Source organism: Sorghum bicolor, chromosome 8 (genome assembly GCF_000003195.3).
Source record: "Sorghum bicolor cultivar BTx623 chromosome 8, Sorghum_bicolor_NCBIv3, whole genome shotgun sequence".
Classification (NCBI taxonomy): domain Eukaryota; kingdom Viridiplantae; phylum Streptophyta; class Magnoliopsida; order Poales; family Poaceae; genus Sorghum; species Sorghum bicolor.
In genome coordinates, this window is record NC_012877.2 from 12097196 (window position 1) to 12164945 (window position 67750).

The window sequence follows — 67750 nt, forward strand, 5'->3', positions numbered from 1 at the left end:
ATAACCTTGGCAGGAATTTTCTTCCTATGACGTTCTTCACCCTCAACATCGCCAGGATCATCTCGTCTAATCTTATACCGTGATGCCTTACATACTGGACATGCATCCAAATTCTCCTATTCCTCCCCACGGTAGAGGATGCAGTCATTAGGACATGCGTGTATCTTCTGAATTTCTAATCCCAAAGGGCAGACAACCTGTTTTGCTTCATACGTAGTGGTGGGCAATTCGTTGCCTTTCAGAAGCATATTTTTTATGATCTTCAATAACTGCCCAAATGTCTTGTCAGATGTACCATTCTTTGCCTTCCAATGCAGCAATTCTAGTGTGGTACCTAGCTTTTTTTTGCTCCTTTTCAGCGGTGGGATACAGCGATTTCCTGTGGTCCTCTAGCATGCGCTCGAACTTGGCTTTCTCTTTATCACTTTCACATTCTCTTTGTGCATCACGGTTGGCATCACCAAAAGCATCATCGCCCCGATCATCTTCTGCCGCTACCTCTTCTTCATTATCTCCCCCCATTGCAACATCATTGAAGCCACCGTACTGAGCAATAATATTTGCATGGTCCAATTCTTCTTCTTCTTCTTCACCTTCATCCATTATAATCCCGCTTTCTCCATGTTTGGTCCAACAAATATAGTTTGGTACGAAACCAGACTTTAATAAGTGTGAATGAAGAGTTCTTGAGTTAGAATATTCCGTCAAATTCTTGCACACGGCACATGGACAGCACATGAAACCGTCCCTCTTATTTGTCTCGGCTACACTTAAGAAATAGTGCACGCCATTAATGAACTCTTCGGAGCGCCGATCGACATTATACATCCAATTACGTGTTACCATCTGCATTAAATATAACATATATATTATGAAAACCATGCACACATATAGTTTCTCATCTTATTGCACAACATGTCTAAGATACATAGTTGATTAATTTAGGAAAGCTTGGCTACAACAAATACAATCGCAATTAGAACTAAAAAAACCAAAACTAAAATGCACTTAAGCAACATAATTAGTTCGCGTCCGATCCTAACTATAATAGATAGATCATTCGCTTGATCAACATCATTGAACTCCTTTCGTCGGCTCACTGCCTCAACACCTTCAGCCTCAACCATCTGTGCAAAAGATTTCTTAATGTGTTCAATGTATTCTTCCTCCTAGTACCAACCTGTACATCCGCCGGTACCGTCCCACTAAAATTAAAAGAGAGAATCAAAAATTTAATTAATATCATTTAAAAAAATATGCACATATATAAGCAAATGTCTGGAAATAACTCACATTACGATCCGGACACTTGTAGAATATACGACCCTTGTTTACTTCCTCTTTCGACACTTTGTACTCCATCAAAATCTTCTGCCCACACTTGCCACAAGTAATGAGAGGGAGTTCCGGACGGTATCGCTTTTGAACCCGTTGAGACACCGAAGACCCGGTCACGGTTGCCATCTACTATCCATACTCAATTTTTAAACAATTATAAATTCCACATTAGTAAACACGTATGATTAAAGAAGAACCTAATAATATCCTTTATTTATCTAGTTACTTCAACAAATCTTCTAAATTATACAATGGACATTATGTAGTAATAAAAATAAATCAAGTGATATTAACAAACCAATTAATTTGAACTATCCTACTTTCTAAGATCATAAAAAGATACTATAATTCATTCTTGCAAACTACATTAATACTAGGTCAACCATGAAATATGATATATATATATATATGGATACTAATTCATGTGAATGATTCAAAATAACAACGTGGATTTGAGCTAAAAATAATGGGAACATCACAAGCCAAAAACAACATGAAAAAGACAAGAAAGACAAAAGTTAATCACCTCCAAACACGAAGAAACGATGACGGAGTCGAAGAAGATCAACAATGGGCGTCGGAGATGAAGAACAAATGAGGAAGAAGAAGCTCCAAGAACAACAATGGTGAATGGTGCTCTCGGTTTCAAATGGGCAGAGAGGAGGAGTGATCCGGCCTATAAGCCTATAAATCGGACCTTTAGAACCGGTTCAGGGACGTGCTAAAGGGTCACCCTTTAGCACCGGTTTGTGTTACAAACCGGTGCTAAAGGCTTTGCCTCGGCCCGTGGCGCTGGCCGGTGCTAAAGAGGACCCTTTAGCACCTGTTGGTAACACGAACCGGTGCTAAAGGGTCTCTGCCCCGACAGCACCTGTCACTAGCCGTTGGGCAGGACCCTTTAGCACCGGTTCGTGTTACGAACCGGTGTTAAAGGGGTCTTTAACCCCGGGCCGCAAAAAGGCCGAGGTTTTTGACCATTTTGGACATCGACCAATGCCTCATTCTGTAGCAGTGACATTCACAAGAGAAGAGACATGTGCAACACAAACGACATAACTCGACAAAGACACCTCCCATTTTTCGGCCCTTAGCATAATCAAACACATATCAATGTGTACTCAAATGAAAAAACCTCAAGCCTGTAAACTCTTGTGTCAATCATTCATCTGTCATCACACATAGATGAGATGAATGCACTTTCCAACTCATCTTTTAACTTCAAAATACATATATAGAAGGTAGAATAACTCTATTCCATTGTGTCCACACTCTACACTACGCGCACGTTGTCATCTTATTAATTGGCACGTACTCCCAACTGCCATGCTCAGTACGAAATGTCCTGTGGAGAGAAAGATGCGTCTAGCTACCTGCCACGCACCGGATGGAACGCAGTAATTACGTTCCAATCAGTCGCGTACGCATATGTGAAGCATGCAGCGTGTATCACGTTGGATCTAAACACTATAAATACCACCCCAGGCTGCAAGCATCCCTCCTCACTCCAAAGCCATCAAACCGAGCTCGAGCTCTTAAACAATCGTCTAAGATATATAGCATCATTTTCGTTTGATTATTAACCAGCTCTCGAAGCCATGGGTACAAATGATAGAGCGGCCATTTCTCTAGTATTCTTATTCCTTGTGTGCATGGCTAGCCGCTCATCCTGCAGCTTGGGTAGCTCTGAAGTGCAGAGGCGCTCAGTAGTCCCATCGATCTACGTGTTTGGTGATTCGTTAGTCGATGTCGGAAATAACAATTTCCTGCCGCCGCCTGCGCCCCGTGCGCTATCTCCGTACGGCATCGACAGCAGCTTGACAGGGCGGTTCACGAACGGCTACAACCTTGCCGATTTAGTCGGTACATATTTATTTATTATATATGTATATATATATGCATGCTTATGTTTTTGTTATATATATATATATATATATATATATATGGATATGGTTTACAGATGCTAATGAAACTCCGCTCTTATGGCTTTTCAAATCGTGACTTCAAGTCCTCAACCATATGTTGTTTTTATGCATTTCGTGTGTAACTATATATAAAATTATATGTAGCAACATCACTTTTCAGCACATCAAACATGCAATATATATATAGCCTTATACAGGTATCTTGATTGCAATTTTCATATGTAGGGATGTTTAGGTAATACTCCCTCAATATTTGAAAAAGAAGTCGTTTTGGACAAGGTTTGGGTCAAACATTAACAATATAAATCATAAATAACTTTTAAGTTGTTGAGTTTAAAAATATGAAAATTATATAAATAGTTTTGTCTTGAAAATACTTTCATATATATATATATATACATATATATATATATATATATCACTTTTTGATAAATATTTTTATAAGATTATGGAGTCAAAATTATGCTTTGGAGACCGTGTTACTATCCAAAATGACTTTTTTTAGCATGGAGGGAGTATACTTCAGTACATTTGACTTCAGAGATCTAAGACACGACAAAGAAAAGAATTACATTTATATTCTCTAATTAATAGAGACAGATACATCTAAGGATCGTATTCAAATGGTCGACAGCCTTCAAACAAACTTTTGCCTGACTTAATCATTTTTCAGATGCAAGTATTTTAACTACTAATAGAGATGGATAATCTAAGGATCTGCCTCTAGAATTTTGATTAAGTATTAATAGAGCTGGGCATCTTTAAGAGCCATGCCTCTAGAAGTAGTTGTATAAAAAAATTCATAACATTTCCATATATATTAATTTCAATGAAAACAAAGTTCTCGATGAGACCTATAACTTTGTAGTTAGTCTTATCAAAGCTCTACTTCTGAATATAGTCTAGAAAATTGTAGTTGATATTTTTTTTTATTTGTAGTTGTTTAGAGTCTCAAATGTGTTTTGCGTTCATATATTTTGAAAATTTTAGATTTCCAAACAACTTTAAATGTTCACATGATTAATACCAAAGTTGTGGTGGCCGACTTGATCTATAAGTTTGTTGTTGATAAGGTTTTTATTTGAAGTTGTTTAGAGTCTTCAATATTTATTTTAAACTAATATATTTTGATATTACTGATATTATTTGGAAATTTAAAATTGTAGTATCAAAATTGTAGTATTTATTTTAGCTACCAATGTTTTATGACAAGATTTAAAACTTTGTAGTTGAAACTTTTTTATTTAACTTTTTTTAGTAGCTAAAATAACTATACAAGATTATGAAACGTTAATACAAAGTATAGCATCCTTTATATACTTACAAAAGATGCAGTGGTAGGGAGGTGTTATGTGAGTTGAAGGTTGCAAGTTTGAGTGTTTAGAAGTACATATTTTTTTGTGCGATTTACAAAGTCGGTCGGGCTGTCTGCCTTGCTCATCGCTCAAAATACTTTCTACAGTAGTGAAAGATATATAAATTATTACAATATTGATGGTTATTGCAACAACAATTTGGATATTTGTGGGTATATATAGTTAGCTCCTATACTATACTGCTAGACAGTTACCATGCATGCATGAGCCCTATGTGAGCCATAAACAGGTATAGCAATTCATCAATGTTTTTTATATGCACAGCGCGACGTCTGGGGTTCACGAAGAGTCCACCTGCTTACCTCTCGTTGACACCATCATCAAAACTTGACCTACTAACGTGCCGAGTTGGTGCCAGTTACGCATCTGGCGGATCCGGCATTCTCAACACCACGGTACGCTCATAATAAGCTGTTTTTTTAGATTGAGATGCTGCTCAATCATAAGCTGTGTATATACATTATTACACATATTGCTTCTCATGTTGAGTACACAAGTATCCCCATCAGTTGAATATTACCACACTAGCTAATAATTACTGGTAATTAAATTCAATCATATATTGTTGTGTCAGACAATTCAAGAGGTTCAGTTACATTATTATTGTTAGACAGCTGATATATATATATATATATATATATATATATATATATATATATAATACATGTGGATACAGTAACAAAAAGATTAATTATTGACCTGATGCTCTGTAAATATTTGCCTCCTGTTGGCGAATATGTATATATATGCAGGGAAATGGGACCCTCACAATGCAAAAACAGATCATGTTGTTCTCCAAAACTAAAGCAAGGATGTGGTGTGGCCGGAAGCTCAACTATATGATATCAAAGTCGTTCTTTCTTATTAGCGCTGGAGGCAATGACTTTTCTGCCTTCAGTGAAATGGGCATGAGTCCACAAGATGCCCCAGCCTACATCAGTAGCATGGTCTCAACCTATGTCGAGCATATCAACGTACGTACACGAAGGACCATATATATGATATGATACAGTTCATTGCACACACATAAAAAGAATGCAACAAAAAATAAAATTATAATATTGTCTGTTGTATTGCATCAAAAAAATATTGTCTGTTGTACAAAACCAATTATGCAGATATAGATTATTAAGTATCACAAACTTCATAGTTTGGAATTTGTATGTTGTATCAAGTACCATATAACTACCTATCTCAAAGTATCACAAAATTACATATCCAAAATCTTGTATAACAAAACCAATATGTTTTGCCTAGCTAGCTAAAGTTTATAGTTTTTTTAAAAAAATTTATTACTATACATATATATTGGTGCTATAAAAAAAAAGTTTATAGTTTTTCTGGTGCTGATGCACATATCAGTTTTCTACTAATAAACAATTTTTTGGTGATATATAAGAGCAACACATATCAGTTTATTAGTAAATAAGAGCAATATATGGTTAAGTTAACAAATTATTGAGTAGTAAACTGATATGTGCACATATCAGTTTTCTGGTGATATATATATATCAGTGTTTAAAATAGCGTGCTAAGTCTCTTAGCGGCAGCCTCTCTAAAAGGCTAAGAAAAGCTATATCGCGCTAATAGCGGGCTAAGCCATTTAGCGGTTGAGCAAAAAATATGTCAAATATCATGTAATTTTACACATAATAAAGATGAAAACATTATGAATACCAATAGTGATAGATATTTCAAAGGGTTACTAACATATTACATCAAAGTTCGTAGTTCATACATGATACATCAATAATAACATACATCACATAGGGGCATATCCCTGCTATTTGGGCCTCCAAGTTATTTGGGCCGATGAAAATGAATCCCAAGGTCAAATAGCGGCGCTAAACTAACCCAATTTAGCGAAATTAGCGCGCTATTAGCTGCTAATAGCGGGAACAATCATTTAGCGTTAAAATCTCCATAGCTTAGCAGTCCTCTTCCAGAAACGCTAAATAGCGCTATAGCGTCCGCTATAGCGCGCTATTTAGAACAGGGATATATATGAGGTTTTTTATATATATTGCACACTTTTAATGTAGCTTATGACTCTATTTCTTATATAGATATTTTTACAAAATTTCTTTCTGGAGAACTCCAACTATAACTCAATTTTATTGAACAATAAATATGTGTGTAGGAAAAACATAACAGAAGTAACATGCATGAAAATAGTTTTCATAAAAAGAATGTAGGCGTCACACACGCATACTTCGTGAATGCAGGCTTTGTACACGTTGGGGGCGCGGAGATTGGGGATCCTAGACGTGCCAGCAATCGGTTGTACTCCAGGTTCGAGAGTCCCCATGGCCAACGGCGGATGCAACGACGCCGCCAATTCCATGGCACAGAACTTCAACAAACTCCTAAGGGTTGAGGTGGCAAAAGCCGTTGAAACCTCCATGCCCGACATGAAATACTCCATAGCAAGCACCTACAATTTTCTCACTGACTTGATGGACAATCATCTCGTGGCTGGTATGTTCAAGGCCATCATCGTTTGTGCAAATTAAAAATAAAAAATCTTATCTTTAGGCCATCAAGATCTTGCAGTAACATATAATTAAACAGCTCTTAACATTAACACAATTAGTTTTGCATCATTCAGGCATCCGGGTGATCGAGAGGGCATGCTGCGGATCAGGAAAATTGAACGCGGCAGTAATGTGCAGCAGGCCAAACACGACTTATTGTTTGGATCGCAATGACTACATGTTCTGGGACATGTTGCATCCTACACAGGCTACATATGAACGAGGGGTGGTCGCAATCTTCTACGGCCCGCAGGAGTATGCGGATCCCATCAACTTTGCAGGATTGGTCGGCATCGCCACAGAGATAAATACTACTATGGCCCCCGGCGTCTATGCCGCCATATGATAAACTACTATCTCGGCCTTGCAACTGCAACATATCACTACCAGAATACTATCGGCTTTTGGCAGGCCTTATTATTTGAGAAGAAAGTAATCCAGTCGAAATAATGTGTAGTGTATGTTGTGTGTATCTATCATCAGTATTTGACAAGTAATTCAGTCGAAATAATGTAATGTACGTTGTGTGTATCATCAGTATGATGGCAGTCTCTCTATGTATATGTGGGAAAATAAGGACAACGCCAACAAGTGTCAGTTAGCTGCATGCATGAGAAGGAGTTGGTGTTAGAGGCTTGCCGCAAGCTGCAGAATGCGGGAATGTGCTTCTTCGTGTCTTATGGACAGTCTTGTACTTCCAGAATTGAGTTTTCAGTCAGTTTTGTAGTCATCGCGTGGAGTTATTATAATAAAGTGGTCTGATTAACGGGATGTTCTAGTTCTTATAAGTGTAGACTCCCAAACACTTGCAGCTTGAACTAGTTTTAGTTTTGTATTCCTACTCCTCTGATTTTTTACATGCCGTATAAGCTTTATCCTAGGGCCCTGAAGACAGGAACAGACCACTATGGGCAGGCAAATGGAGAAGTAGAAGTGCTCAATTACCCAATTAGAAACAATCATCATCGGGAATGGTGAAGCTCTCAATTACCAAATTAGAAACAATCATCATCGGCAAAAGGCAAAGGTAGAAACAGCAGAAATAAACACAAGGTAAAATATCATTCCGCACATCTACCTTTGTCCCAATTAAGCATCAGAGAAAGAAACATAGGGTAAATCACCATTGCACATAGCAATGCCTCAATTAATTAAGGATCAGAAATAAACATAGGGTAAATCATCATTGCACATATCCATTTTTGCCTTAGATAAACATAGGGAATCCATGAAACCTCCATATTCTGCTAATCCCCTGCATCTAGTTTTAAGTTTTTATAGGCTATTCACCCCCTCTAGGCCTTGCCTGATCCTTTGAAGAAGCCAAAAAAACATTTCTATTGTTTTGACAAGATGATCTCCGTAAACATTGGAAAGCATGATGAACATGGCAATGAGTATGGAAGAAAATTTTGAGGTTCCCTAGATGCATGTAAACCCAACCATAATGATCTTGATGTAGCTACAAACCTTGGATGATGTTGATGAGCTCCTGGAACTGAGCATAACCATCAGTCGAAAGGGGCAGGTAGAACAAGGATTGTACAAGAGGAATGAAGGCAGCCGTGTGAAAAAATGCAATGATTCTGCACAAATGAAAACAATTCTGGAAAAGCTTGGCTCGGTACTCTTCCCTCCCAAAGGTCATGCCAAAGAAAACATGTGATGCCATCCTTCAAAGACACTGAGTCCATACCTTTAAAAGAATCTAGCAGCTTAAGAATATCACGCCACCAAAAAGAGACTTCAAGATTTGGGTTAGGAAGATGCCCCTGTATAATAGCAATTCCAAACTAGTTGCACCCAAGGGACATTGACACTATATAGAATTTATGAAGATGCTTGAGCAGCATACATTCATTTTGAGTACAAAAATTCAAAACTCCCAAACCACCTTCCCGGTTAGGGATACATACCATTATCCAAGATGTTTTTGGTTTCTTCTCACTCCTACAGGAATCTTAACCGAGACAGGCAAAACAGATTAACCGAGGCAGGCATCACAACCGCCTTGGTCAAAAGGTCATGGTAAATTGTTTTTTTGAGGCAGTTGAAATGCCTGCCTCGGTTAATCAAAGAAAAACACAAAAAGGAAAATCCATGGATCGCTGAGTCCATCCATGGGCCGCCGACGCCGTAGCTGCACCATCGGGATTCGACCACACTCTGCCAGATCCGGCCGCCCGCCGCTAGATTTGGAGTGGAGGTAGTTGGATTCGGAGCTGGAGGTGGTGGAGCTCGCCGGATCTAGAGTTGGAGGCTAGTGTGGGCGCCGCTGCCATTGGTGAAGGGGAGATGTGAGGCCGGTGTCGTTGGTGAAGGGAAGAGGTCGCGCCGTTGGTGAAGGTTGGTGAAAGGGAGAGGTGAGGCCGCTACCGTTGGTGGAGGGGAGAGGCCACCACCATTGGTGAAGGCCGGTGCACCACCTTCGTGGCCACCCCGTGTGCCTCGCCGTGCCCTGCTGCCACCTCAAGGGCCCCCCACATGCGCGGCTGCCGCCAAGAAAGCCCCCAGGCACACAACATGTCTGCTCGCCTGCCTGAGGAGGAGGGGAAGGGTGGGGGTCGCTGCCTACTATGTGACAGGTGAGGAGAGCGATGTCGTCACCGAGTGAGGGAAGGAGATGGAGAGAGTGGGAGGGAAGGGGCCTGCGCTGCTGCACGGGAGAGAGAGAGGAGAGCAGCGCAAGGGAGATGGAGAGAGTGGGAGGGAAGGGACGGGTGAAGAGTGGTGCCTAGGAGGGGCTATGGTTAGGTTATTAGGGTTTTTATCCCATTATATATACTTGGCGCTGGATATTGGGCCTGAAAATAGTTGTGGGCTGGGCTTGAATTTTGGAGGCAGGCTTTATAGACGACCGTCTCGGTTAACCGTCTTAGTTAATAGACATTAACTGATGTGGTTTTGTTACATTACCTGCTATAGTTAATGATTAACCGAGACGGTTGCTAGGTCGGTTGCCCTACCATGAATAACCAAGACGGGCAAACGGCCTAACCGCCTTGGAGGACTTTTTCCAAATGCATCAGTTAAATTTTTGTGTAGTAGTGTCTTATCGTTAATATCTGACACTCCATATATAATATTTTTTGGAAATTATTAATTGCTCGATGATACTCTTAGGGAGAAGAAACATACTCATAGCAAAAGTTGGAAAAGCAGTGAAAACCATGTTAGTAACTTCTAGTCAGCCATCCTGACCGAGGAAAGTAGAAAATGCTAATTAATCTTCTTTCACACCTCAAGACCAGTGGCCAAAAATCTACAACTATTGGGTTGGTCAAGCTTAAAGGTAAACCTAGATAAGTAAACGACAAAGATCCCTTTGAAAATCCAAAAGTGATTGTCAAATGATTGAACTTATTTTATAGGACATTAATAGGATCCTTCATTGACTTATCAAAATGTGAACGACGTATAGGAGTATGAAGTAAACAAAATCAATCACAGAGAAGGCACATGATTTACGTGGAAAACCCCTTCAATGCGAAGGAGAAAAACCACCGGCACCACCAGACAACAATCTCACTATCTCAAGAGTTTTGGGTTACACGCCTATAGCGGCTTACAAGAGAATCAAGTCTCTATGAAACCCTAGCAAGGGCATATATACTGTACCGTGGGGGGGGGGGCGACTCCGCTATGCTCCGGCCCAAGCCTCCGGCGATGGGCCTCCTCTTCGCTTCATCAGAAGCCCGACCAATATCCTGAAAGTGAATTTGTAACAACTCCAACAAACTCCACCTTGAGACAAATTCATCTTGTACAATGTTTTAAATAGCGGGCTATAGAAAATAGCGTTTTCCTGTCCCAGATGCTATTTATGCTAAAAATGAGGTATAGCTTCGCGTCGACTTATTATGGCCGCTATAGCGGCGCTATAGCGTGAAAATAGCGCGCTATTTAAAACATTGATCTTGTATCATAAATCAACCCTTTATCCTGAACACAACAAAGATAGAAAACCACTGGTGCCAACAATAGTCTCTTGGACTATTTAATTAAACCAACTAAGCTTGAGGATAGCTCAAACTTAGCAACATAAACTGACTTTGTCACCATATCAGCAGGATTATCATGAGTACTAATCTTGCATACCTTTAGCTTACCATCTACAATCACATCACGCACAAAATGATACTTGATATCTATGTACTTAGTTCTCTCATAGAACATATGATCTTTAGTGAGGTAAATTGCACTTTGTTTGTCACAGTGCAAACTTATGCAAGATTCATCTCCACAAATTTCAGCGTACAAACCTTTTAGCCATATTAATTCTTTGCACGCTTCACAAATAGCCATATATTCTGCTTCAGTAGTAGACAAAGCAACAACAGAATGTAAAGTAGCCCTCCAACTCACAGCACAACTGCCAACAATAAACACATAACCAGTAAGTGATCTTCGCCTGTCCAGATCAGCAGCATAATCAGAATCCACATAACCAATAAGGCCCTTATCAGTTCTTCCAAACTTTAAACAGAAATTTGCTGTGCTTCTGAGGTACGTGAAAATCCACTGAACTGCCCTCTAATGTTCTTTGCCAGGATTAGACATATATCTACTAACAAGACTCATAGCATATGACAAATCTGGACGAGAGCAAACCATGACATACATCAAAGACCCAACAACACTAGAATGAGGAACCCTTGACATGTACTCAATCTCTGCATCTGTACTAGGACACTAAGCAGCTAACAACTTAAAGTGACGTGCAATAGGGGTACTAACAGCCTTAGCATTTTTCATGTTGAAACGTTGAAGAACTTTCTTGATATAATTTTGTTGACTAAGAAATAGCAAACCAGATTTTCTGTCTCTACTAATTTCCATACCAAGAATATCTTTCATTTCCACCTGCATGCGCATACGCTACAACTCTTTTTCTGGAACATGATCTGAGGTTAAACTATTAGTAAACATCACAGATTCATTGAATACAATATTTTTGCTCATAAAAGTCTTTCCTGTTTAGCCTTTGACTCCCGAACTATAACCAAGGAAAAGACACTTGACAGCTCTAGGCTCTAATTTTTCATTATCAATATGAGCATAAGCAGTGCATCCAAAGACTTTCAACTGTGAGTAACCAGCAGGCGTACCAAATCATACCTCAATGAGAGTTTTCTTATTTAGTGGAATGGAAGGTGACCTATTTATCAAGTAGCAGGCAGTATTAGCAGCTTCAGCCTAAAAACGCTTGCTCATCCTTGCATTAGACTGCATGCAACGGGCCTTGGATATGATGGTCCAATTCGTACGTTCGGCCACACCATTCTGTTGTGGAGTATGGGGTATGGTGTGATGCCTAACAATGCCTTCCTGTCTGCAATTATCATTAAAGGCATGCGAACAAAATTCTGCACCATTATTAGTACGAAGCAATTTTACCTTTCTTTCAGTTTGCCTTTCTATCATTACTTTCCAGTTCTTAAAAGCAGCAAAAGTATCATCTTTATGTTTTAGAAAATAAGGTCAAACCCTTCTAGAGTAATCATCAATAATTGTAAGCATATAACAAGCACCACCAAGTGAGGGCTTCTTAGAAAGACCCCATAGATCAGCATGAACATAATCAAGAGTACCTTTAGTGGTGTGAACAGAAGTGTTGAAATGTACTTTTTTATGCTTCCCAAAAATGCAATGCTCACAAAACTTAATTTTACTCGAAGTGCAGCCATCGAGCAGGTTTCTCTTCATCAATTCTGCCATACCATGGTGATTTATATGTCCCAAACACATATGCCAAAGGTCAGTTTTACTAGGTTCATCATTTGTAACAACAGCAACAGCAGAATCAGAACCAGGTAAAGTACACCCTCTAAAGACATATAATTTTGCAGAATTAACATCACCTTTCAAGCAGACAAGAGAACCTTTTGATACCTTTAGGACGCCATCTGAACCGGAATATTTGTAACCTTCTGCATCAAGTGTGCTCAATGAGATAAGATTTTTAGACATCCCTGATATATACCTGACGTTTTTCAGCGTGCGTGTCATGTCATCATCAGTCTTGATCTAAACTGATCCAATCCCCACGATGTCACATGGGTTATCATCTCCCATCCGCACAACATCCCCTTTCTGCACATGCTTATATGAACTAAACCAATTTATGTTAGTGCAAATATGAAACGAACATGCAGAATCAAGAATCCATTCATCATGACCAGCAACACAAGCAGCAAATACTACCAAACAATCTCCAGAATCATCATCAGCAGCAGCAGCAACAGAGACCTTACAGCCAATTTGTTTTTCTTTTCCTTATTATGTACTTTTCTGCAATCCTCAACATTATGATTTTTCAGCTTGCAATAAACACAGAACTTTTTATTACCATGCGGCTTGGACTTTGAACGGCCTCTCCTTTCGTAGCTCTTTTCATTTCAGGATCTATTTTCAGTTTTGCCTCTCACATGCAAAGCTTCGCCCTTTGAGGACGACGTCACGTCATTCTGCACCATGACTTTCATCTTCTCCCTAGACTGGAGAGCCTCATAAACTTCCTTTAGGGTTAGTTCATCACGGCTCAAAAGTATGGTGTCATAAAAATTTGCATACGAATTTGGCAAAGAACATAACAGTAGAAGACCTAAGTCCTCATCATCATACTTCACCTCCATCGACACTAGGTCGGCCACGATCTTCTTGAATTCAGCAATGTGGGTCATCATCGAATCCTCCTCCTTCATCTTTAGAGTGAACAACCTCATCTTCATTTGCATCTTACTGGTTAGATCCTTGGACATACAGATCGATTCCAGTTTCTTCCATAGTTCTGCAACACTCCTGCAAAATATCATTATGAAGTATAACTGAATTAGGGCGAGCGCCTTCTGATCCTTGCAAGTCTCCTTAGGAGTCCACTCGGCCTTCCTCTTGCCGAAACCGTCTAGCGCCTGATCATAGTCATGGGTCTGCGCTAGAATCCCCCGCATCTTGACTTGCCATAGTGAGAACTGCGTGTTGTAGTTCAGCAGCGGAAGATCGAACTTCATCGACGTCGTCATGAACCCTAACAACAACCAAAGCTCTGGTACCACTTGTTATGAACGACTTATAGGAGTATGAAGTAAACGAAATCAATCACAGCGAAGACACATGATTTACGTGGAAAACCCCTTCAATGCGAAGGGGAAAAACCACGGGCATCAGCCGGCAACAATCTCACTATCTCAAGAGTTTTAGGTTACACGCCTATGGCGGCTTACAAGAGAATCAAGTCTCCATGAAACCCTAGCAAGGGCATATATACCGTACCACAGGGGCGGGGGGCGACTCCGCTACGCTCCGGCCCAAGCCTCCGGTGACGGGCCTCCGCTCCGCTTCGTCAGAAGCCTGGCCAATATGCTGAAGTGAATTTGGAACAACTCCAACACAAAATTCACTTTAAGACATTTGGATTCAGCAAAGGAGATGAGCATGTCTTTTAGGCATCTCAACTGATCAACATCCCCTTGCATAAAAATTATGAGGGTGTCATCCGTGTATTGCATGATGAGGAAGTCCTACTCACTCTACAGAGGAATTGGAAGATGCAGATGGCCATGGTTGTTGGCCGAGAGTTGAGTAAAATTTGAAGGAAGTCAGCAACAACCAATGCAACACAAAAAACAGAGGTGAGAGTGGTGCTGAACTCCTCTATGACAACAAAAAACTTTATGAGGCACCTCATTGAGTATGGTAGCTGATGTCCCTGAATGAATAATAAGTTTCATCCAAGTTAGTCATTTAGGTGTGAATCCCCTTACTTTCCATAATTTGTGTTATTACTTCATGCTCAACTTTAATCAAGGTTAAGGATGATCGATTCTTTCATCTTGGATGGTTCTATGTTTTATAAAACCATATTGGCTCTAATCTTGTTTGTTCATTCCTGTTGATTAACACGTACTTGAATTCATTTTGAACTTCTCCTAATTTTGTTATCTCATTACATTGCAACTGTACGCTCTGATTATTTGACTACCAACACATAATAACAACAACAAAAAAAAGAACAATAAAACTACTTAGAGTCTAGTACACCGTCACATGAACACAAAAGAGAGAAGTTTCAGCAAATGTCACGAATCGAAATCCTCATCCCTGTCGTCGCCCTTCCATATCAAATTCTCTCCATTCTTGATCCTCCTCATCCTTGCTATCATCTCGTCAATGGTGATGTCGAACGCATCCCTCATCTCCCCCTCGAACCTCACCCTGGGGTCCTTGTACAGGAACCTCGGCATCATCTTGATCACCTCCTCCCTCATGGCGGCGACCTCCTCATCTGTGTACCTACTCAGCTCCTCCTCGATGTCCACTCTCCCTTCCAGCACGTCTTTGGAGTTGATGAGCACGTAGTACCGGCGGCCGTCGCCGTCGCTCCTGCCCGGCTCTGGCTCGTGCCAGCGGTACTGCGCCTTGAGCGTGGACGGGCGGTGGAAGAAGACGGGGATGCAGCCGGCCATGACGCTGTCGATGGACGAGCGGCGCGCGAAGGAGTCCCCGCGCGGCTGCAGGCAGAAGCGCGCGGAGGTGAAGAGGGAGACGAGCTTCCGCGGCGACCGGCAGGTGATGCTGCCCTCGAGGCCGTGGCTGCAGTCCAGCATCCCGCACCGGCCGCGCCGCGCCGCGGCGTCGCACACGTCGAAGACGCGGTCGCGGATGGCCAGCTGCCCCTTCATACGCCGCGCGCCGGCGAACGCGAACAGGAACGGCCGCGGCGCGCCCCGCGCGCGCGCCTGCCACGCGGCCACCTCGCCGGCCGATGACGGGTGGAAGTAGCTTGGGTACGGCACGGCGATGTCACGCGGCGCCCAGATGTTGGACTCGTAGGTGAGCACCGTCATGTTGCGGGACTCCGGCTGGCCGAGGAAGTTGTTGCCGCACCCTTCGTCGCCGCCGCCGGCGCCGGGCTCCCGCCGGAACATCCACGTTGTCTTGGCGGCCACCATGAAGTGGTCGCGCCCGCCGAGCGCCGCCCACGTGGGCTGCGACGACAGCCACCGCAGGAACGCCTCCGACGGGCCGTCGCGTACCGTGGTGTTGAACCCGCACAGGTGCTGGTGCAGCTCCAGCGCCGGGTAGTACGGCACGTACACCGCCGTCGCCGCTGCCGGGTCGTCGGTGAGGCACTCGTACCGCCGCATCCAGTTGTGGAAGATCACCTCCAGCGAGTACTGGTCCGTGCTGTACCTGCGGTAACACATATACATCCGTGACTGAGTACAACCACTCTGTCCGGTCTCACTCTCAAGAACTGAAAACCATCACTGATGTGTGTCAAAGCTTACCATCCGGTGCTGGGGATGATATCTGTGTCGCCGTCGCTGCTGCCATTGCCGGCGACGGGGCCAATCTCGGGGCCAAGCCCGGCATTGACCGTGATTGCACACCAGCTCCACATGTCGTCAAACAACGGCGAGCCGGGGACACAGTCCCTGAGAATATCGAACCGCGACGGCACGTCCAGCATGTAGACATACCGTCCCTCGCATGATGGTGATGACGATGGTGAAGGTGAAGGTGATGCCACCACCGATGACGCCGCCGACCGCCGCCTGTTGTCAGCCTCGACGGTCGGGGAGGCAAGGAAGCTTGCATCCAGCGCGATGGGGAGGACGACGAGTGCGGCGGGGCGGGGTGCTGCAAAGGAGGAGAGCGAGAGGTGGAAGTACTGGAAGTGGAGAAGACATGAGAGGAGCCATGAGCCGAGTATGAGGAGGTAGTAGACGAGGTACTTGGCTTCCATGTGCAAGGCTGGAAGATGGATGCCTCCCCCAGCTAGCTCCTCGGGGTTTAGTAGGGAGCCTAATGGAGGCTTAAGGTTTTTGAGCTAATAAATGCTCCATTTAGTGCACTAGGGTTTTGTGTTGATCCATATTCTTTGTGATCTTTGAGGCTTTGACCTTGAACATAGGCAAAACCAACAGCGGTTCATCTGTATTATCTTTGATCAATGTACTTAATTAGATGTCCTTTTTTTTGGTAATGTGCTGAGTGCAGATTATAGTAGTCTGACTCTACACCTTTTGCAATGTGATTGTTTAGACGATATACTTTCTGAATTCAGTATAAGTAATTTTAGTTTTTTTTCTTAGTACAGTTGTCTAATTTGAATCTAAAATGAGTAAAATAATATTAATATATACAGTATTAAGTAGATGCACTACTAAAATATATTTTGTAGTGTATCTAATTAACCTAGTTTAATGAGATTGATTATAAGTTTGAGACAAAAATAAAAACGACTTAAAATATTGGATCAAATTAAAGGGAGTATTGAACTAATGATCGCGTGTGTGATCTAAGACCACTCGTGTGCAGTATGTTGACAATTTGACATTGGTGCTTGTATATTAGATTACTACTACTAGACTTGTGTGATCTAGGAAAATTCATACAATTCATGCATGATATCGGCGGCATATATCAACCATCGATGCTTGAGATATGTACCTGATATATGTGATTTGTTACATATGTATTTGTCCATTATTATCACTACAAAGCTGAGGTGTTCCAACGTGACCTAGAATATTGGAATTTGGAACTACTTGCACTTCGTTTTCACTGTATTTCCCTTATTATCCTCTATCTTTGGCTGATTTTGCTTGAAAGTTCCTCACTAGGATTTGTAATTTCCTTGGTAGTTTTAGACACTAAAGCTAATTCGGATTTCTTGTAGTGACATACCTTCATTGTTCAGCATTCTAAACAACATAAGCTACATATCTATGTTCTCGATACTCAATCACCGAACATACTCCAATGGTGATGTCGAGCAAGGAGGGGGAAAAACTTTGATTTCTCAATGTCGAGCCATTAAGAACTTCTGGGAACTGTGAAGTGAATATATAAGATAGCGAGACGAACAGCTAATCCAATGTGAACTGTTTCCTTCAGATGCACTTCTTTACTTAGAACAGTGTGCTTATTGTCTCCTTAAGCTGCACTCGGTTTGGCGCAAAAGAAAAAAAAAAGTTCACTGATGACTTTGTTAGATCCAAAAGAAAAGCCGGGTCCCCTCGAAGACACTACAATTAAGAGTTCTAGGCTTCTAGCTTGTGCTGCAACTCTTGGAGTTATATATAATCGATTATATATATGTGGCATCCCTATATTCAATATTCAAATCCCTACACCATGCAATTGACTTGATCTGTCGATCAGATTTAGTCATTGAGATTCCCAGTGAGCCTCCCGAGGATCAATGTCAAGATTCCAGTGGCTCTTAAGACGAAGATTTAAAAAACTGCTTAAAAGTTCTTGTTTCCATACCGATGAGCCCTGGGACGTGATTGAATACTGGGGAGGATTCGATAGGCTCAGGATTGGACCATGCTCGAGAGAGTCCAACACACACTGTCTTGGATTTTCCCGATCCTCTCGCTCAAGCTGGTTGACCTGCATGCATCAAAGTGTGTATAAGCACCATGGACCTTTTATAAGTTATCACCGTTTCCTTGCTCCTTGTTTGATGAAATAATTGCATCGACATAAACAAGTAATTTGTTCTCCACTTGCGAATTCACATTCGTTGTGGATTATTTAATTATTTTGGGCCCAGAGAGCTAGTGACTGGCGAATAGACATGGCAGTAGAGGGACTGGTGAGGTAGTAATAGGGTTTAGGGAAATCAGAGTCGAGAAGACAAATAATAAAGTAGTGGTTCACAATGTCAAGAAGCAAGATAAAAGGAAGTAAACAAAGCTAATTTGGGTGCCCAAAGATTTTATATCAACCATGAAAAGCACTAAAAAGGTTTAGATTCCAAAGGAGAAGTAGATTCTATAGAACTTCCAAAGGAGAAGTAGATTCTATAGAACTCGAAGAATTTGAGACTTAGCATGCTTAGAATGTATATCAAGAGGATACATCAGATTGGATCATGTCAAACACAATTGGGCTAGTGAAGATTATGGACCTACATTTTGACCCCATGTTACGCAACAGATCTAAATTCATATGGTGTTCTAGGCGCTTGCGGAATATTTAATATTATATTTACGCTCATAACTGTTAATAAATATTTCTGACACCGTTGCCGAGAATACAATTGACATAAAAGATTTAAATTATTAATAGACCACTAGCTTTAGTAGGATTACCATTGCTACATATTGGGTCATCACTGCTGGCAGCTTTACTGCCGGAATTAGAACAACTGACAGTAATGACCCTTTACTACCGGTTCTAGTATCTGACAACTATCAAATGGCTGTTTTTGTGATAGAACCGGTAGTGATAACAACAATCACTGCTGGTTTGTGTCTCTAACCGGCAGAGGCTGGTCGTGCGACTATCACTGCTAGCTCAAGCCAAGAACCGACAGTGATTTGGTGCAATCATTGTCCGTTGGAGGCCAAACCTGATGGTGGTTGAGGCACACTGGTTTTACTTGTTTTTGCTTGTGGGAGCAACCAAGCAAGTCAACACTAAATATTCAACACTAAATAAGCAAGTCTTATAACCATCATTGCTAAAAAATATAGTATGTTTCATGCTTTAGTAATATATAAACACAAAATATTCAATTATGTGATTTTTTAGATTAGGAATACTATGGTAGATTTTATTTTTAGTTATACATCAGTTCTACATAGCCCTTTGTTATTAGTAACAAAAATTATGTTTTCTACATCTTTGTTAGCAACATTATATCTTGATCTTAGTTAGCAACATTATTTTTATTTATAAATTATTGTTAAGCATTTATTGTGTCCTAGAACTTTGTTAACAATATTATTTCTTGATGATTTATTATTTATATGTTTCTCTAATATATATTTAAATTATTTCTACATGTTAACCTTTTTTAAACATTTGTTGTGTTCTAGAACTTTGTTAGCAACATTATTTCTTGATAATTTATTATTTATATATTTCTCTAATATATATTATTGAGTGTAATATTTATATGGGGGTTCAATATTTAGTGGATATTTTTTATTATTTTTAGTTACGATGAATGGCGGTGGACTTCCCTAGCCACAGGAACCATGTTTTCACCCTGGCGACCTTCCATTCGTGCTATCGCCGGTGTGGGCCGTCCCATGTTCCCCGGACCCATTATTAGAATGTAATATTTTAAGTTTTGCGTGCTAATATAATTTTTAAATATATACGTTCATTCATATATGATTGTTACATATATCACAGACTATGAAACTGGTTAGGTGGCTAGAGTCAGCATTATGGGAGCTCAGGGTGTGGACATCTTCGAGAACCCTAAACCCTAAACCCATGTGCATGATTGGTCATGGATGAAGATACGAGCTTTAATGCAGCATAGTCTGAATGTGCCGCTAGTAAGCGAGAGGCAAGCGACATTCAACAATAGGGATGTTGTAACATCCTAAAAATTAATTTCTAAATTAGTATTTAATTTGGTATAATTATAGGAATTATTTGAGAATTGTTTAGTCAAAATAACAATTTTTGGAATTATTTAAAATAAACTATAAGGTCTAGAAACATGAACTCCTGCATTCATGCTGGTGCATAATATTTTGATTGATTGTAAGACTAGGTTGTTTGGTTTAAAAATCAATTTGATAGCAATTTATACAAATTTACAGCTCTGAAAAATATAAAAGAGTTTTTCTTTTATTTATATCCCCTTCACCGAATCTGGCCCAACCCCAAAAACCCTGGCCCAGCTCCACCCCGCGCTCACCCCTGGCCTTGGGCCGTGGCGGCCCAACTCTCCGCCCCTCGCCCACGACGCGCACGCGGCCCAGTGGCGCGGCCCGCTCCGCCGCGGACAGCCCACGCGCCCTCCCCCTTCCCCCTCTCACTGCGCGGTAGGGCCCACTTGTCGGCGCTCTCCCTTCCCCTTTCTCTCTCGCTGCACCGTGGGGCCCGCTTGTCAGCGCCTCCCCTTTCTTCCTCGCTGAGCCGGGAGCGCGCGGCGGCATTCAACGGCATCACTCCCCCCGCCTTCAAGCTCCGATTGATGGAGGCCATCAATCGTCCATCAAGCCGCCTTGATGCCAGGCTTAATCGCCCGAGCGTTCGCCCCCTCAGTGCCCCTACTCGCCCTATAAAGCTCGCGGCCGAGCTCCCCTTTCCCCCTTCCGTTCGTTAACCAAGCTCAACCCGCCCCCCCAAATTTTCCGTCCCGAGGGCGCGGCGGACACTGCGAGCTTGCGCAACGCATTCGCCTGATAATACCGCGGTCGTAGGTACACTCCCCCTCTACCTTTCTTCACATTTTGGTCGAAACCGAGCTCACCGTCGCCGTTTCTCTCTCCCAGTCCGCCTCGCTCGTGGCCACGCTGCTCGGAGCTTTCCCGGACACTGCGAACGCCTTCAACGGAACCGCGGTACCCCCTCGATGCTCCCCGTACCTTTAATCGCAAGTTTAGAGCGCTCTAACGCCGAACCCGAGCCTCCCGAGGGCGAGGAAATGGTGCCGCCGCAGGGCCGTCGTCCCGACGTGCTCTTCGCCCTTTATTTGTGCCCTATCGTGTTCGCCTCGTCGCGCTGGTCATCGTGGTAGTTTTATTTTTGTTTGGCGTGGCCAGGAACGTGTTTCCGGCGAGCTCCGAGGAGCTCACCTCGTCGGCGGCAATGGCGCCGCCGTGGTCGGCCTCGGCTCAGGCGAGCACCCCCGCCTCCTTCCATCCAGAGCCGTCCGATCGGTTTCCAACGACCCAGATTGCATACCCCTTCGGGGTTATGTAACCGGTCCACCGTGGACCATGGACGCGGTCCACGGGCGCTCGATCTGCCGGTCTACGCGCACCGTGGTGGACCGAGCCAATCCCAGCGCGCCACGTGCCCCCCTGTCGGCCAGCGACGCGGTCAGCCGCGGACCGCTGGAGATTTTGCACTTTAACCCCCCTGTTTCAAGCAAATCAACCACGGTCCAACTTAGTTCAAAAGTATTTCTTTTTTATCCTGTTTTCTTCCGTTTTAAACCCTGTACTTTTATATAATAGTGTGTGCAGTCCAGAACCGTTAGAAATTTAGTTTTAATTCTTTTAAATTCATTTTTTATTCAGTTTATTCACAGAAATGCCATTCATTTTGTTTTATGCATAACTTTCACGTTTTAAGTCCGATTAGAGTGATTCTTTCGCTCATGTGTTCGTAGAAATGCGTAGAGTAGATTTATATACTTTTCAGTCACTGTTTTTACTGTTTGGTGTACTGTTCTAACAGAACTCTATTTGTATGCATGTGATGATTGGATTAGATGCTTGATTGGTGTTTGGATCACGAATAGAAGGTGATCAGGTTGGGGTGGTTGAGGAGCAGTTTGTGGAGCTCTACCAGGAGGAAACTTTTGAGGAAGGCAAGTGTAATATAGGCTTCCTTGTCTATTTAATTTTCATAGAGATGCGAGAGTGTGTTGTTATTTTCTACTGATTGAACAATTGTTATTACGTGAATGCATGTTTGTAATAATGCTTAATGGGTGAGTTGGATTTTTGTCATGATTTCAATGATTGTGGGCATATCCGCAGTCATTTAGATTAGGGCTAAGGTCTAAGGACAATATGAATAAATAGTTGGGTTCACTTATATCTTGCTGTCCACCCATGTTTTTCTCTCGGAGCAGTCTGCCTTCAGATTTGTATATCCCGAGTACTGAATGGTCTAAAAATACAAGAAATTTATGGAATAAAATAGACTTCTATATCTTTCATTTGGCTCTGGAACCACCTCAATATCTGTTACCGTTTGAGAGATAAAATTGTTACAAGGTGACCTCTCTGCGCAGTCAGAAATTTCAGAACAGTAAAAGTTGTCACTTGTTTTTACCTATGTAAACGCCAGAATTTGAGAAAACGATCTGAATGAAATTTCCAAGCTTTCCAGAAAGTTAAATTCCGCAGCCAGACGTTGAACAGAGAAAAAGATATGTTTGTTTTACCTCACTGTAGTTTTAGTGAGGACAGCAGAAAAATACACAGAATGCATACTACCTTGTACTCACAACATATGTAATCCCGTACTTGATCAGATGGTATAAATTCCAGCATGTTATATCTCTTGAAAATTAAGTATCTTGGACATATGAGACTCATATTATGTATCTGGTACAGATGGCCAACACTAGGAGGAACAGGAGGGGTGAGGACTTGCCACCACCACCACCACCCCCTACTATGGAGCAGCTGATGATGATGCAAGCACAACTACTGCAGCAGCTGGCTCAGAATATGCAGAACAATGGAAATGGAAATGGAAACGCACCTCCTCATGTTAGGGACAAGAGAGGAGAATTCCTGAAGGGACATCCACCTGTTTTCAAACACTCCACCGACCCTCTCGAAGCTGATGACTGGCTTCGTGCTATTGAAAGACAACTGGAGATTGCACAGTGTGATGACAGAGAGAAAATGTTGTATGCAGCAGGGCAATTGCAAGGGGCTGCACTTGATTGGTGGGATTCTTTCCGTTTTGTCCGTACAGATGCTGACCCCATAACCTGGATGGAATTCCGTAATGCTTTCCGCTCTCACCATGTTCCTGCTGGGCTAATGAAACTGAAAAAAGAAGGAATTTCTCTCCCTCAAGCAAGGAGGTATGTCCGTTGCAGAATATCGTGACAAGTTCATACAATTGTCACGATATGCTCCCACAGAAGTGGAGAACGATGAAAAGAGGCAGGAACTATTCATGGAAGGTCTGAATGATGGGCTCCAGTAGCAACTGCTATCCCACACTTTTGCAAGCTTTCAGTATCTGGTGGACAAGGCCTTGGTGATTGAAAACAAACGCCGTCAGATGGAAGATAAGAAAAGGAAGTTCCAAGGACAACAGTCAGGAAACAACACGCGTACTCGTACCAATCCCCAGCAAGCTTATCCACAACAACGCTATTAGGGTCAGTCAAGCCTGGTCAATCGTAACCAGCAGCCACAATGTGCACAGCAGCAGCAGCAGCAGTACAGAGCTCCTAACCAACGTCAGCAGCCAGTCAATAGTGCTCCCGTAAAAACAAATGTTCCCAATGCTCCACCAAAGAATGGTGCACCAAAAGCACCAAATGCCAACAATGATAACAAATGTTACAGCTGTGGTGAGCCGGGACATTACTCCAATAGGTGCCCCAAGAAGATGGCTCAGAACAATATCAGAGAAAGGGTAAATCATGTGACAGTCGAGGCGGCACAGGTGGGACCAGACGTGATGCTCGGTATGTTTCCAGTTAACTCAAGCCCCGCTACAGTTTTATTCGATTCCGGTGCATCACATTCCTTTATTGCTCAGTCATTTGTCAAGAAATATGATATACCCGTGATTGCTATGAAAAATTCCATGATAGTTAGCTCACCTAGGGCAGAAATGCAAGCTACTCTTAGATGCCCTCTAGTGAACATCACCTTAAGGGGGGTAGAGTTTACAGTTAGCCTAGTGGTTTTGAAAACTTCTGTTATTGATGTTATCTTGGGTATGGAATGGTTGAAATAGAGAAAGGCAGTTATACAATGTGATAGTAAAACAGTTCAGTTAATGACACCTTCAGGCCAGGAAATTGAGGTAGAGGTTAGTATGTCAGCTAAACCGTATACACAATTAATCAACTGAAGGGGACATCAATAGAGGACATACGAATAGTGAATGACTATCCGGACGTATTCCCTAAGGAACTGCCAGGTATGCCACCTGACCGTGACATTGAGTTTATAATTGAACTTTTACCTGGAACTGCACCCATAGCTAAAAGACCATATAGAATGGGAGTGAATGAATTAGCAGAACTTAAGAAGCAATTAAGAGAATTGCTAGATAAGGGGTATGTTCAACCAAGTTCCTCACCTTGGGGAGCACCAGTGTTATTCGTAGAAAAGAAAGATGGGACACAAAGAATGTGTATAGATTACAGATCGCTTAATGAGGTTACAATTAAGAACAAGTATCAACTCCCTAGAATCGATGACCTGTTCGACCAGTTGAAAGGAGCTTATGTGTTTTCTAAGATAGACCTTCGGTCTGGTTATCATCAGTTAAGGATAAGATGATCTGATATCCCTAAAACTGCTTTTGTGACTCGATACGGACTATATGAGTTTACAGTCATGTCCTTTGGCTTGACAAATGCACCTGCCTACTTTATGTATTTGATGAACAAAGTATTTATGGAATACCTTGACAAGTTTGTGGTTGTGTTCATTGATGACATACTTGTTTTCTCTAAGAATGAGATAGAACATGAGAAACACTTGAGATTGGTGCTGCAGAAGCTTAGGGAACATCAACTCTATGCTAAGCTTAGTAAGTGTGAATTTTGGTTAAAAGAGGTATCTTTTCTTGGGCACATCATCTCTAACGGAGGGGTAGCAGTGGACCCGAAAAAGGTTTAGGATGTGCTAAGCTGGAAACCACCTAAAGATGTGAGTGAAATTAGGAGTTTCCTTGGAATGGCCGGGTACTATAGAAGATTCATTGAGGGTTTCTCTAAGTTAGCCAAACCAATGACTGCTTTGTTAGAAAAGAATGCTAACTTTATATGGTCTAAAGAGTGCCAGGCTAGTTTCGAAGAGTTGAAAAAGAGACTGACTTCTGCCCCCGTACTCATCTTACCTGATATCACTAAGAGTTTCTCTATCTACTGTGATGCCTCTTGGCAAGGTCTTGGTTGTGTGCTGATGCAAGAGGGCAGAGTTGTGGCCTATGCCTCTAGACATTTGAGGAAACACGAATTGAACTACCCGACCCATGATTTGGAGTTAGCGGCTGTGGTGCACGCTCTGAAAATATGGAGACACTATCTAATCGGTCATAAATGTGAGATCTATACAGATCATAAGAGTTTGAAATATATCTTCACCTAGTCTGATTTGAACTGAAGGCAACGAAGGTGGTTGGAACTGATTAAGGACTATGACCTGGAAGTACACTATCACCCGGGTAAGCTAATGTAGTGGTAGATGCCCTAAGTAGAAAGAGCTATGTTAATATGGCTTATGTGACTCAGTTACCTAGGGAGTTGTGCGCAGAGTTTGAACATCTAAACTTGAGTATAGTGGCTAACACTATGGAATTGGAGGTGGAACCCACACTAGAACAAGATATCCGTAAAGGACAGCTCGACGATGAGAAAATTAAAGATATCGCTTAACGGATAGTGATCGGTAAGGCTCCAGGTTTTCACATGGATGACCAAGGGACAGTCTGGTTCGGTAAGAGGATTTGTGTACCTGAGATAAAGTCTATTAGAGAGGCTATTCTGAGAGAAGCTCATGACTCCGCCAATTCTATACACCCGGGTAGCACTAAAATGTACCTCGACCTTAAAGAAAGATATTGGTGGTATGGCTTGAAAAGAGATGTAGCGGAATATGTGGCTATATGTGATACGTGCGAAAGAGTAAAAGCAGAACATCAGAGACCAGCAAGATTACTTCAACCCATGAGAATACCTGAGTGGAAGTGGGAAGACGTTGGGATGGATTTCATAGTGGGACTACCTCGAACACAGAAAGGATACGACTCTATCTGGGTTATTGTGGATCGATTAACCAAGGTAGCTCACTTCATCCCTGTCAAGACTACCTATTCCGGGGCAAAGTTGGCAGAATTGTACATGGAAAGGATTGTGTGTTTACATGGGGTGCCGAAGAAAATTGTTTCTGATAGAGGGACACAGTTTACATCACACTTTTGGCAGAAACTGCAAGAGTCCATGGATACAAAATTGAATTTTAGTTCGGCCTACCATCCTCAAACGGATGGGCAGGCAGAAAGAACAAATCAAATACTAGAAGATATGTTGAGAGCTTGTGCCCCGCAGTACGGGACAAGTTGGGACAAAAGTTTGCCTTATGTAGAATTCTCCTATAATAATAGCTATCAGAAGAGTCTCAAAATGGCACCTTTTGAGGTGTTATATGGCAGGAAATGCAGGACACCACTGTTTTGGAGTCAAACTAGGGAAAGTCAAGTTTTTGGGCCAGAAATCTTGCAAGAGGGAGAAAAACAGGTACACACAGTAAGACAGAACTTGAAAATAGCACAATCTCGACAAAAAAGTTATGCAGACACAAGGAGAAGGGATTTGGAATTTCAGATAGGAGATTATGTGTATCTCAAGGTCTCACCTATGAGAGGAGTCAAGAGATTCCATACTAAGGGGAAGTTGTCTCCTAGGTATGTGAGTCCCTTCAAGATCATTGCTAGGAGAGGAGAAGTAGCCTATCAACTGGAGTTACCTAAGCAACTTTCTAGTGTTCACAATGTCTTCCATGTGTCACAGCTTAAGAAATGTCTGAGAATACCCGAGGAACAGTTACCTCTGGAAGAGCTTGATGTTCAAAAAAGATCTTTCCTATAAAGAATATCCTGTAAGAATACTGGAGACAGCAGAAAGAATCACCAGGAGCAAGGTCATAAGAATGTGCAAAGTACAGTGGAACAGATATTCTAAAGACGAAGCAACCTGGGAAAGAGAGGATGATTTAAAATCTGAGTACCCTCATCTTTTTGAGCCATCCGAATCTCGAGGACGAGATTCATCCTAAGGGGGTAGGTTTGTAACACCCTAAAAATTAATTTCTAAATTATTATTTAATTTGGTATAATTATAGGAATTATTTGAGACTTGTTTAGTCAAATTAACAATTTTTGGAATTATTTAAAATAAACTATAAGGTCTAGAAACATGAAATGCTGCATTCATGCTGGTGCATAATATTTTGATTGATTGTAAGACTAGGTTGTTTGGTTTAAAAATCAATTTGATAGCAATTTATACAAATTTACAGCTCTGAAAAATATAAAAGAGTTTTTCTTTTATTTATATCCCCTTCACCGAATCTGGCCCAACCCCAAAAACCCTGGCCTAGCTCCACCCCGCGCTCACCCCTAGCCTTGGGCCGTGGCGGCCCAGCTCTCCGCCCCTCGCCCGCGATGTGCACTCGGCCCAGTGGCGCGGCCCGCTCCGCCGCGGACAGCCCGCGCGCCCTCCCCCTTCCCCATCTCACTGCACGGTAGGGCCCGCCTATCAGCGCTCTCCCTTCCCCTTTCTCTCTCGCTGCACAGTGGGGCCCGCTTGTTAGCGCCTCCCTCTTTCTTCCTCGCTGAGCCGGGAGCGCGCGACGGCATTCAACGCCATCACTCCACCCCCGCCTTCAGGCTCCGATTGATGGAGGCCATCAATCAGCCATCAAGCCGCCTTGATTCCAGGCTTAATCGCCCGAGCGTTCGCCCCCTCAGTGCCCCTACTCGCCCTATAAAGCTCGCGGCCGAGCTCCCCTTTCCCCCTTCGTTCGTGAACCAAGCTCAACCCCCCCACCCAAATTCTCCGTCCCGAGGGCGCGGTGGACACTGCGAGCTTGCGCAGCGCGTTCGCCTGACGATACCGCGGCCGTAGGTACACTCCCCCTCTACCTTTCTTCACGTTTTGGTCGAAACCGAGCTCATCGTTGCCGTTTCTCTCTCCTAGTCCGCCTCGCTCGTGGCCACGCTGCTCGGAGCTTTCCCGGACGCTACGAACGCCCTCAACGGAACCGCGGTACCCCCTCGATGCTCCCCGTACCTTTAATCTCAAGTTTAGAGCGCTCTAACGCCGAACCCCAGCCTCCCGAGGGCGCGGAAATGGCGCCGCCGCGGGGCCGTCGTCCCGACGTGCTCCCCGCCCTTTATTTGTGCCCTATCGTGTTCGCCTCGTCGCGCTGGTCATCGTGGTAGTTTTATTTTTGTTTGGCGTGGCCGGGAACGTGTTTCCGGCGAGCTCCGAGGAGCTCACCTCGTCGGCGGCAATGGCGCCGCCGTGGTCGGCCTCGGCTCAGGCGAGCACCCCCGCCTCCTTCCATCCAGAGCCGTCCGATCGGTTTCCAACGACCCAGATTGCATACCCCTTCGGGGTTATGTAACCGGTCCACCGTGGACCATGGACGCGGTCCACGGGCGCTCGATCTGCCGGTCTACGCGCACCGTGGTGGACCGAGCCAATCCCAGCGCGCCACGTGCCCCCCCTGTCGGCCAGCGACGCGGTCAGCCGCGGACCGCTGGGGATTTTGCACTTTAACCCCCTGTTTCAAGCAAATCAACCCGCGGTCCAACTTAGTTCAAAAGTATTTCTTTTTTATCCTGTTTTCTTCCGTTTTAAACCCTGTACTTTTATATAATAGTGCGCGCAGTCCAGAACCGTTAGAAAATTAGTTTTAATTCTTTTAAATTCATTTTTGATTTAGTTTATTCACAGAAATGCCATTCATTTTGTTTTATGCATAATTTTCACGTTTTAAGTCCGATTAGAGTGATTCTTTCGCTCATGTGTTCATAGAAATGCGTAGAGTAGATTTATATACTTTTCAGTCACTGTTTTTACTATTTGGTGTACTGTTCTAATAGAACTCTATTTGTATGCATGTGATGATTGGATTGGATGCTTGATTGGTGTTTGGATCACGAATATAAAGTGATCAGGTTGGGTTGGTTGAGGAGCAGTTTGTGGAGCTCTACCAGGAGGAAACTTTTGAGGAAGGCAAGTGTAATATAGGCTTCCTTGTACCTATGAACATTATTTAATTCATACATATGCATGTGTCTAAATTGAAATACCTATAAGGACTTCACCTAGATAATTTTGTACCACAAATCCTTGATACCCATAGGAAGGTGTGCATTTATTTAGGTAGTTGCTGCTATGCTTAAAACCCAAATTAATAAGTTAACCTGATTAATTGGTATATGCAATGTGATAAAATATGTTCTAGTAACTTGGTTCAGGGGGCTAGAGCTTGGGTTTTGAAAGCTCTAGATTCCTCTCCATAAGGACTTAATCCTGAAGCGGCCACCTAGGAGGTTACGTACAATCCCGAGAGTCAAATGGCTCTGACCTTAATCATATAACTAGTATGTCTCTAGCAAATTAGTAGTTACCGAAAGGCGCTAGAGGGGGGTGCCTCGTGGTGTATAGATGTCACTCCTACCTTGGTGTGTACAGTGCCGCGACCACATGTGCCTCTTGAAGGAGGTCGTCTATGCACACTTGCCACTGAAACCTTGCGGCTACTATTTTGTTAGGGTGACTAGTGAAAGGTTAAGTAGTGGAACCCAGTCACACTTCCTCGGTAGAAGTGGTGTGGGCCTTGCAAACCCCGACACTAGGGAACCACGGCTTGGGGGTAAAGTTGTACAATTTCTGCAGAAATCTAAAACCTGTTATAACAGCCGAGCTCTCGGTCATGAGCGGCTTGGATCCTTCTTGGTTAGCGGTTACTTGGCTTTAATTGGGAAAGGTATTAATTTTGATTAATCACTTATGTAACCAGGGTTGGTTTATCATTAAATGTAGTAAGTCTTGGTTAATAAAATATGACCAACTAAAATGCTAACTGTTGTTAAACCGAGTCAAGCCTTTAAGCCTTCATATACCCCTATGTTATACTTGTTAAGCATGGTGCGCTTACACTTGTTTATATTTCAATGAAAATCCTGGATGGGTAACAGATGTGTGTGCTGAGGAATTTCCCGAAGATGTCCAGGACTTCTAGAGTGCTGGTGTTCACCAGTTGGTGTCCCTGTGGCAGCAAGGGCTTAGCTTTCCGCTTTATGTAATAATGTTGCCAATGAGCAAGACTATGTGAGATGTTTATGATGAATATGCGATGTAATAAAGTACTTTACTTTGATATAATTACAATTTGTGATAATATGTGTGTTTGGACATCTTGGGCGCACATATTTGAGTACTTGGTTTTGTTATGAAAATCGGGTGCGACAGATGTGGTACATCATGTATGATATGAGAGTAATGCTTATTTATTCATATTATTATATGCGAGCTTTCTGATATTTTCTGTTTGACTACTATCTGATACATTGTTGGACTTTACAATATACACATTGTAAGTATGCTTAGATTTTTTCCATACCTATAAACTCCACAAAGGCTTTAGGAAGGAAACAAAACAACAAGATACACCTTGGAGAGGATCCACAAGTACCACATACAAAGAGAGACTAGAGAGTAAGGATCCAAAAATACCACATATATATGAGGGATCTAAGAGTAAAGAATCTCTGAGTTTTATCTAAAACTTATAAAACCTCCAAAATAAGGTTGAACAAAAGAACAAGAGATATAGTGCCTGACTTGATCATTCTGTCTTTCAACTGCTCAAGACCCAAGTAAAGTTAACAAGCCCCATGGTTGAAGGTAAAATGGGTAAGTTTGAAAGTTAAATTAGTTTATTTTAATTCATAGGAGAATTTTTGATTGAATGCACGTGTACTTTTGAGGAGTGAAAACATTGATGCAACTACTGATCTATTGTTGAGTTTAGTCTTGCTCAGGGACGAACAAAGGTTAAACTTGGGAGGTTTGTTGATGGTAGTTAACACTCATCATAAACCATCAATATAACTTGTATACATGAATAAATAAATGAATAAAATTTGATGACCAACATAGGTATAGGGGTTTAAACTAATGAATTCTATAAGTTTTGGTGAATATGTGAATGCAGGAGGATTTATCTAGAAAACTGGTTTTTGGATCACTATCATACACTCCAAACAAGCAAACCAACATCAACAAGTGATTCAACCCACGAAACCTACAAAACCCTTAGCTCTTAAATGACAAAATTAGGAGTCATCACAGATGAATTATGTAGGTGTGAAAGGTCCTAGTGGCTAGAGAGGGGTGAATAGCCTATAAAAATTCTATAACAACACTTAAACAAACTTGTTAAACAAATGGTGAAGCAAGTGTTGCGCTAGCCTACTACCAACAATTCTAGTCAATTAAGATCACTAAGCACTCAAGAGCTAAGTCTCTACTCTCCACACTAGTTTAGCTATCCTAGATCAAAGAGCAACTAGAAAGCTAAACTACACAACTAGTTATAACTACCACAAGCTAGGTACACAAAGTAAGACAAGAGAGTGGTAGAGTGATATATTGCAGCGTAGAGGAAACATCCAGTCCATCACAATAAGAGTGAATACCAAAGAATACCAATCATCTCAAAAACAATAATGACACAATGATTTTTACCAAGGTTCACTTGCTTGCTGGCAAGCTAGTCCTCACTGTGGCAATACACTCACTTGGAGGTTCATGAGTTAATTCACATCACACGCCAAACCCTCACTAGGATGTTGCATAACCAACACAAGATGGGGATCACACAAGTCACGAGCAATGCACTAGAGTACCTTTTGGCTCTCCGCTGGGAAAATGTCAAGAACCCCTCACAATCACCACGATCTGAGACTGAGACAATCACCAACCTCCACTCGATGATCCTCGCTACACCAAGCCATCTAGGAGTCAGCAAACTCCGAGTAACAAGTGAATCCCACAACAAAACACAATGACCAGGTGCCTCTAGATGTAATCACTCAAGCAAAGCAATTGGATTCTCTCCCAATCTCACAAAGATGATGAATCAAAGATGGAGATGAGTGGGACGTTATTAGCTAGGCTTACAAGGCTGCTATGTCAATGCAAAGGGCCCAGCTCTGAGCCTAAGCCGGCTAACCACCTTTTTGATGAGAACATCCCAGCTACGCATGCTCGTTCAAGTTTGAATGCTACACATCAAGGTCCACTTACAAGAAGCCGTGCCAAGAAGCTACAAGAGCAGGTGAATTCTTTCCTTAGTGATTGTAATTTTCACACTTCTAAGAATGTTATACTACCTAAGTGCTCTACTTTGGTTGTACTTAGGAATATATTTGAAGAGGAGGAAGAGACACTGCTACAGAATGGTGATATCAGAAAAGTAACACGCATAAAGGTTTGGATGTTCGAAAGTGATCCCATGAATGTTCGGACAAATGTTTAGACATCAGAAACAAGCAGTCATAACTCTCAACTCTACAAAGCTTTGGAGTCCCATGAGGACATTTTGGAAAGCTCATCAAGTCCACTTGCCAATTCCTCAATCCCCACCTCATTTGGACATTGCAATCAAGAGTTATGTTTGGATTCGTCAAGACTACTTAGAAGGTCAAAAGTCTGTCGTGATAGAATGTTGGTTCAACTTGCCGTGCAAAACTATACCAATTTATAATGTTTCGTGGTGCATGGCATACATTGCTAGAAAGCTCTTGGAGTCTAGTTTAACACCCAAGATACAATTCATTATTTGGACTTTCCAATAAAGAGTTATGGTCCGTTTATTGGAAACTGCTCTAGAGGTCAACAGTCACGCAAAACCACTTCGGGAATCTATTTTGAGGGGGCCTTTCACATTGCTGTTGATATTTGGTAACGCAATAAGGAAATGATCCGCAAGCGCACGGATATCGGTGAGCATTTCACCCGGGAGGTTATCCAGAGTTATCGTATTTATATTTTTACCACTGGGAGAAAGGGTGCATCTGACTAACCAAATCTATTGCTACTACCCCTTTAGGCTACAAAGAATGTCTCTCGATGTGAGTGATGTATAGAGAAGACTGCAACCGTAGTCTCGTTCTAACCTTGGTAAGGATGATCTACTGTTCTATTGGGGAGGCTCACAGAATCTAGACAACACAAAGGATGTTCGACCTGCACCTATAACCCTACCCGTCCTGCTAACGAGATGTGATCTGCAAAGGTAACTCGGAATTGTCACGTTCCTCGCTACTACCACGGTCCAGCTAGTCAGGGGATATCTATGAGTACCCTAGCCTAAACACCACGTTTACGCTAACAAGTGATTACTCTAATACTCAACCGGAAGAGGATTAAAGTAAACTCATAAACCAAAGAACAATAAAACAAGAACTTACTAGTATTAGAAGTCGAATTACTGAAGAATCTTAGAAGCAAGCCTCGGGTTAGGAGACTTGATCCCGTAGGCACAACTCGGAGTAGACACCGACAGGCCGGCCTTCCTCCGATCCACACCTCCACTCTATCTCTCTCAATCTAGTAGAAACTAGAAGATCTATTTCTACTTTACATTGGTTGCTAAGCCTAAAAGGAAATATTATTTAGAGAAGAGGTTTTCCTTCGAGGGCACCCCTCAATCTCTATCATAATTTCTTGTCTCCTCCAGGGGCCAAAGGGGGTCTCCTTATATAGTCCTCCCCTTCTATGCATTTTTGGGTCGATAGGCGAGGTGGTACTATGTTATTCTGGATCCAATAGGTCGGTGGAACGTCGTGTGCGAAGAGAGTCCGGAACGGGGTCCAGAGGTGGGCGGGCGCCCAGGTCCTCAGGGCGGGCGCCCTGGGCCTGGCCCCTTTCGGGCTCCGCTTCCTTCCCGTGGCTTCTGGAGTCTTCTACATGGTAGAAAATTGCGCGGTGGGTTGATATCTCTATGTAATCCCGACATGTGGGCCTTTCTTCCTTATTTCCTGATAACCCCCTGCAGAAATAGACAAACACCAAAACTCGTGGAATTCTGTCAGATAAAACCCTAAGTCTAGATGTTGATTTCATTTGGATCCTTTTCTTTGTTTATTTGATAATTAAATTTGATACTTAAGGACCGTCAACAAACTCCCCCAAGCTTACCTCTTGCTCGTCCCTGAGCAAGGATGAACTCGAGAGTTTCTGCAGTGGTTTCATTTCTTAAAAGTACACACGCATTCAAGCAAGATCTCATCTCTGAGTTAGAATAACTGTTAAGACTTAAAACTTACTCATTTTACCTTTCACCATGGGGCTTGTAACCGTCACTTGTGTCTTGAGCAGTTAAAAGATAGAACGGTCAAGTCAAGCGCCATGTCTCTTATTCTTGATCAGCTATAGCTCTGGAGTTTTTGCAGATTTTCAAATAAAACTCAGAGATTCCTTGTATGATTCTCTCAAATCTCTCTTTTGTGGTATTTTTGGATCCTTACCAAGGCAGTGATGGTATATGCCTTCTCTCAAGATATGTAGTATTTGTGGTATGAAGCATAGTGACATTGTCTTCTCTCTCACCCTACTCTAATAGGACTTTAATATCTGGAGCTCATAGGTGGGAGATAAAGTATACATACTTACAAGACATTTATTGCATAGTCAAACCATGGATCCAAAGAAACAAATCAATAAGCCAAATCAAGATGTGCATGTGTGGCGAATGAATGGTGTATGGTGATGATGGTGATAACAATGGTGGTGGAAGTCTATTTCTACTTTGCTCTTTGAGAGGATACATACCTTCCTTGCTTTTGAAACTTTATGAGGAGAATGAGATGCTCTTCTTTTTCTTTTCTTTCGAGGTTCCGAGCACTTGCTCCTTTTTATTTCCTCGTATCTTTTATTTTCTTTTTCTCTCTTTTTTTTCAGAGCATTCATCTCTTGAGATAATATAGCAAGTGGTAGTAACAAGATAACTTGAGCATTTATTTCACAAGGGGAAACAAAAATATTTTTGGTTATTCTCTTCCGGATTAGGAGTAGAATATTTTTAGGTGATTCTGGAGATGGAAATGAGTGGATATATGTGGATGGTACTTCCGGAGTAGAAGTAGCATATATGAGTGGACGTGCAAGTGAAATCTTGATTTAACCACATGACAAGCTCCTAAGGGTCTACACAGCTTGACCACACTCAATGCTCATAAGCAGTAAATAATAAATGTGTGGCTCAAGGTCTAGCAAGCATGTATATATGGCTGTGGTAGGAATTTAAACTCTCATCATACAGGAACTCATCATGCAACATTTTAAAGATTTTCAAAGATAAAATTCTCCAGAATTCTAGCATCTCTAGGAACAGATAAACAGCAGCTCAACCTTCCCATATCGTATCCGTTAACAACTTAGACTTCAGATCAAGTTTTCATCCCACAAGTTTAGGTCTAGAGCAAGCCTTAAATTATAACAGTCATATCTAAACTTGAGAGAGAACTTCAAATTTGCAAATTAGGCAGAGCAACTATTCATCATATCCATGCTTAAGTTTTATTAGATACAGATTAGCATGGCCACTTTATTTATTTATTAAACACACTAAGCAAAATATATATAAGCATAAAATCTTTATTTGGTTTTTCATAGTTATGTGTATTTATATTCTAATATAGTATAAGTATAAAGATAGATAGAAATACTTATCGACATAAATGGGGGTGCTCTCCCCCAAGCTGAATTTTGACGTAATTTCTCTTGATGTAGCTAGCAGGTGGCAGAGGTGTGTTTGAAAGTCAGCAGTATTTTGACAGCGATTAGAATGTCCTCCGTCTGCTAGTCTTCTTGATTCTTAAATTCTGTGGAGCTCAAATAGACAACAAAGCTTGTGGAACTGATTAAGTGTTAGCATAAATATCTAGCCTTTATCATGTTGAGACTCCTTAATAAATATTACTCCCTGTTTTTATATTTTTGTTTTTATAAAGCAGAAAAATATTTATTTTATTTTTATGCCACCACAATTAATGTACTTATGGGTTTTATGCCACTCGTCTACTCACATGGGGCTTACAGTTTTTTTTTCTTCACATTTTTATTTTCTTTCTAGGATAATACGAACATGATTAACTAAGTAAACTATTTGAAATAATTAAAAGGGAAAGGATAACTACCAAGTTTACCTCCTGGCAAGGCGTTCGGTGTTTATAAGTCCTCCGAACAGGACTCTCCATTTTCTTAATCGTCCTGAGGTTCGTTGGGTGGCGTAGTCGGTACTTCTGGCAGCGCCTCCTCTTCATTTATAGTTATCTTCATTTTCCATACCTGACTCGGTGTTACGGTCTCCTCAGGACAGTTCTGTTCAAGTTGTATCACTTCTCCTTCGTAGTCTACCCATCCGTCCTTGATGATTTGCCTCCTCTGGTTGCGGTTGCGTTGTCTTCTTCTTGTCCTGACCTGCTTAGAATCTTCAACTATATAGTTAGAATCATTAAAGTAGTGGCGTACCTTCTCAGAGGGGAAGTGCATGTGGACTTCTCCGGTTCCAATATAGATAATGGCTTTGATAGTGCTGAGGAACGGTTTTTCAAGGATGGTGGATGGATCATACTCGTCTTCTCCCATGTCAATGACCTGAAATTGTCTGAAGCTGAATGTGTCTTGGTTGTAGGAGCATGGTTCCATGCAGGAGCTGATAAGTGACTGCGGCCATTATGTTGTCGTTAGATCCGATGTCGTAGAGTGTCTTCTGAAAAGAGTATCCGTTGATTGTGCACTCGATGCTTGGAACACCAGGGTTGTCCTTCTTGATCAGGAATGGCGACTTGAGTCGACGATCTTGACCTCTTTGAACTGCAGTGACCATCTTAGCTGACTCAGTCCACATTTGCTTGTTCCTGTTCCTCCTGTTGGTCCTCTTCCTTGGTTCATGTCGGATTTGCTCTGAAGCTTGTGTAGTCTTGTTCTTGAAGGAAACTCTCCTTCTTCCCCTTGATGTAGAGACTGATCTTGGCAGCATTAGCGTAGATGACTGCTCTGGTGTTTAGGAATGGCCTCCCTAAGATGATGGGTGCTCTCTCCTCACTACCAGTCTCTATCACCACGAAGTTTGCTGGAGTGTACAAGGTACCAACTCGGACACAGAGGTTCTTCAATATTCCTTTGGGAAACTAAGTGTCTGATCTTCATTGTGTTTGTGCTTGTAGATCCCGGTTCTTCACTGGATGGAATCTGGGAGTTGTAAAACGCCTTCACGTTTCTCAAAATGTGTCCTGCTCATAGAGACAAGGCAGAGATCAAGTGCATGGGCCCTGTTGGTGGAAAACACCAACAGAACCAAAAGTGTATTTGTTCTTCTCTAACCTTAAGCATAGTGAGCAAGACAAAGTTGATGGATCATGAGTGTAGTATTTAAAACATTTGTTAGATCAGATGGCTCAATCTAATGGAAAGATAATCTATCTATATTTATGTTTTGTTTATATCTTCCAAAGATTGAATGTGCAATACTTTAGCTTATATGATTAGGAGTGTGGGATCACGAAGGTAGTACTAAGAACAAAGATTAAAGGACTAAACATGTTGAATTAATTGGGTTGATTAATTTGGAGCTACAAATCATACATGTTTGTCTCTTTATTTTATGTGAACGCTAGAACCAAGGAGAAGCTTATAAAAGTGATAGTCAAGTACCTTAAAATGTTACCTTACTTGAAGAGTGACGGTACAGTATCACCTTGTGGAAGCTTTCCTTTCTTAGCGGTTGTGCATCGTGTTTGTGGCACCCTCCATGGATCATCTCTTTATGATGAATGAGCTATGTCCTTCTTGTGCAAAATGTTAAACTTCATGTGTCTCCTTTATCTCCAATGAGTTTGTATCTCAGGACTTCCCAGGTTGATATTGAAAGTTTTCCTGCAGGGGTTAGTCCAACAAAATATCCCATATCTACTATAGCATACTATCGGCTCAAAAATCAACCTAGACACCATGTCTAATTTGATTTAGGAGGGCATTTTAACCTAAGCACCATGCTTAATTTAAAAATCCTTTGGAAGTAAGATCATCATTCCTAAACTAAGCACCATGCTTGATTTAAGAGATAAATGAAACTACTCCAAACCTAGACATATACTAAAGCAAATAAAGGTAGCATGAGAGCATTTATAGCGATCTACTCAAGTGGAGGTGAAGTAGTGTAATTAGTACTTAACAAATTGAGCATCTCTCAAAGGTAGGGACAACCAACGTAGCAGCATGGCAAAGGATGTTTTTATGTAAAGTACTCCCCCAAGCTTGAATTTTGCAAAATTCAAGTTTGGATGAATTTAATTCAATGTTGTGTGATGGTTGGTTGGACATACCTTGTGCTTGTCATTCATCCGATCTTCTTGCTCCAATCCTGGAAAGGTTAGTGACAAGAATACCCGAAGGAATATTTCTACAATTATCTTTATATGCTCAATACACAAGGCAATGTTGCAAATAATTAGAAGTGCTTGTTTTAGGACACTAAGCTTGTCCTTTGGAAACCATCAATTAACTCAACGAGATCTGCAATATTTATTATAGACATATGCATCGACAACCGCTCTTTTAAAGTTTTTATAAATAGAAAAGAAGAGAGGGTTGGAGATCTCAAATGTGATAAGGATGGAGAGACTAATTGATTGGAGAGATGTTTTATATGAACAAGGACTTGATGAGGTATTTATGAAATAATTTCCATGCTCACTGTTGTTTCTCTCATTCTCAAACTCCAAGGATGATTCTTCATGAATGCTTAAAATTCGTCTAGGATTGTCTCTCAAGTTTGTTTTATCTATCCATTCAATGGTGATAGCACATGGATTTTTAATGCCCTCTAGCCATTGATGTTGCTCTTCTCGATCCTCCTTCTTATGCATGGGATGTCTAGAGAGATTCATAGGATTATCGGGAGGTTCAAGAGAAAGAGCATAGTAGAAATTATTAAGCTCAAGGATGGGATGGATAGCCGAATCATGGGATTGAAATGTTTGGAAATTGGCTATTGAAACTTCCTTTCCTCGTCTGGGAGATGATTCCTTCTCTATCTCTATGATTTTTCTATGAAGACTAGTACAAGAAGGATGTTCACGCATGAAGACATACCTTCCTTTACTAATAGATAAAGAAATAAAGACTCTACCAATGGTTATATAATTAAGACCAATGTGAAAATATCTAGGAAAAACATGGTCTTGTAGGGCTAGGTCTAAACCAGAATTTATAGAAAGATTAACAGATTCTCTAGGTGTAGCTAAAAGTGCATTATCTTTTTGATTAAAAGATAGGACCTCAGCTATAGAAAAGGGTTGGTTTTGACCTATTGCAATCAACTCCGGACACAGATCATAATTAGGGGCAGAACGTGTTGACTCCCATGGTCTATGGCTGGTCTCCGAAGGTGCAAAGAATTTAATAATAGATATGGAATTTGAGTTATCCATAAAGATAAAAAGATAAAAGAATAAAAGTATAAAAGTATAATACAAGATAATAGCAAGACTCAAAGTTATCTCAGCAAACCGTCTTTCTCCCCGGCAACGGCGCGAGAAATGCTTGTTGATATTTGGTAACGCAATAAGGAAATGATCCGCAAGCGCACGGATATCGGTGAGCATTTCACCCGGGAGGTTATCCAGAGTTATCGTATTTATATTTTTACCACTGGGAGAAAGGGTGCATCTGACTAACCAAATCTATTGCTACTACCCCTTTAGGCTACAAAGAATGTCTCTCGATGTGAGTGATGTATAGAGAAGACTGCAACCGTAGTCTCGTTCTAACCTTGGTAAGGATGATCTACTGTTCTATTGGGGAGGCTCACGGAATCTAGACAACACAAAGGATGTTCGACCCGCACCTATAACCCTACCCGTCCTGCTAACGAGATGTGATCTGCAAAGGTAACTCGGAATTGTCACGTTCCTTGCTACTACCACGGTCCAGCTAGTCAGGGGATATCTATGAGTACCCTAGCCTAAACACCACGTTTACGCTAACAAGTGATTACTCTAATACTCAACCGGAAGAGGATTAAAGTAAACTCATAAACCAAAGAACAATAAAACAAGAACTTACTAGTATTAGAAGTCGAATTACTGAAGAATCTTAGAAGCAAGCCTCGGGTTTGGAGACTTGATCTCGTAGGTACAACTCGGAGTAGACACCGACAGGCCAGCCTTCCTCCGATCCACACCTCCACTCTATCTCTCTCAATCTAGTAGAAACTAGAAGATCTATTTCTACTTTACATTGGTTGCTAAGCCTAAAAAGAAATATTATTTAGAGAAGAGGTTTTCCTTCGAGGGCACCCCTCAATCTCTATGATAATTTCTTGTCTCCTCCAGGGGCCAAAGGGGGTCTCCTTATATAGTCCTCCCCTTCTATGCATTTTTGGGTCGATAGGCGAGGTGGTACTATGTTATTCTGGATCCAATAGGTCGGTGGAACGTCGTGTGTGAAGAGAGTCCGGAACGGGGTCCAGAGGTGGGCGGGCGCCCAGGTCCTCAGGGCGGGCGCCCTGGGCCTGGCCCCTTTCGGGCTCCGCTTCCTTCCCGTGGCTTCTGGAGTCTTCTAGATGGTAGAAAATTGCGCGGTGGGTTGATATCTCTATGTAATCCCGACATGTGGTCCTTTCTTCCTTATTTCCTGATAACCCCCTGCAGAAATAGACAAACACCAAAACAAACTCGTGGAATTCTGTCAGATAAAACCCTAAGTCTAGATGTTGATTTCATTTGGATCCTTTTCTTTGTTTATTTGATAATTAAATTTGATACTTAAGGACCGTCAACAATTGCCTTCCCTCATAAACTCCATTTCATTTTCATACCTATCTAGGAGGGTTGTTCCTACTATAAATATTCCCTACCTCTAAGCTATTAGCAACCTTTGATCATTTGATAAACTACATGATAGTGCAACCACACTGTTGAGTGCCTTACTCAACCTTTGTTCTTCCTTGTTTTTCTTGGACATGTGAAGTGATTCCTCTAGAATCCCCTACTTTGTGCTCTACGGTTACCGTTCAGTTGCACCATATTGTGTGGATTTGTTCTGGATTGTGGTTCTGTGGTTGTTCTAGATTGTGGATTAATCAAAGTCTTCGCGGTTTTGGTGCCTCTCTCCCCATCGCTTGGTCGCATCCAACCTTTGTCAGGTATAAAGCTAGTTATCCTCTGTTTGCAGTAAGTTATCTTTATTCTTTCAATCTACTGTCGTGAAGATCGGGGCCACCCTCGTGTCGATTCATATCGGTACCTATCAATTGGTATTAAAGCTTTTATTGTCACGGTAGGTCTCACAATCATCCACATATCTACCTTTAGTTATCTATCATTTGTCACTAATTTATTCATCACCTATAGTACACTGAAAAAGCCACAAAAAATCTTATAGCCCTTTGATGGTACTATTATCTTGTGTTTTTTGTGTTCATCATGTTGCTAGTCACCATCATATATTGTGTTGTGTTTCATTTGTTACTACACCCCTGTTAGTGTACAAAAAATAGAAAAAAATCAGAGAAAAGAAAATAAGAAGAAAAGAAAGATGCAAAAGAGAAGAAAAAGAAGAGGAAAGGGGTTGTATTGCGGTTTGCTCACTGAAAAAATCAGTTTACATATTCAGATTCTTGGTGATTTATATACCAGCAACATTATATCTTTTGAGTACATCAAACCACTTGATTTTTAGTACTGTAGCCTCCCTTGTTTAGCCACCTATAGCTCCACAAATAAATGAAACTGGGACATTCGACTCGTAATCCTTGCAACCATAGAATCACTTCTGTTGAGCTACTACATTAGCATAATTCACTGTCCTTCAGAATAGGAAAGAGCATTGGTAAGTAAGAGATGAGGTTGTGTGATTCCATAAATTTACCCATTTCACTATATTTTGCATTAGTACTAACATGTCAGGATCCAATTCAAGTATTCGTGGTGATCGTCATTGAGAAAAAGAACCCCATGTTGCACGGGTTGAGTTGCACCGAATGGCAGACTCACTCTTTTTTTTGAAAGAACAGTAGGGTAATCCCCTACCTATTTTTTTGTATTTCAATTAAATGAAAGAATGTTCTGTACAAACAAAGAAAAAAAGAATGAAAAGGAAAAGTATAGGGCAACCAGGCCCAAAAGGAAAAGTACAACAAAGCTATGGACGAAAATTATCTTGCCAGAGGGCTAAAGCAAAACATAGTTTCTCATTGGCCTTGATGCACACCAGGTCCAATTCTTCTTTGAATTTTCTTCTCCAAATGGGGACACTACACTGTCCATTATCAAAGACTATGGAGTTTCTTAGAGTCCATATTGCCCAACAAGCAGTGATAACTAATTCTCTGAAGATATGGCTTCCAAATTGATCTCTAGCATTCACCATCATATCCAGTGGAGGCAAGTTAAGATTCCATCTAATTGTGACGGAGCTCCAGCAAGCTTGACTGAAGTTGCATTCAGACTCTTGCAGGCCATAGAGAGGATGCTTGATGCACGCATACCTGCATATAGGCGGAGGGCTCCTCGGCATCAATATGACGAATCTGGTGGTGAAAATTCTGATGCAGAGCATGATCATTTCAGAGATGGTCATCATGGCCAAGATGGAGGATGAGCTCATGGGCGTGGTTGTGGCCATCGTGTCTGTTTTGATGATGAAGAATTTGATGACTTTGATCAAGAAGAGGGGTCTGATGAGAATCCCTTTGCAAATAAAGGGCTGCATGGGTGGTTCCATGATCATCGGCAACATGCTGATCATGGAGATAGGCCTGAGCATCATCATGGTCGCCGTAATAGGGAAGACCCGAACAACATTGCTTGTGTCAAGCTGAGTATCCAAAAAATCACTAGAATAGAGGATGCAGATGCATATCTTGAGTGGGCTGAGACGTGTGATCATATTTTCAGAGTGCACAATCTCTCTAATCAGAGGCATGTCAACTTGCTTCAGTGGTGTTCTCTAGTTATGCTCTGACTTGGTGGAATCAGATATAGGAGAATCAACTTATGTTGGGCTGTGAATATATCAACACATGGGAAGGGATGAAGCAAGTGATGAGAAGGCGATTTGTACCATCAAGCTATCAGCGTGACCTTCGCAATAGGTTGCAAATGTTGAAGCAAGGAAAAAGATCGATTGATGAGTATTATAAGGAGATGGAGCTGCTATTAGTGCGGGCTGGAATTAGAGAGGATCCAGAGTAAAAAATGGCAAGATTTTTGGGTGGTCTCAATGAGGAAATTGCTGATTTTGTTGAGATGTTTCCATACCATACTTTGCAAGACCTTGTTGATCAATCTATGCGCACTGAAAGAAAAAATTCAGCAAGAGATATGTGGAAAATCTTATGCAAGTCATTCTATTACAGCCCCGTAGCGCAAGCAGTAGTCTGGCACTTCTTTTGGTGGGGGACGATCCCAAGGTGTTGCAACTAGGCCCTCTTCATCTAATGCTCCTTCGAAGATGGTGGTTTCTATTGCATCTTCTCCTGCAAATCAGCAGCGACCTGCTCCAAGTGCAGCAGCCCCAACTATTGTTTCTTCAGCTGCTACTTCCTTTGTACGTAGCAAAGAAATTGTGTGTCACAAGTGCCATGGTCGTGGACATGTTGCAGCACAATGTCCTAGTACGAGGACCATGATTGTGAATGAGAATGGTGAATGGGAATCTAAAAGTGATCGTGAGGAAGAAGGTCCAAAATATGATGAGGATCATGAAAGCAATGATAATGAGATCCAACCTGATGAAGGTGATAACAACTACTTTATTTCTCTTTATGTGCTTAGTGTTACTGCTACAAAAGAAGATAATAGGCAGCAGCACAATCTTTTCTACACTCGAGGCATGATCAAAGAAAAGTTGTGTAGAATTATTGTTGACAATGGCAGCTGCAACAACATTATCAGCCAAGAATTGGTTGATAGAATAGAGCTAAAACAAAGGTGTCATCCTAATCCATACAAAATGTGTATGGTGTGCTGCGTATGAACCATGTTGTGATAGTTCCTTTCTCTATTAGGAGGTATAATGATCATGTGGATTGTGATGTGGTGCCTATGCAAGCATACCAACTGCTGCTAGTAAGACCATGGTTATATGATCATGAGTTCAGATCTTTGGAAGAACCAACAAGCTGGCTTTCATGTACAAAGGAGAGAAAATTTCTTTGCTCCCTTTGTCACCAGAGAAAATTTTGATGGTTGATCTAAAAAGAAAACAGTGAGAGAGCGAGAACCACATGCGAGTGACCCACAAAAATAGTGAGGGAGTGTTTCCAAAGCCAAAAAAACCCCACAGCCGCAAAGAACCAAGATAATGGGAAAAGAGGGATTAGTTATGATGGCTACGAAGGAGAATTTAAAAAGAATTGAATGAACCTAATGCCACATTCTTTGAACTCCTATATAAGGAAAATTTCCTTTCCACTAACGACTTATCCTCTACTTTGCCAAGTATTGTTTTTAATGTGCTACAGGAATATGAGCATATCTTTCCAGAGGAGGTACCACCGGGGCTGCCACCTAAGAGAGGAATTGAACATCAAATTGACCTTGTTCCCGGTGCTTCACTTCTAAACTGAGCTGCATACCGCACCAATCCAGAGGAAACAAAAGAAATTTAGCAACAAGTGGAAGAATTGATGAGAAAAGGATATGTGCAAGAAAGTCTTTCATCTTGTGCAGTCCATGTTCTTTTAGTTCCTATGAAAGATGGTTCATGGAGAATGTGTGTTGATTGTAGAGCTATTAATAACATTTTCCTAGACTTGATGATATACTTGATGAACTTAGTGGTACAATAGAGAATGTGTGTTGATTGTAGAGCAAGTTTGTTGTGGTTTACTTTGATGATATATTAATTTACAGCAAGTCTCTTGATGAACATGTTGAACATATCCAAAGTGTGCTTGTTGTCCTACTTGACAAAAAATTGTATGCTAACCTTGATAAGTGCACAGTTTGCACCGACAAGGTAGGCTTTCTTGGCATGTTGTTTCAAGTCAAGGTGTGGAGGTGGATGAGGAAAAGATCAAAGATGTTCGTGAGTGGGTGCCTCCACAAAATGTGAGTCAAGTGTGCAGCTTTGTTGGACTCGCTGGTTTCTACTGGCAATTTGTGAAAGATTTTAGCACCATTGCTGCTCCAATCAATGAGTTGACAAAGAAAGAAGTGCTTTTAAATGGGGAGAAGCACAAGAGAAGGCATTTGAAGAACTGAAAATGAAATTGACAACAACCCCACTTCTTGCACTTCTAGATTTTGGTAAGACATTTGAAATTGAATGTGATGCAAGTGGTGTAGGAATTGGAGGCGTGATCATGCAAGAAAGGAGGTCGATTGCATACTTCAGTGAAAAGCTAAGTGGCCCAACTCTAACTTACTTAGTTTATAATAAAGAATTATATGCTCTTGTTACAAGTTTGGAAACTTGGCAACACTACCTTTTGCCTTAAGAATTTGTGATACATTCAGACCATGAATCTTTGAAACATCTTAAAGGTCAATTAAAACTAAACCGAATACATGCAAAATGGAGTGAATTCATTGAGTGTTGTCAAGTACAAGAAAGGGAAGGATAACATTGTAGCTGATGCTTTGTCTCGACGTCATACTTTGCTTTCACAACTTGATACTAAAATTCTTGGATTAGAAAGTATAAAAGAATTATATGCCAATGATTCATATTTTGTTGAACCATATTCCAAGTGTTGTGGTGGCAAGGGATGGGAAAAGTTCCATTTGCATGATGTGTTTTTGTTTTGAGCTAATAAACTCTGCATTCTAGATTGCTCTGTTCGCATTTTGCTGGTGCAGGAAGCTCATGCGGGAGGACTTTTGGGCCATTTTGGTGAAAAAAATCAGAACAAGTGCTGACTAATCATTTCTTTTGACCTAAGATGAGAAAAGATGTGGAGAGGCATGTTCTTCACTACAAAACCTGCCACAAAGCTAAGTCCCATTTGAAACCTCATGGTTTATACACTCCTCTACCTATTCCTAGTGTAACTTAGGAGGACATTTCTATGGACTTTATTCTTGGTTTACCATGGATCAAGAGGGGAAGGGATTCCATATTTGTTGTGGTTGATAGGTTTAGCAAAATGGCACACTTTATTCTCTGTCATAAGAGCAATGATGCTTCACACATTGTTGTATTGTTTTTCACAGAAATTGTGCGTCTACATGGAGTGCCACGTATCATCGTGTCTGATCGTGACACTAAGTTTTTGAGCCACTTTTGGAAAACCTTGTGGGGAAAACTAGGAATAAGGCTGCTATTCTGCACAACGTGTCATCCTCAAACTAAAGGACAAACTAAAGTTGTGAACGGTACACTGTCAACATTGCTGTGAGCTGTCCTAAAGAAGAATGTGAAATTATGGGAAGAAAGCTTGCCTCATGTGGAGTTTGCATATAGCAGGGCGGTACATTCGATGACAAATTTTTTCCATTTGAGATTGTCTATAGGTTCAAACCTACTGCTTCCATCGATCTTTTGCCTTTGCCTATGTAGGAACGTGTGAACTTTAATGCATGCAAGCAAGCAGAATTTGTCAATAAGCTTCATGATCGAGCTAAAGAAAACATTGAGAAGATGACCAAGCTAAATGAGAAGCACACCAACAAGGGTCGTAAGAAGATGTTATTTGAACCAGGAGATTTGGTTTGGGTGCACTTGCACAAGGATCTCTTTCCTGAACAATGCAAGAGCAAGTTGTAACCCTGAGCTGATGGTCCATTCAAAGTGATTTGCAAGATCAATGATAATGCATATGAAATTGATCTCCCAAGTACATATCATGTGAGTACAAGCTTCAACATCACCGATTTATCTCCTTTCTTTGAATTGGAAGAGTCAAGGAAGACTCCTTTTTAAGAGGGGGAGGATGATGAGGACATCCCATCTATGCACGCTCGTTTAAGTCCAAATGCTACTGTTTGTATAAATTAATTGCACTCCTTTAAATAACATTTAAGTAAGATTATCTGCAAGCGCACAGATATCGTACCAATGTCAAATTTTACCCGGAGGTTTTAAATATCATATCCACAGGGAACAGTTGTGATGATGACAAAGTCTATAGACCTAACCCAACAATTAGGCAAGATAAATATCGAGAAAGAGGAAATAGCTAATGACTTCTAGTTTTGACAACCAGTAAGCTTTGTATAATATTGTTCTAACTGGCAATAACCTAATAGGAGAAGAAACAGAGTAATCTCCTATCGACACTTCTGGGGCGCCTATCAATCCTATCAACGGGAAGTGGACTACAGAACGCAGTTGTCACCTAGGCGGACTACCACTATGTGGCTAATCAGGGGACATCCACAAGGAAACCTAGCCTAGGCACCACGCCTACGCTACGGAATACAACTTTAACCTACACGGTCCTATAGATCAAAGTACTCAATACGAGTTGCAAACTTAAGAACGAACAAGAACAAAGGGCGAGGGAGCCGAACCCTGAAGAATACAGCAAAGAAGCGCCGACTTACGGGAACTCCTCCAGAACTCCTCTACTCTATCTCTCTATTAGTCTCTTCTAATTGCTACACCTATCTTTTAATCTCTGGAGAAGAGAGGTTATCCATTCAAGCGACACCTCTACAACTCATAATAATGGTGCACTCCAATATGAGGGTCTATCTCTTTATTTATAGCCTAGAAAAGCCTCCCACCTCTTCTGAACAAGCGATGTGGGACTAATTCTTCCATCGTTTGCTCTGCTGGGCTATTATACATCAACTTGGGTCTTCCAATCATCCCTCATGTGAGCCCACTCAAAGGAGCAGCTTGGGGCGCCTCTCTTGGGCCTCTATCATGCCATATGAGCCTCTTCTCACGTCATGGGCCTTGCTTGGGCGTGGGGCCTATTAGTGGTAATTCTTCTTTATTTGTAAAATTAATATCTTTTCACTCTGGACTTCAAATATAGCAAATGATATGTCTGTTTCGATTGTCTCGACGAGCCCGTCGCAATGGTGTAGTCCAAATCATCATTTGACATACCTTTTATTTGATGGAAAATTGCATATTCCTACAAAACAAGTGAGAACACCAAAACTCATGAAACTCGTTAGAATCAAAACCTACAACTATGCTTTGTGATTTATTTTATATTAAGTTATGCAATAGTTGACGGTTATATTTGGTACTTAACGACCGTCAATAGTACCCCCAAGCTTACCCTTTGCTAGTCCTTTAAAGCTAAACTTAGTTGTGGATCAGGAGTTGCTGCAATATTTTCACTTTCAATCAGGTACTCATACCTTCAAACAAAAATTCTTCTTTGAATTTAGAAAAAATATATCATATTATTCATCATAGGGCTTAATGCTCTTACCTTGGATCTTGAGTAATTGTAAGATAGAACGATCAAATCAAGTACCATGTCTCTAGTTATTTCACTTCACCTTTTATTCTAGAGTTTTCTTTCTTTTTTTTTTAATTTTCAAAAGCTCAGAAACATATGTTGTGAAATTAAACAATGGATCCAAAGAGAAACTCAACCATACCATTGAATTGAGAGGTGCATGTATATGGAAAATGGAGTTCAACATATATTTATATTTATATATATATCACTCTCTTTTATTATTAAAGATATATGACTATAAGGCTAATTCTACTACCGGCACGTGCCCATTTTTTTATATTTATTTTGAGGTTCCAGACACTTGTCCCTTTTTATTTCCTCATGATCTATCTTTTTAAGGTTTTGGGCACTTGTCCCTTTTTATTTCTTGAGATACTTTTCATAGCTATATATCCTCTAATAAACTTTTGAGAGGATAGCAATAGATAATTGTGGTCATTTATGCGGCAAATGAATAGAATGTATAAATGATCTCAATTCAATAGCATGATAACTCCTCATAGAGTCAACAAAGCTTAATTTAACTTAATGCAATTATTAGTCATATTAATATTGGTAAATCTCCTGAACTCTAGTGTTGTTTTAGAACAAGATAATAGCAGCTCAGACCATCACATATCATATCCACAAATTACCTAGACTTTTAGATTAAGCATTTACAACCCATGCATTTAATTTTATTTTAAGGCATAATTATTGATTAGGAGAACTCGTGTTTGAAAGCTAGGTACTGAAAAGAAATTACGATAGAGCAACTATTCATCATTTCCACTTTAAGAAATTAGAGAGAGAGAGAGAGTTCTTCAAACATATTTTAATTATTTAATCTAACATACGCTATAGCTTACTAAAATAAAACCTTAATCATGATGATAACGGGGTGCGTCTCCCCCAAGCTAATCCCTACGATCGCGTCGAGCCTTCATGTACCCGAATATTTTTATGTTTTTCTTAATTAAGGATGAGCCTTCATGTGCTCATATATTTTTGGTATTTTTAAATTTTTCTATGATACTATTGTGAACCTTCATGTGCTCACATATTTTTTTGGTATTTTATGACTATATAAAATAGACTCAATAATCGCCTAGGTATAGTTACCTGATAACTAGGGGATGCTCCTCCCCAAGCTAGATATTTGCCATCTTTGGTGTTCATGATCTTCAGAGTGAGCTAACGAGCAGCGGTTTTGGTGGGTGCCACCAATAGACTCTCTCCTTATCATAATATTGTTCCTGCATAGTTATACTCTAACAAGAAAAACCAAAACTCGAGGGTTGAATTTAATAAAAGGTTAGGGGTCAGCCAATAAGTGATTAATTGTTCTTTCAGTTGATTTGAATTGACAGATTCTAGCAGAATTCTATTTTTAGGGTTTTCTAGTTTAATTATGTAGAAATTAAATATGTGTGCATGATATATTGTTGTATTTTTATACCTCCACAGAGAATATTTACTCTAATGGGGCTTAGGCTTTTTCATAATGCAAGAAAGTAAATACAAATGCTATAATTATTATTATTCTTCTTTATGCCACCACAATAAATATTCCTACAGGGTTACCATAAGTTTATTCACGTGGGGCTTTTAATATTTTGTGATGCAGTAAATGAAGCAATAAAGATTTTTATTTCTTTTTGATATGCATAAAGATGAATATGCTAAAGTAAAGATAGAAATACTAATTAATTAGATAACTACTATATTACCTTACGACAAGGGTACGAAATTTAAAGCTGACCGACAGGACTTCTTCTTCCACTCTTGTGTATCTCTCCATCTTAGAGATAGAGGTCTTGATAGTTGCATACCTCTAGTGATGGTGATATCACTGTTGTTCTTTAGTTTGGCCAACAGGTTGAAGTAGAGCTTTAATATTAGGAGCTGACAGCGTCATGCTCAGTGTGCATGTTCATAGAACTTTCACTTGTAGAATTAATAAAATTTGATCAAAGTGTTGTCCTATTTGCTAAACCAAGGTAGAGATCAAGTGCATAGGCTCTGCTAGTAAAAGAACACCAACAGAACCAAATTTATCCCTTTATTTATTTTTCTCTGTTCTTAGGCACATTGAACAAGACAAAGTTGGTGTTGCATGATTTGTTTACTTATGTCATGAGTGATAAGATTAGAAGATTAAGCATTTATATTGTATTTAAGTTCACATGGCAGAAAAGAATGAAATTGCTTAACCAATGGAAGGATTGTCTATCTCTATATAAATTTTCACATGAGTATGACTATCGTCTTCCCAAGATTGAATATAATGTTTTAACTTGTTTGGTTAAGACTGAAATTAAGAGAACGGTGCCATGAACAATCTCAAAGAGCAAAGCATGTGCACACCAGGATCAAGAGAGGAGAGCAGTGACCACTTACCTTAGGATATTACCTTCATTATTAGTGCATGATGGCACTAAGTGATGAAGGGTAGATGACTGGTGGTCCATTCCTTCTCTTGTATCTTGAGTTGTTCAGGGACATCTTTTCTCCTTTGTTGCATTCATTCTTTTGTTATCTTTTGCTTCTTTGATCTTTTTACTCTTTTCACTCCATTCATTATTATGCCTGCAACAGATTAGTGGACAACACATACCCGAAGGAGTATACAACTTTTAAATATAGGTTTAAGCTTGTCTAGTATTTTATTTTGTTCTATCTATGCTAATAAAATAATAGTACTGGTATTGTTTTAGCATAGATCATGTTTAATACAGACATGGCTTGAGGCAAAGTAACTTATAGTTCTTTCATCCATGATGAATGAGTTGTATCTTTTTCTATAAAGTTATTGAAGCCCGTCATGCGTCCTATTTTATCTCTGATTTGAATTCATCTCATGACTTACCCACATTAAATTAAAAGTTTTCTGCAGGGGTTAGTCCATAAAATATCTAATGTCTACTACAGCATAGTATCAGTACAAAAATCAACCTAGACACCACGTCTAATTTAATATAGGAAGGCATTCTAACCTAAGCACCATGCTTAATTCAAAAAGCCTTTGAAAGTAAGATCAACACACCTCTTGGTTCGAAAATCAAACTAAACACCTTGTCTAATTATGACTCAAGAAAGCAGTTTAAACTAAGCACCATGCCTAATTTAAAAGGTGTATGAAATTTCTCCAAACCTTAAGTATACTATAGCAAACAATGGTAACATGAAAGTTTATAGAGTGTTATTCAAACGGAGATGAAAGAGCATGATTAACAAATTGAATAAAGATACAGACAACCAATTTTAGCAACATAGGATTTTCTAAATAAGGCCATTTCCCCTAAGCTAGAATTTTACAAAGCAAAGTTAAGTTTCGATGGATTAATGTTGTGTTTTGATAGGTTGGTCATACCTGGCGCTTGCCATTAGTCATTTTCTCACTTCAAACCTAAAATAGTTAGTGACAAAAATACCAAAGGAATATTCTAATAATTATATTTCTATGCTAAAGGTGCAAGATTAATTCATTTTTTTCAAGAGCGGTTATTTTGGGACACAAAGTTGTTCTTGGGAAACCTTCTGATTATGGAGTTGGTGAAGAGGTTTCCTTTAGAACATTAGCCTTTGTGCACCTATATCAAGATTACAACGGGATCTACAATATTTATGATAGACATGTACGTCTACAACCACCCTTTTAAAGTTTTTAGGAACAGGTAACATAAGGGGTTTGATGATCTCATGTGTGGCAACAATAGAGAGACCAATGAATCTAGAAGATTTCTCATATGAGCATGGATTTGATGGGGGTGATAATGAAATAATTCCCATGCTCATTCATTTGATCTCTCTTTTCAAACTCCACTTCATAGGTGTCTATAGGTAACAAGTTTGTCTCTATTATTACATGTCTATGACATTCATTGGATGTTTTATCTTCTAGGATTTCCCATGAATTGATGCCTCTAGGATTGGTCTCGTCTAAGGCTTCCTTCAAACTTGGATGGATCATATTTATTGAAGATTCTAACACTAAGGCTTCGTCCTCCTACATCCATTCTTTGACAATGGCAAATGAGTTTTTCATATGTTCCATGCATTCATGCCATTGTCGATGTTGCTCTTCTTGACCATTCCTATAGTCTTCATGACTCCTATACTTTGGGTATTCTAGTGAGTTTTTAGGGTCATTTTGAGACTTAGGGGAGAGAGTATAAGAAGGATCATCAGGGTCAAAGATGGATTTAAAGTTGGGTTCAGATAAGTTATCTAATGTGGGTATAGAAGGGGAGAAGATATGATTAATTCTTGAGTGGCTTAGCTCTCCTTCTATAGTGTCACTAGACATGCCATCCATGTATTCTTCTTGATGTCCTTTAGGAGGAAAAAGAAGTTGAGGACACTTTTCCAAGATGCTCTTCTAAGAAGGTCTGATCGATGTACAAGCATCTTAGCTAACTGAAAGTCTAAATCATCATTGTGAGGTTTTGATGGTTTAGGATTGATAGCTAAATCTTGGTATTGGGGTGATTGTGTTTTAGCTACCAGAACTTCCTCTTCTTGTTCGGGAGATGATTCCTTCTCTTCCTCAGAGAGCTCAGAATAGGCTTGAACAACCTTTTCTAGCATCGATTTGGCTTCAGTTATAGGCAAGTGAAGAAAAGCTCCTCCAGAGGCTAAAACAAGGGATTCCTTAGATTCTTTGGTAAGACCCAAATAAAAATATTGAAGAAGCATGGGGTCTGAAAAACCAAGGTCAGGGCCAAATGTGATAAGTTCATTAAAACACTCCCATGATTTAATAAGAGATTCTTGTTCTAGTTGCCTAAAAGTTAAAACCTCTTTTCGAAGGCTAGCTACCTTTGAGATGGGAAAAAAGTGTAAACAGAATTTAAAATATAACATTTCCCAATCACCTTGCATACTCCCTACGGCTCGATTATACCAATGTTTAGCTTTTCCTGTCAAGGAAAACGGAAAAAGCTTCCATCTAATAGTCTTATCAGACATGCTAGCAATGCGCAAGCATGCACAGGTCTGCTTGAATTCTCATAGATGTAAGTATGGGTTTTTGTTACCTTCTCTCGAGAAGGGTTTACCCCGTACCATATTAATTAGACATGGGCGCAGCTCATAGCCAGGTGTTGTGATAGGTTCAGTAGATTTTGGTGGCCCAAAGCTTCAACGCATGCCGTAAAGACAGATAGGAATAGAATTAAAAGCATCCATAAGGATGAACACAAAAATAATGAAGAGAATGGGATAAAAATAAGAAAAGATAAAAGTATAATATAAGATTAAGCTAGACTAAGTTAAAATCAGCAAACCGTTCCCCGGCAATAGGGCCAAAAATGCTTGTTGGTATAAATTAACTGCACTCCTTTAAATAAGATTTAAGTAAGATTATCCGCAAGCGCACAGATATCGTACCAATGTCACATTTTACCCGGAGGTTTTAAATATCGTATCCACACGGAACAGTTGTGATGATGACAAAGTCTATAGACCTAACCCAACAATTAGGCAAGATAAATATCGAGAAAGAGGAAATAGCTAATGACTTCTAGTTCCAACAACCGGTAAGCTTTGTATAATATTGTTCTAACTAGGCATCAACCTAATAGGAGAAGAAACAGAGTAATCTCCTACCGGCACTTCTAAGGGGCGCCTATCAATCCTATCAATGGGAAGTGGACTACAGAGGAACCAATGCAACTGTCACCTACGCGGACTACCACTATCTGGCTAATCAGGGGACATCTACAAGTAAACCTAGCCTAGGAACCATACCTACACTACGGAATACAACTTTAACCTACAGGGTCCTATAGATCAAAGTACTCAATATGAGTTGCAAACTTAAGAACGAATAAGAACAAATGCTTACATGAATCAGAATGTTGAATTCAAAAGTACCTCAGAATGCAGCTCCGAGCGAGGAAGCCGAACCCCAAAGAATACAGCGAAGAAGCACTGACATGCTGGAACTCCTCTAGAACTATACTCCTCTACTCTATGTCTCTATTAGTCTCTTCTAATTGCTACACCTATTGTTGACGGTCGATAATGTCAACTTTTATTAGAGCTTTAGACCCAAAGGAGAACATGAAAACACGAGTTTTGCATATTCTGTATTTTCTAGGGTTTATTTCCAGAAAAGCTGAAAAGGGAGATTCAACTGCAAAATAAACATGAAACTTATCCACCACAGAAGGATCACGATCGAGACATGGAAAGACTATGGCCGAAGAGCTGGGGGGCCAAAGGCCGCTAGGTGGGGCCGGCCGGCCCCACCCTAGAGTCGGCCGGCGCCCCAATGTTAGGGTTTTAGCCTCCTTCTGGAAGCTTCCTCCACCGCCTACGAAGAGTCATCTCGGCCCTTGGTTAAGTCGGTTTGATCCTACGGCACACGTCGATCCCACCGGGCTATAAATAAAGGGGTAGACCCCCCTCCCTAAAGGCATCAAGTCATTTGGAGATCAATCCATCAAGAGCCTTCTCTAGTTCATCAGAGCCTCTCTAGTTCATAGTTTTAGCCTAGTTAGATTAGAAATAGAAGAGTTCTAGTTCTTCAGCGGGATTCAGAGCCCCTAGCGTCTGTCTAGAGCACAGAGTTTGGTATAGTTCTAGTACCTTTCTCTTATTGTATTCAATATTATGATTCAGACAACATTGTTCTTAATCTCTTATATATTCTTAATTGCAATAGTCATTGTCTACTTTGATTATATGTCTAGGATAGTTGGTTTGATCTTATTGAATTTATGTAATTGCTCGTATAGCATTTACCTAATTGATCATTGGGTAGATGGTAGACAATATGTAGATGTGGTATCTAGATATCTTGTTTATATGCGAGTGCACCTTGACGTGCCGGGACGTGTGGTAGTCCGCGCAGGTGACAGCTATGTTGGTTCCTCTGTAGTCCACCCTCAGTACGTAGGACTAGCATGGGCACGGTCGCGAAGGAGGTGACCCTTGTGTCTTAATACCCTCATTAGTTGATGCCGCTTTACATGTGATTATGATATAGGGTTGACTTAACAATGATTTCTAGATGTAATTGCACTAATTAGAGTTATTCATTGATGTAGTTATAGAATTATCTTAGTATTTATTCCTGAGTTTATCCATTGGCTAGCTATTACTATGACTAGAAGAGCTCTGATATTTATCTATTTATGATGACTAATCATTATTTATCTTATACCTTTTATCAAGTGACTTATCCCTGTTATGAGTAGGATTCTAGTTATGGTTTACCGTTTGCATGAATAGTATAAGTTATAGTTATAAGTCCTACATAAAGACCTTCCCTGTGGATATGATATTTAGAAACCCCCCCCCCCCCCCGGGTAAAATGTGACATTGATACGATATATGTGCGCTTGCGGATAATCTTACTTAAATCTTATTTAAAGGAGTGCAGTTAATTTATACCAACACCTATCTTTTAATCTCTGGAGAAGAGAGGTTATCCATTCGAGGGACACCTCTACAACTCATAATAATGGTGCACTCCAATATGAGGGTCTACCTCTTTATTTATAGCCTAGAAAAGCCTCCCACCTCTTCTAGACAAGCGATGTGGGACTAATTCTTCCACCGTTTGCTCTGTTGGGCTATTATACATCAACTTGGACCTTCCAATCATCCCTCATGTGAGCCCACTCAAAGGAGCAGCTCGGGGCGCCTCTCTTGGGCCTCTATCATGACATATGAGCCTCTTCTCATGTCATGGGCCTTGCTTGGGCGTGGGGCCCATTAGAGGTAATTCTCCTTTATTTGTAAAATTAATATTTTTTCACTTCAGACTCCAAATATAGCAAATGATATGTCTGTTTCAATTGTCTCGACGAGACCGTCGCAATGGTGTAGTCCAAATCATCATTTGACATACTTTTATTTGATGGAAAATTGCATATTCTTACAAAACAAGTGAGAACACCAAAACTCGTGGAACTCGTTAGAATCAAAACATACAACTATGCTTTGTGATTTATTTTATATTAAATTATGCAATAGTTGACGATTATATTGGGTACTTAAAGACCGTCAACAGCTACACATCAAGGTCCACTTACAAGAAGTCATGCCAAGAAGCTACAAGAGCAGGTGAATTCTTTCCTTAGTGATTGTAATTTTCACACTTCTAAGAATATTATACTACCTAAGTGCTTTACATTGGTTGTCCTTAGGAATATATTTTAAGAGAAGGAAGAGACACTGCTACGAAATGGTGACATCAGAAAAGTAACATGCATGAAGGTTCAGACGTCTGAAAGTGATCCCATGAATGTTCAAACGAATGTTTCGACATCAAAAGTAGTCATAACTCTCAACTCCTTGAAGCTTTGGAGGCCCATGAGGACATTTTGGAAAGTTCATCAAGTCCACTTTCCAATGCCTCAATCTCCACCTTATTTGGACATTGCAATCAAGAGTTATGTTTGGATTAGTCAAGATTGCTCAGAAGGTCAATAATCTGTCATGATAGAATGTTGGTTCAACTTGACGTGCAAAACTACCAATCTACAATGTTTTGTGGTGCATGGCTTACATTGCTGGAAAGCTCTTGGAGTCTAGTTTCACACCTAAGAAACAGTTCATCATTTGGACTTTTCAATAAAGAGTTATGGTCAGTTTATTGGAAACTGCTCTGGAGGCCAACAGTCATGCGAAACCACTTTGGGAATCCATTCGTAGGGAGCCTTTCACATTGCCTTCCCATAGAAACTCCATTTTGTTTTGATACCTATCTATGAGATTTGTTCCTAGTATAAATATTCTCTACCTCTAAGGTATTAGCAACCTTTGATCATTTGATAAACTACATGATATTGCAGCCATGCTGCTGAGTGCCTTACTCAACCTATGTTCTTCCTTGTTCTTCTTGGACTTGTGAAGTGATTCGTCTGGAATCCCTTACTTCATGCTCTACAGTTACCATTCAGCTACACCGTATTGTGTGGATTAGTTCCGGATTGTGGTTCTACGGTCGTTCGGAGATTGAGTCGATGTCCTTGTGGTTTTGGTGCCTCTCTCCATGTCGCTTGGTCGCATCCAACCTTTGTCAAGTATAAAGCTAGTTACCCACTATTTGCAGCAAGTTATCTTTGGTCTTTCAATCTACTGCCGTGAAGATTGGGCCACCCTCATGCCGATTCATATCGGTACCTATCACTTTTATAGCCGCCCCAAATGAAATAGACCTGTTGGCTCTCTATTCTCAAGGAACTCGGGGCAACCGAACGCTTTGGTCTGATCGACTGGATGCAGTCCCTAGCATTGGGTGATTGGATGTCTGCCACGTGTCACTGCATTTTCAACATCACGTGTTAGATCTCAATGGTTAAGTTCTCAATGGATGCTTTTCACAAGTTGACCGGACACTGACCCTAGGGCCCAATGTTTACTCAAAGAGGTTCTAGATGCAATTTTCACCATCGAATCCAGAACAGTGAACTGCCAAAGTCTGATCACCTTCGTCTGCTCGATCCCAAAAGTTGATCAGATGCGTTGGTCAAGCCACGACAGCGTTCGATACTCAACCCTAGCTTTCTGTCTGCAGAACACCACATCACCAACACTAACCAAATGCACGCCTAGCATTCGGTGCTCCCAGCACCAATGTCTGGTGTGTGTTTCTTAGTGAGAAACACTCTCGCGACTTCACTGAATGCACTACCAAGTGCTAACCACCCTTCCTTCCAAGTGCTAACCACCAAGTGTATCAACAAAGTTCATGTGTGTTAGCATTTTTCACAAACATTTTTGAAGGGTGTTAGCTCTCCACTAGATCCTAATGCATATGCAATGAGTTAGAGCATCTAGTGGCACTTTGACAACTGCATTTCGATATGAGTTTCACCCCTCTTCATAATATGGCTATCGACTCTAAATGTGGTCGCACTCACTAAGTGTCTTGACCTCCAAAAACAAAGAGCTCCTATCAAATATACCTTTGCCTTGAGCTTTTTGTTCTTCTCTTTCTCCCTTTTCCAAGCCCGAGCACTTGATCATCAGTTCACCACCATGGCCATCACCATCACCATCATGATCTTCATCATTTGCTCCACCACATGGGTGTGCTAACCTATTGCAAATTAACTTAGAGCAAAGGGTTAGCACTTAGGGTTTCATCAATTCACTAAAACCAAACTAGATCTTTCAAGGTGATCTATGATGAAACTCTTACCTCTTCTATGACTTTTTTGTGATGACTCCTAATTTTGTCATAGATAAGAGGGGATTCAAAGATCATCACTGATGATCTATGATGAAACCAACATTTTTGTCATAGAAAGCAATCTTCATTAAGAAGATCATCATAGAAGTGGATGTTTCTACTAGTGTAGTGAGTGCTAACGCCCTTGAAAATTCTTGTGAAAATATGCTAACGCACATGCACAATGGTGGTACACTTGGCGGTTAGCACTTGGGAACAAGGGTGAAGGAGTTGGAAGTGAGGAAGGGTCACTCTGGAGTGATTGGATGTTGTTGTGGTGTGATCGAATGTGTCTAGTGTTTGACCCTAGGCTCAAGTAGAGGTGTTGGGTTGACCAGACTCTGACTGAAGGTGTGATTAAATGCTGGCAAGATCCTATTCCCGTGTCTAGTCTCACTGGCATGGTGTGTAGATGTTGAACTGGAGAGGACTGGACTCTAGGTCCGATCACCTATGATCAGATGCATCAAGTCATGGAAAAACCTCTTGGGGTACTTTTTAGAGTCAACCAGACTCCATGTCAACACGAGTCTGGTCGTTTGAGCAGCGGTCTGATCACAGCTATGTGTTGGTGCTGGCGCGTGTGATGGATGCAGGGCCAGTGCATCTGGTCATCTTCAGGCGCGTCCAGTGCAACTTTAACAGGATGCATGTGCTACTAGCCATTGGAAACGCATGGCTACATTTAAACACGGGGGACACGTGGCTACATCATTGTGACCAAACACTGGGTGTAGTGTGTTCCTGACTGGCACATCCGGTCAATGCTTAGTGGCCTTTTTTAGCCCAACAACTATATGGTCGGTTAGGGCTCTATATAAACATGTTGGCCAACTTGCGGCTCACTGTCTTGGTTGTTTGTATTGAGAATACAACCTAGTGAGCCTAGCCATTCCTCTCTCTCACTCATCTTGCTTGACCGATTCATCATTCGGTGAGATTGGAGAGCATCCAAGTGCATTGCTTTGAGTGATTGTATCTAGAGGAACTTGGTGATTGTGTTTTGCTGTGGATTTCACTTGTTACTCTTGGTATTTGCCGACAACTAGATGGCTTAGGCAGTGAGGATCCTTGAGAGGAGGGTGGTGTTTGTCTCCAGCTCTGATCGGTGGATTTGTGAGGGGTTCTTGAGCCCTCCCCATGGGAGATCATGAAAAGCATCTCTAATGTGGCTTGTGGATCCCCATCTTGTGTTGGTTATGCGACACCTAGTAGTGGATTAGGCGTGTGAAACCTATTAGCCTGTGAACCTCCAAGTGGGTGAATTGCCACAATAGGGATTAGCTTGCTAGCAAGCAAGTGAACCTCAGAAGAAAAATATTATGGCATCTTGTCTCTGAGGATTTCGTTGGTATTTATTGTGATTGATTGATTGATTATCACTTGCAACAGTGGTATAACTCTTCTATCTCTCTTGTGTATTTACATTCTAGTGTAGCTAAGCTCTTTAGTGTAATTAGTTTGAGCGCTAGCTTGTGTATTGAGTAGTTTGGTTAGTGAGGCTCTTTAGGTAGTCTTTGGGAGCTCACTAGCTTAGCAATCAGTGACATAGCCATTTCTTGTTAAGTAGAGATCATAGATATCTAAAATTGTGGATAGGTGGCTCGCATTTTTGTAGAGCTAGCGCAAAACTGGCATTGCGCCATTTAGTGTGGTCTAACCACTTGGCTTAAGTGTTGTTGTAGAAATTTTTATAGGTTATTCACCCTCCCTCTAGTCATTTAGGACCTTTCACTACCAGGAGGAGGAGGCATGCCTAACATGAGGGGGCTGGCCCTATGGTGAGGCCGCCTGACCTGCCTAGGTGGCCCTCGCCCTCCACTGCCTTGTACACCTTTCTAAGATCTGGACCCTTTATTTTAAGGCAGAGAAGGCCATCTCCAAGTTCTAGAGAAATCCATCAGAATCAATATCAAGACACACTAGGAGGATTAGGTCTAGACTTTCCAATATAGTAGATTAGTATCTTGAGAGTTAGGGTCAAGTGGACTCATGTCCAGATTCTGGATCTAGTCTCAGGGGCTTGGTAAGCCATTGTATCTACACATTCACATCTTATGAAACTTCAATGATTACATGTTATATTCTTATTTACAAATTTATACTTATGTTGCTTATATGCTTAGAAGTAGTTGAAGTTATCATTATATTAATGCATAGGTTCGTATAATGCTTGACCTAGCTCTAGTTAATTGGGGTGAGTGGCCAACCATGTGTAAGCATGGTGCTTATACATTGTTTGCTTGCAGATCCACCCGTTTCGGATTGGTGGTAGATCATGAGGGTGATAGCCTTGTTGAGTTCTTTGTAGTCCACCTCCCATCAATAGGCCAACTAGGACCCGGTTGCTATGGATATAGCATACTTTATTTGTGCTTTTCCTTAGTAATATCTTTATGCATGAACGTGGAGTTAATATTTTGCTATAACTAAGCACATATGCTTGTAGTAACAATAACATAGGAATCTACCTCACCCATTATACACTATATCTATCATTAATGGTGTATTCCCTTAGGCCTTAGTGTAATTACGCTTAATTCATATTATTACATTTACCACTGCTATGCTGGTATGTTAGTAGATACTCCTTTGTTATTATTTAATAAATCTTTATTTCATTATTTTCCTGTGGTAAATTATAAATAATGATACATAGAATACTTCTGGTAAAATGCTACAATGGTGTTTTGTGCGCTTGTGGAATCGTTAATATTATATTTGCACTCATAACCATCTACAGCCATGCTCACCGGCGTCGGCGAGCGCGCCGTCTCCACCATCACCAGGACCTGAACGCCGCCCGGTCACCATCCCCACTGCCTTGCTGGCTTGCCTCCCTCTAAGCCCCTTCTAAACCTATCGGAGGTGGAGAAGAGAGAAAGATCATGAAAACGGGAGATACCGGAACCCTAACACGTGAGGTCTCCGCCTCTGACACTAGCTGTGAGGATGGGGTGGGCAGTGGGGGAGGGCCGGCATCACCTATGTAGGATAGGTAATTTGCGGATATAATATAAGATGAGGAACCAACACGAGGAGCAGCTCTCATATGTAAACACAACGCAAGAATTTGTTAGGCCAACAAATTTGGGTAGTCTAATTGCTAGAGTGCGTTTTTTGGCCTCCACAACCAAATGTAGGATAGGTATTGTGTTTTGGTAGTTTTGCTAGAGATACTAGTAGTAGTGCCATATATACTCGCTTTGACTCAAAATAAGTGTCGCTATGGGAGTGTTGATAAAATTTTCTTGACTTTGGCTAGGTTTTTAGAAAAAATTAGCAACATTTATATCTTCAAATAATGATTCAACTAATGATACTATTTCTATATCATGAATATTAATACTTTTATATGTTTTTGTTCAAAGTTAATAACATTTGACTTCTCAAGAATGACACTTATTTTTCAGAATGGAGGGAGTAGTGCTAAAGAGGAAATTTTCTTTTGTATGCATTGCAAAAAAACTCGACCCGCGAGGGGAGACAGCCCCCGAGCATTGTGCTTAAGAAGAAGAAGACCTTCTCACGCAGGTCGAGAAAACCCCCGAACCTCCGCCCCACCCATACACAGCGACACCGCATCTCACGTGAGACTGGGCTGGCCTTAGACTTGTGCTTTGGCGTGAGACAGGCGAGGGAATTTTTTCAACACGCAGATAAACTGCGCCACCTCCGGCCACCAAATTCGCCCGGGAGGGGGTTCGAACTGTGGCCAGCAGGGTGCAAGGCTCAACGCCGGACCAACTGGTCTAGCGGGCAAAGTGGGGCAACTGCAAAATTGTATCCATATGGTATTTCCTCGTAATGGACCATTTTCACATTTGGCAGGAACAGGATCGATTTCAGTTCAAGAGGTACAAGAATCTGAATATTAGCACCTAGTTCCGCATACCCTCTATGAGCAGGCATATATATGTAGTTTTCAAGCTACAAGCTGGTAATGTGTCATACAGATCTTTTTAAGTGCCAGGCACATGAAATTTCTTTTATACTGGACTGACGATAAAAATAGATCAAGCAAATACCACATTCAGCACAGTGTGCTGGTTCTTATTCGGTATCCTCCTCTAGATCTGGGACAGCAGGATCTTATGGAAATGCTCCGCGGGCAAAAGTAATTCTATGTACTAGTTCTTCGTGAATCATATCACAGAAATCGGAAGCAGTATAATGAGGCATATCGTACTGTAAGGTGCCAAGCTTCTCGGCATGAAAACCAAAGCATAGCACTTACATGGACTCACGACAAAAACCATTTACCTGGAGCATGTGAAGCTGAAGCATGAATGACAATTTCTAAGTTCCATATAAAAGATAACACATTATTTGCCCACCCTTTTAAAATACCCCAAGCCAAAATCATTGTCAATGAAAAATTACTGAACAATGTTGTAGAAGGGAATAGAATGGAGGGAATCACCACACACCCATTGTGGGTGGGGAGCCTTTCATATATATAGCCAATAGGCATGCGTGGAAGTTACATACATGGGAAGCTATTCCCTATACAAGGAAACAATCCTAGACTATAAATAGAAACAATCCAAGGCTATACATGGCAGCTAGCCTATCCCGGAGATTGCCAATCAATCTCTAATTGATCCTGATATATACATATTCTAATACCCGCCCGCAGTCGTTGCGGAAGCATCACGGACGCATAGACTGGTCCGAAAATCAGTGAAGAGTTGGACGGGCAGACCCTTGGTCATGATGTCGGCGAACTGGTACGCAGATGGGACATGGAGAACACAGAACTATCCCAGAGCTACCTTCTCGCGGATAAAGTAGATGTCAATCTCGATGTGCTTCGTGCGGCGGTGGTGTACTGGGTTAGCAGCCATGTAGACAGTACTCACATTGTCACAGTAGACAACCATCGCAAGCGGGATGGAGATGTGGAGCTCCTACAGTAGCTAACGAAGCCAGCAGCACTTAGCAACAACAACATGGACAACTGCACGGTACTCCGCTTCGGCACTAGAGCGAGACACAGTCGTCTGACGCTTGGAAGACCAAGACACCAGGTTGTCGCCGAGGTAGACGTAGAAGCCAGAGGTGGAGCGGTGCGTGTCTGGGCAGCCAGCCCAGTCGGCGTCGGAGTAGGCTGTGAGCTGATTGACAGCACCAGAGCCCAAATGCAGACCTGCAGACAGAGAACCCTTGACGTAGCGCAGGATGCGCTTGATTAGCGCAAGGTGCGGTTCGCGAGGGTCATGCATGAAGAGGCAGACCTGCTGGATAGCAAAGGCCAGGTCCGGGGTGAGGTACTGGAGGGCACCAACGAGGCTCCTGTACTCCGAGGGGTTGGCGACTGGAGCGCCCTCGAAGGCGGACAGCTTGTTCCGAGCTTCCACCGGAGTAGCTATAAGGTGGCATTCAGACATGCCAGCACGCTGGAGGAGATCAACGGCGTATTGTCGCTGAGAAAGGAACAATCCACTGTTGTCCCGTGTCACCAAGATGCCGAGGAAGTGGTGGAGGTCGCCAAGGTCCGTCATGGCGAACTCCGAGGAGAGGCTGGAGATGACGTGCTGGAGAAGAGCCGGTGACGACGCGGTGACGATGATGTCATTGATGTAGAGAAGGAGATAGCCATGTCGTTGCCAGCCTTGTAGACGAACAGGGAGGCATCCGATTTGGATGGGGTGAAGCCGATGCTGCAAATGAAATTGGAGAAGCGCTGGTTCCAAGCTTGCGGTGCCTACTTAAGCCCATATAAGGACTTCTGCAGCAAGCAAACAGAGTTAGGTGCAGCGGGGTCGATGAAGCCTTTCGGCTGCTCGCAGTAGACCGTCTCCTCGAGGTTGCCATGGAGGAAGGCATTCTTCACCTCGAGCTGACGTATGGGCCAGTCTCGAGACACCGCAATGCTGAGGACGGTGCGAATCGTGGCCGGCTTGACGACCGGGCTGAATGTCTCGTCGTAGTCGACGTCGGCCTCCTAAGAGAAATCGCAAACAACCCAGCGCCTTGTGCCGGGCGAGGGAGCCGTCGGAGTTGAGCATGTGTTTGAACAACCACTTGCCAGTGACGATGTTCGCACTAGGTGGCCGAGGTACAAGGCGCCAAGTGTCATTGTCGATCAGCGCCTTGTACTCCTCTGCCATCACAGCACGCCAATTAGGATCGGCGAGGGCGCTGCGATAGTTTGTGGGGGCGGGCGAGGCGACGGAGGTGGTGAAGCCGATGCGCTGGACTTGGCGAAGGGAGCCGGTCTGTGAGCGCGTCACAGGCCGAGTAGCTGGAGCAGGTGGCAGTGCTGGTGGTGCCGCTGGTTCTGCAGCAGGCCGGGTCGCTGTAGCAGGTGGCGGTGCTGGTGGTGCCGCTGGTTCTGCAGCAGGGGCCACGGAGGTAGCCGGAGCCGCAACCTTGGTGGTCAGAGGACGGTCTCGGCGGCTGAAGACAATGCCGAAGCGCTAGCTACCCAGCTGTGGCCCGCCTGCAGGGTGAGCCGCCGGCTGCCCGTGCCCGCCCGCTGGATGAGCAGTCGACCGCCCCTGGCCGCCCTGCTATGGCCCGCCCGTAGAAGGGGCAGCTGGAGTGTGCCCGCCCGCAAGGGTGGCCAGGGGGCCGAGCTGCAGTATGGTCAAGTCCAAGAGCGTCGGGAGCACGTCCTCGCTGCTGTCAGCGAGCGACGGAGAAGTGCTCGCTGGTGTCATCAAGGAGGAGAGTCCCTGCATCAGAAAGTCAAGTGACAACGGCATGGAAGTCGCCGATGATGTTGCCGAGAATGAAAACACAGACTCGTCAAAAACGACATGACGAGAGATAATAATGCGGCGAGTGGCCATGTCAAGACAGCAGTAGCCCTTGTGGGAGGATGGGTATCCGAGGAAGACACAAGGTGTGGACCGAGGTGCGAGTTTGTGGGAGTTGTGGCAGTAAGGTTTGGATAGCAGAGACACCCGAAGACGCGAAGGGAGGAGTAATCTGGGAGGGTGTCGTGAAGGATTTGGTGAGGTATTTGGTTGCAGATGGAGGAGGATGGGCGCTTTTTTAGGAGGAAGGTGGTTGTTGAGAGGGCCTCAGCCCAGTAGGGAGGTGGCATGGATGCGTGGAGGAGCATGGTGCGGATGGTGTTGGTGGTGGTGCGGAGCATGCGTTCAGCCTTGCCGTTTTGTGGTGAGGTATAAGGGCAGGAAAGCCGTAGGGTGATCCCACGGGCAGTGAGGAAAGAGGTGGTGGCGTTAACAAACTCGTTTCCATTATCTGCCTGAAAGGATTTAGGGGTGGTGCCAAACTGTGTCTGAGCGTATGCTATAAACTCAACAATGTGGCGGTGCACCTCAGATTTGTGGCGAAGCGGAAAGGACCAGCAGTAATGGGAAAAATCATCTAGGTGGACAAGATAATATTTAAAACCAAAGTTGCTAAGCACAGGGGATGTCCACACATCACAGTGAAGTAAATCAAAGGGAGCAATGGTTACAGAAGTGGAGTGACTAAAGGGAAGTCGCACATGTTTGCCAAGTTGACAGGTATGGCAGAGGCAAGACGAGCTCTTATTGTAGGAAATGACCGACATGCTCCGTAGAGTGGCGAGGCTGGATGGACCGGGGTGGCCGAGGCGGTGGTGCCACACGGACGACGTGGTGGCGAGGCTACAGGAGTGAGCTGATGTGGAGGGGTAGGTGTAGAGGTCGCCACCACAATTGCAGCAAAGAGTCACGCGCCCCATCTGTTGGTCCTTGACAGAAAAGCCACAAGCGTCAAATTCAATTGAACAAGCATTGTCACGGGTGAATTGACGAACAGAAAGGAGGTTGCGCACCAGAGCAGGGGCAACCAGAACATTGTTAAGGTGGAAAATAGAGTTTGGGGAAGAGAGTGTGGATGTGCCATTGCAGGTGACAGGGATGGTGGTGCCATTGCCAACTGTTATGCCGGAGGGAGGGGGAGACGGGAGAGGAGTATACCATCCGACGATGACATGTGAGCTGTCGCGCCGGTATCGAGGACCCAGGGAGAAGGCCCCTGGAGGGACATGTGGTTCAGGGCGGCAACGAGGCCGGCCTGATCCCAGCCACCATGCTGCTGCGGGGATGGTGCGGAGGTGTCGAAGAACTGGGCGAGGGCGAACGCAGTGTGCGCCTGGTCCTGAGGGAAGGCGCCGAGGACCCCAGGGCTGCGCCAGGCCTGGTTTGTCGCCGGCAGCTGCGGGCGCCAGGGCTGCTGGTGCACCCCGGCGGTCCATGGAGGGTAGCAGTACCAAGGGGCCGCTGGTGCAGGTGACCTGTGCCCGCCACCACTGCTGGAGCCGCCGCTGCCCTTGCCCTTCTTCTTCCAGCGACCATTGCCGCTGCCCTGACCGCCGCCATTGCTGGAACTGCCGCCGTAGCCGCCCTGACAACCGGCGATGGGGCCGCCGCCAGTGGTGCTGGTGCGGCAGCCGGTACTGCAAACGTGAAACGCTGTCTAGGCCGCAACGGTGCCCTCGTTGGCGAGGCGGAGCTCCTTCAGCACGAGCTTCTCGCGAGTGGTGGCGAAGTCCGGCAGCGGGTGCGAGTCGACGATGTTGTCGTCGGTGCTGGCGAAGCGGGGGTTGAGGCCGCGAAGTTGAGGATGAGCTCCGAGTCGGTGATGGTGCGCCCGACATCGCAGAGCGCATCGGCGGTGGCCTTCATCCGCTGCACGTAGTCGTTGATGGAGGAATCGCCCTGCGTCATTGAGTGAAACTCGTGACCCAAGAAGATGGCACGCGAAGCCTTGTTGGCCTCGAAGAGGCGCCTGATGGCGACCCAGAGCTCGC

The 67750-nt window shown here is 42.1% G+C and overlaps 2 protein-coding genes across 2 annotated transcripts; one reads left to right on the top strand and one right to left on the bottom strand.

Moving 5' to 3' along the window:
• LOC110429834 (GDSL esterase/lipase APG-like) lies at nucleotides 2821-7958 on the top strand. Its single transcript, XM_021446502.1, has 5 exons — nucleotides 2821-3198; nucleotides 4901-5031; nucleotides 5389-5610; nucleotides 6862-7114; nucleotides 7245-7958. Exons 1-5 carry the CDS (start codon nucleotides 2934-2936, stop codon nucleotides 7514-7516), a joined length of 1143 nt encoding a protein of 380 aa, XP_021302177.1. The 5' UTR covers nucleotides 2821-2933; the 3' UTR covers nucleotides 7517-7958.
• Nucleotides 15076-16980, bottom strand: LOC8084208 (probable xyloglucan galactosyltransferase GT11). Its single transcript, XM_002443008.2, has 2 exons — nucleotides 16461-16980; nucleotides 15076-16362 (listed from the first exon to the last, which is right to left on the bottom strand). The coding sequence occupies exons 1-2, from the start codon at nucleotides 16916-16918 to the stop codon at nucleotides 15249-15251; spliced, it is 1572 nt and encodes a 523-aa protein (XP_002443053.1). The 5' UTR covers nucleotides 16919-16980; the 3' UTR covers nucleotides 15076-15248.

Coding starts and splice junctions, on each gene's coding strand:
- LOC110429834 (XM_021446502.1), top strand. CDS start 2,934: ATGGGTACAAATGATAGAGCGGCCATTTCTCTAGTATTCTTATTCCTT. Junction 3,199..4,900: donor CAACCTTGCCGATTTAGTCG/GTACATATTTAT, acceptor TTATATGCACAG/CGCGACGTCTGGGGTTCACG. Junction 7,115..7,244: donor GGACAATCATCTCGTGGCTG/GTATGTTCAAGG, acceptor TGCATCATTCAG/GCATCCGGGTGATCGAGAGG.
- LOC8084208 (XM_002443008.2), bottom strand. CDS start 16,918: ATGGAAGCCAAGTACCTCGTCTACTACCTCCTCATACTCGGCTCATGG. Junction 16,363..16,460: donor ATCATCCCCAGCACCGGATG/GTAAGCTTTGAC, acceptor GTGTTACCGCAG/GTACAGCACGGACCAGTACT.